General features: G+C 43.4%; 3 protein-coding genes across 3 annotated transcripts in view; 1 reads left to right on the top strand and 2 right to left on the bottom strand.

Annotated features, from left to right (window-relative positions):
• rspo4 (R-spondin 4) overlaps window positions 1–14,338 on the bottom strand; it is a 38,569-nt gene extending 24,231 nt beyond the window's left edge. The window contains exons 1-3 of the mRNA XM_063216295.1: window positions 14,121–14,338; window positions 5,843–6,040; window positions 4,609–4,746 (exon numbers count right to left, since the gene is read on the bottom strand). Of these exons, the coding sequence (XP_063072365.1) occupies window positions 4,609–4,746; window positions 5,843–6,040; window positions 14,121–14,199 (415 nt within the window). The 5' untranslated portion in view covers window positions 14,200–14,338. The remainder of the gene's footprint in view (window positions 1–4,608; window positions 4,747–5,842; window positions 6,041–14,120) is intronic.
• A 17,159-nt stretch (window positions 14,339–31,497) lies between these two features.
• psmf1 (proteasome inhibitor subunit 1) lies at window positions 31,498–59,025 on the top strand. Its single transcript, XM_063214800.1, has 7 exons — window positions 31,498–31,714; window positions 32,218–32,370; window positions 32,810–32,892; window positions 33,036–33,224; window positions 54,183–54,236; window positions 55,536–55,700; window positions 58,077–59,025. Exons 1-7 carry the CDS (start codon window positions 31,586–31,588, stop codon window positions 58,126–58,128), a joined length of 825 nt encoding a protein of 274 aa, XP_063070870.1. The 5' UTR covers window positions 31,498–31,585; the 3' UTR covers window positions 58,129–59,025.
• An 8,727-nt stretch (window positions 59,026–67,752) lies between these two features.
• Window positions 67,753–68,749, bottom strand: tmem74b (transmembrane protein 74B). The gene is made up of 2 exons (XM_063216294.1): window positions 68,707–68,749; window positions 67,753–68,625 (listed from the first exon to the last, which is right to left on the bottom strand). The coding sequence occupies exons 1-2, from the start codon at window positions 68,747–68,749 to the stop codon at window positions 67,919–67,921; spliced, it is 750 nt and encodes a 249-aa protein (XP_063072364.1). The 3' UTR covers window positions 67,753–67,918.
• Between the last annotated feature and the right edge of the window lie 3,340 nt (window positions 68,750–72,089).

Below are 72,089 nucleotides of genomic sequence, written 5' to 3'. Positions count from 1 at the left end.
ACAACTAAAAATCTCACAGTGTCCCTTTAAGAATTGCAGTAGGCAACTAACTAGAGTAAAAGAAGTAAAACTTTTTTTTTTTTAACATTTAAGTCTTCTCTGACAGTGCAGCAGAGGTGGACACGGAGGTGTCTATCCTGGTTTCAGAGTGTAGGAATCTAACGAAAGCGGTTTCACAGAGTAGTTGATAACTTCTCTTGAGTGTTCATTATGATCGCTAATAAAATGCTGTTTGGATCAAAGTCATGGCAGATTTCTGACATCTCTAGGCAGACAGTCCAGCCTGGTAAAGCAAGTCTTACCATTACCATAACCAAGTCTTACCTTCTCCCATTCGATAGAACACATTTATTTTGTTAATTATTGTATTTACCTGGCTAAAAAACTGTTAGCTAATTGGGGTGAGAAGGGGCATTTTACATTCTGAACACAAGATGTCTGCCTCCACTTTACGGTAAATATATGGTTAAAAAGAGAAAAAAAATCTTGTTCAATGCCATTGCCTAAAGGCCTCCAATGACAGACCCTGAACTTGAAAAACAATGGGGGCTGGGGGAAGAGCAATTTTCTGAAATCATGTACTTATACACTGTACATGTAGACCACTTTGTGGCACACAATAGATTCAAATTGCTGGGATGTTTGTTTGGTGATGTCTGTCAGTGATACTCAAATGTATCCTACATGAAGAAGCTACAAAGGCAGATGCTCTGTAAGTCTGTGACATATACATGCAGTCTTGTACAGCCTGTGATCATACAACACAAGCTAGCTAGCTAGTGTGCTGTATGAACAAATAAGAGGGGGGGGGGGGGGGGCAAAGCCACCGGGCCGGGCCACAGCGCTTTAGTCTAGTGACGTCTCATATTGCTACATACACACATAGCCTAACAGGAGAACATCTTGACCTACACTGTAACAAATAGCTGTTTATTTACGGAAATTCTGCAACAGCATTCTACTGCTTTTCGAAAAAACAGACAACTACTGTGAAAATATTACTTTGAGTCACATATTGAGCATAAACAGTAAGTACTGCACAATAGCAGTATTCGCCGTTGTGGAAAAAACTAGAGATGCACCGGATCCTGATTTTTAGGATCCTGCCGGATACCAGATCCACTGAATAAGATCCTGCCGGATCCGGAACCGGATACCGGATCCTACAAAAGGTTTGAAACATATAGTCTACTCGCACACGTGGGTCCTTTTTATTACGTTGGCGCAAACTATTGTTTAGACTCATTGGCTTATTGCCACACTGCCTTCAATAGCCGCTTCCAAAGGGATTTCACTCCATGCAGTGATTGGGGTTGTGAAAGACTGAAAAGCATAGGCTAGACATGCACCAGACCCTGATTTTTAGGTTACATGCCGCATACCGGATCCACTGCTTAAGATCCTGCCGGACCCTGTGAAAAACTCTATTATCCTGACGGATCCGGAACCGGAACCGGAACCGGATCCGGTGCATCTCTAGAAAATAACAAGTTATTTTAGGCAGCACCATTGAAACCCATTCATCCTCCACTTGTCCGTGATCACCATCAAACTTCAATACCACCTGAAGAACTGAAGTCATTCTGACTGGTTAAAGATTATTTGATACTATCAAGCATGATGAAACAATATCTAAGGAAACTGCAATACTTAAAAAGTGCTTGATGCAGCAAAGTGTGAGTAGCACATGCATTTTGATAGTGATGAAAGTGTGAATGGCTGAAACATTTTAAGAACTTGTAACACTCTTGCAACAAGCAGCCCCATCTAAACCAATCTACTAATCAGTGCCTGGCCTCACCTGAGTAGGGCTGTTATGCCATTATTCAATTACGGGCGTCACCTGCCAAGGGCCTGATGACTCTGGTCACATGGTACTCTTGCACCTGTATATAAATCTGGACTATCAACACTTCAGTTGCTTGCCTGCCTGCTGGCTGGCCTGCATGGCACAGCATAGCACTTGTTTGCCTACAAGCTTGCCTACAAGCTTGCTTACATGCTTGCACACTTTCCTCTTTGTGAGAGCTTGCTGTATGTGGCATCATTTGTGGCATTGTGGCATATAATGTGCCTGCTGCAAATTAGGCATTTCTTTGAGAGCTAGCTTGTAGTGCTGCTTGTTTGCTGTGCTACTTGGTGCAAAATAATTTAAAGACTGACCAATGCTATATTCATCATTGGCTCATCAAGAGATACAGTAAAAAGCCCACCTTGCACACTATCATTGTAACATAGCACTGCGTACTCTGACATTTTGTTCATGCCCACACTTTCAAAGGACCACCGCAAACCATTTTCTCAATACAGCATTGCGCCATAGTATCATGCTCAAGGCACTCCAGTCATGGTGAACGATGGGAGGGTGGGGTGGTAACATGGCCAGGGTACCACAGTTATGGAGAATGATGGGTGGGGTGGGAAGTTGCCATGGCCATATTCATGAATACAACTATGACCCAGTATTTGCCTGTCATCACACAGTACAATTCAACTTTTTAACTAAAATGTACTGTTATTTTTCTGTAGAGTACTGTTATTTAACAGTTCAATTGCTGCTGAAAAAATGTTATATACTGTGATACATTAAACAGCAATGAGCTGTATTTGATTTTTGGTGTGAAATAACAGTAGAATTACAGGTAAATATAATTGCCAGTAACTGCCGTTATTTTGCAGGGAAATTTTCTTAGAGTGTAATAAAAGCCGACCAACACAGAGTGAGTGTGGTTAGGTTACCGCTCATGGGTTCCCACGCCACTGTGGTGACTATATGTATACAACTGAGCAGGTACTGTACATTACAAGCCATACGAGTGCCTTTGGTGACATTTTTTAATTCATCCCTTTTTCAGTTTATCAGGGAAATGTTATGACCTTTTGTTTAGAGATACGGTAAAGCAGAAATGTTGTGTACTGAGATATTGAAGACTCAAAATCCTAAGCCTTTGCCTTGAAATGCGTCAAGTTACTGTATGGCATGAATTTGTGCTTTGGACAAATACTGTATGCAATGTTAACACCAGAGATGGGACCAAGTCACTAATTTGCAAGTCGCAAGTAAGTATCAAGTCCTTCCAATCAAGTCCGAGTCAAGTCACAAGTTACGACACATTTGACCAAGTCAAGTCCAAGTCCAAGTCGTGCCAAAGCCAAGTCAAGTCCAAGTCCAAGTCTTATTTTTTCCAAGTCATTAACAAGTCACCTTGTATTCTATGTGCAATATTGACAATTACCTTTGGTCATAAATGCATTACCTCTCCACACTGCTTTGCATGTCCCCCTTCGCCAGTCATGTCCCGAAAATCTACCATGGTATACTATGATTTCAGTTTCTTGAGCATGGTTCGGCATTGGTTTTTGGTTTTACTAGGTTTAACTATAAATTGAACCATGGTTGTACCACGGTTTATAATTATTCATTAAATTACTTTTATCTTTTATCCAACGCACATATTGGTGACAGTCCTTTGAGCAATATGGGGTTAGGTGCCTTCCTCAAGGGCACTTCAGTCATGGATGGAGATGTAGGGAGAGGTGGGTTTAAGGGTGGGATTCAAACCTACAACTCTGTGATCTTCAGCCCAACTCCCTTTTTTTGGGTGACCATGCAACCCACAATTGATCATATATTTTTTTTAGCATGGTTTTTGACTATGGTTGAAGGTAAATCATTTATTTTTTCTTTCTTTCATGCATTTTTTTCACACACAAAATGCAAAAAAAATAATATATTCATTGACTTGGAGCACAATTGCAAGTCATTGCAAGCTAAAACTGTCAAGTCGAGTCAAGTCTCAAGTCAATAGCGTACAAGTCGAGTCAAGTCACAAGTCACTCCTAATATTGGCAAGTCAAGTCTCAAGTCGAGTCATTTGTGATTCAAGTCACAAGTCAGTCCGAGTCACAAGTCACAAGTCCACATCTCTGGTTAACACTACTTGCAATAGTTGACCAATTAGAATTGGTTCCTCCCCACAGTCTGTCCATAATGAATGGAATTACTAAATGGATTGGATTAACTCTTTCAGGGCTTTCAGGCCGACCAGAACGGAGCCGGTGTCGGTGCCTGCACCAGTTACGTTCGGCATCAAAGTGTTTTTCTGCGAACTGCCCGTGTTCATACCGGCTCTGAACTTTTTCCGCATGTGACTTTGTTACCCGGATGAACTTGCTGACGGCCACGCTGTCGTCACGGTTCGCAGAGACAGGTTAGATGGCAACAGTAAAGTAAAGTGGGAGACAGAGAGACGGGGAGGGGGGCTGGAATAGAACTCCAGTCATAACAGTATTGTACCTTAGCCATTTGAGACATGGGCAAGGGAAGCACTTCTAGACTTTTACTCAAACATTCTGCTGTGTTAACAATCCCTTTGCTTGTGATGGTAGTGAGAACTCTTCAGAATGTTGCTGAAGTTCTAATAATCACATACTGTATGTGATGGTGCTCAGCAAATGGTTGACTAATGGATTGACTAATGGATTGAATCAACAATGGAGAAACTCACTGGGAGAGATGGAGGGTGGGGATATTTTCTATGTTTGTTGTTGATATGTAAATAAACAAATAAAAAACAATTGATCAAAAAAAACAATGGAGAAACTCACCAATGCAGTCTGTGAGGTACGGGAAGGTGCCTTCGGGACAGCTGCTGAAGCACCTGCCTTTGAACAGCTGAAATCCGCCTTTGCACTTGGTGCAAAAGTCCTTGCTGAAGCACTGCTCACACTCTGGCGCTTTGCACTCTGGGTAAGAAGAGAGAAAGAAAACACACACACACCGGAGCATTGGCGTGCTGGGAGGAAGGGGAAGGGCTGTACTGGGGTGAGAAATACGGGCCCGGGCACTTTTGACGTAAAGGCCCCCCCCCCCCCTTCATAATTAGTGGTGCAGAACTGACTACCGGTAACCGGTGGGCCCTGCACCCTTGTGGGCCCCTATTTTCAGAAATTTATTTTTTTTGCCCGCTATGCCAGATGGCCAGTCCAGCCCCGGGATCAACAGAAGCAGCAGCATATGGTGAGTATCTACAAAGCATCTTTTGTGTGGTGTGGTGTGGTGTGGTGTGATGTGGTGGGAATACACCAAATCCCCACGGTGGCCAAGAAGTGAGCAAGCGAGCAAGGAAGGAGGCCAGCCAATCATGTTTAAACAAGCCTGCCCCGATCCATCGCCATCTCCTCCGCAGTGGCGGGGTGGCAGTGATGTCAGAGAGAGTAGAGAGAGAGAGAGGTTCCATTGGCCCATTGTTTCCGGGTTCTACTATTGCAGGGGGGGGGAATCGGCAGACCTAAGGACTGTTCTATTCAATGCTTGGAGTATTATGACACGCCCCTTTAGGCAGACAGGAACCTGGTCATGTTAGGTGCCCATAGCAACCTATTGCATTGGCATATCTCTATACACTTAAAGCATCTCTGGTGTCCCATTAATACCACAGGCGTCGGCAAGTGAGTGAGGAGGAAGACTTCTGTCGCTGACATCATTTTTTACTTCATCATCAGTGGTCTCCAGGGTGCTGCGCCCAGTGAAATTCGCCAAAATAGCCGCATTTGTAAATCATAACTTGGAAAATAGGCGCTTTCCAGAATTCATATATATATATCATTCTGAGTTATTTTTTGTGTTAAAAATCACATTAAAAAAACGTCAAAAATCTGTCATCAGATCTTTAAAGAATCTATGGTGCCACGATTGTATGGATTTTTGTTTATTTGTTTGTTTTAGTGGGCAATCTAAGAAGCATACGGTAGTCATAGCAGCATATCAACCACCAAAATCTCTGGTGATGGCGGTGGCGGTGGCAGTGGCGGCAGCTTTTGGGTTGAGGGAGGGACTCACTCATGCAGTGGTTCATGTCCTTGCCGCGCAGGCCAAAGTGTCCGGGCGGGCAGGCGTGCACACAGGAGCCGTGGTGGCTCATGCCCCGCCGCTGCAGGAACAGGAAGAGCTTCTCCGGGCAGCGCAGGCAGCCATTCTCTCTGGAGCACTCCAGACAGTTCCTACAGACGGGCAACGATGGGTTGTCTTTCGAGAGAGCTGGGGGAGAGAGAGAGAGAGAGAGAGAGAGAAGAGAGTGAGAGAGGGAGGGAGAAAAGAGAGAGAGAGAGAAAGAAAGAGAGAGAGAGAGAAGAGAGAGAGAGGGAGAGACAGAGAGAGGAGAGAGAGAGAGAGAGAGGGAGAGACAGAGAGAGAGAGGAGAGAGAGAGAGAGAGAGAGAGGGAGAAGAGAGAGAGAGGGAGGGAGAAAAGAGAGAGAGAGAGAGAAAGAAAGAGAGAGAGAGAGAGAAGAGAGAGAGGGAGAGACAGAGAGAGAGAGGAGAGAGAGAGAGAGAGAAAAGAGAGAGAGAGAAGAGAGAGAGAAAAGAGAGAGAGGGAGAGAGAAAGAAAGAGAGAGAGAGAGAAAGAAAAAGAGAGAGAGTGTGTGAGAGAGGAGAGAGAGAGAGAGAGAGAGAGAGAGAAAGAGAGAGAGAGAGAGAGATTATTCATGATCGATTTACTATAAAACACGATGTAATTGCATACTGTAGAATAGTGTAAGGAAAATATCACATTTGTTATTTTTTACTAATCGCCTATAGGTCTTCATTTTTCCCTCACAATCTGTTTGTATCTTGCTCTGCCAACAGGGATTTCATCATTCATGCCAATAAAGCACCATTTGATTTGAGAGAGATAGAGAGAGACAAAGAAAGAGAGAGATGGATAGAGAGAGAGAGAGAGAGAGAGAGAGAGAGAGAGAGAGAGAGAGAGAGAGAGAGAGAGAGAGAGAGAGAGAGAGAGAGAAACAGACAGACAGACAGACAGACAGTAACAGAAAGATTGACAGAAAGAGAGATGGGCAGAGGGAGGGGGACCCACTGCAGACAGCAAATCACCCCTGTCCTTCGTCAGCTTCACTGGCTTCCTATAAAACATCGCATACATTTCAAGATCCTTCTCACCACATACAAGGCCCTAAACAGCCTCCTCGTACTGTACCTGTCTGACTGCCTGCACCTCCACTCCTCCACCAGCCTCTGTTCGTCTCTATGACAGCAATTGCGTTTCTATGCTGTAGCATGACCAGCAATGGAAACCATTTAGAATTGTTTAAATAGCTACAGCTATCATCTCCGAAGCATCTCCAAACTCAGGCCTTCACTCTCTAAGACAGTTACGGAGACGCTCACTCCTTCATCTCCTCCCGTCTGGACTACTGCAATGCCATCCTGCTGGGTCTACCCAACAAGGCCCTAGACAGACTGCAATATGTCCAGAACTCTGCTGCCAGGATCATAACAGGCACTAGACCCTGGCACATCACCCCCATACTCAAGCAGCTTCACTGGCTCCCCATCAAGTCACGCATTACCTACAACGTCCTCCTCCTAACCTTCAAGTCCCTCCATGGTCTGGCACCCCACTACCTCAAAGACCTCCTTCACCCCTATGACCCCTCAAGATCCCTGCGGTCCTCTTCCAAGGGCCAGCTGATCGTCCCTCGTACCAGGCTCAAGGCCACCAGTGACAGAGCCTTCCATGTTGCTGCTCCTATTCTTTGGAACAATCTGCCCGACCACATCCAAAATGCCCCTTCACTCGCCATGTTTCAACAACACCTTAAGACACATCTCTTCCTGGAGGTTTATGGCTGCTAGTTCCACAAGCACTTTCACTTACATGCATTCACACACACGCTCACACACTGACACGCACACACATTCACACTTTTCTACACACCACTCTGTGAAGCGACCTTGGGTGTTTTGAAAGGCGCTATATAAAACAAAAGTATTATTATTATCATTATTATTATAAGTAGCCCTATGCAGTAGCCTATCTGATAAGTTGCCCTCATTACCTTTGAAACCTCTGTGGCCCATGACAGAAGCCAACTGACTCATCATGCCAATCAACATGACTTCCTGCTTCTGAAGTTAGTCTCGTGGCTAGGCTATACTTTTTCCGACAGTCTCCCTGAGGGCAAAGCCAAGTTCAAATATTTTGACGACCCACCTCATTTAGCTTTCAACTTTGATGTTAAAAAAAAGCATTACCGGTACTTTGTAAAGGCATCCGATCCATACCCCCCCCCGTGTATGCGTCGGCGTGTGTGTGTATGCGGGGCCCTGGCAGGGTATACCCTAAGTCAAACAAGATAGCTATTGCTGTCTCCTCCTCAACCCCTGGGAGCCTTTGCAATGTTATGTAAATTATTACAACCTGCATTTACTCCCAATCATGCTGCATGGTTTCATAGAAAGTTACTCCTCCTACTTGCCTCCTTCTGTCGTACCCTCCCCCTCCCAACCCCCCACCCCACCCCTTCGGCAGCCCTGCCTGCCCTAGAGGGGTATCCTGACAGGCAGCCCCAGGCCACGTGTTTCTGATCACCATCCTGTCCACTGCAACGGAAATAAGGGGAGACAACCTAACTTCAGCAAGTGGGGACCGCAGCAAGTGGGGACCTCAGCAAGTGGGGACCTCAGCAAGTGGGGACCTCAGCAAGTGGGGACCGCAGCAAGTGGGGACCGCAGCAAGTGGGGACCTCAGCAAGTGGGGACCTCAGCAAGTGGGAACGCAGCAAGTGGGGACCTCAGCAAGTGGGGACCTCAGCAAGTGGGGACCGCAGCAAGTGGGGACCTCAGCAAGTGGGGACCTCAGCAAGTGGGGACCGCAGCAAGTGGGAACGCAGCAAGTGGGGACCTCAGCAAGTGGGAACGCAGCAAGTGGAGACCTCAGCAAGTGGGAACGCAGCAAGTGGGGACCTCAGCAAGTGGGGACCGCAGCAAGTGGGGACCTCAGCAAGTGGGGACCTCAGCAAGTGGGGACCGCAGCAAGTGGGGACCTCAGCAAGTGGGGACCTCAGCAAGTGGGGACCTCAGCAAGTGGGGACCTCAGCAAGTGGGGACCGCAGCAAGTGGGGACCGCAGCAGCCTCACGCGGCTCAAGCAGCCCCAGCAGACTAAATGCAGTGCACGGTAACCTCATATGAAAGTCCATGACTGTCGATCGGCTTCTAGGTGCATTGGCACGTGGTGATACTGGACCTTGCATGCCAAAGCGGAGATAGAAGAATGTTGAAGAGTGTTTAGTGTTATATTGATTTTGTATTGAGGCTTGAATATTTTACATACTGGGCCTGTTTATCTAGTTCAGTGTTTCTCAATTTTTTTCAGACCGAGGACCACTTTTTCCCCAACAAAATGTTCAGGGACCACCTGTCAACTGAATTGACAGTTGGGGGTGCTAATTTGACACTGCTAATTTCGATGCCGGTCATTTACCTTTTTATTCACATTTACAAGCCTGTCTTATTGTGGTGAAAATATGACTTCAGCAATGTTTAGCTTTGTCACAATTTTACAAACCCTACTGCTAGCTTGTCTTGGAAAAGTAGAAATCCCCTCGCGGACCACCAGAGCTCTGTCGCAGACAGAGGGGGGGGGGGGTGATGGTTGTGGTTTGGATGATTCCATTGGAATTGTGAAGACAGGGGGGGTCTTTGAGGCTGCTATTGACATGACTACTGTAATGGCAGCGGCAGGGGAATGTGTTCTGTCAAGTTCTCTAGTTCCACCCCTAAAAAAACCAATACGGCACGGCAGGAGTGGGCAAACACGTACTAAAGAAAAGAAACAAGCTTCCATGGGGGCAATGCAAAATGCAGAGCACCCGCTTCCAACCATTTTCTGGTTGAAGAGCAAATGCGTTCTAGATATGAAAAAATTACAGACTGTCATATATATAACAAACGTACATACATTAGAAAATACATTTGCAATACAATTAAGCTATATTTTCAGGGGACCTAGTCAAGGTAGGATCTGTTGTAAAGGTGGCCTCCTTCAATATAGCCTAGAGTACAGGGTGAAATCCTGGTTTGTGTTCATAGTGTTGGAGGACTTAATAAAAGTGGCCCTCGAATGAAAACGGTTCCCCACCCTTCGTCTATTGCAATAACAGGCCACATTCTTTTTTTTTTTTTTTTACTTCAAGGCGCACCAAAACTTTAGGTTGCCCATCCTTGCAATAAACTGGTTAATTACTCCCCCACCAACCTGGCGGGTCGGGACGGGTGTCGAACCGGCAACATTTGGACTACAAGTCTGACGCCCTAACCGCTTACCCATAACTGCCCAATAAGTTGCACAACCTACAGGGCCCTGAACTCTCTGCCCTCTTCGACCACCTCATTTACCAAATTGGGAAGGCAAAAAGATTTACAAGCGCAACGAGAATAACTAATAGATCAATCTTACTTACGGAGCTATTTTAATTTGGGCCTATTAAGCATATTTGGTTAACCGAGTAATTGGAGTCAGGAGGGGATAGTGCACAATAGTAAAACACACTGTAAAGGAAAAAAGGGAGAAAAAGGAGGATTTGTTGGCTTGTTGCAGAAGGGCTATCTCTATAACTTCATATCATGTGGTTGTTTTCTTGACTGATGGGTAACAACATTTTGAAAGACGTATCACGATACTGACTCTTTGTATCACGATTCAGTATCGTGACTCTATGTATCGCGATTTCTCGGTTCGATACAATATCGTAACAGCCCTAATCTCTACTGTTGCCATGCTGAGTGAACTCCTTACCCATCACAGCAAAGAAGTACGAGTTATTACTGCAAATCAACTAGAATTGCACCGATACCGATACCAGATCGGCACTAAAATGGGAGTACAAATAGGGCACCGATACCATTTACAGATGCTTGTATGACACTTGAACGCAACCTTAGACTTAGTTATTTTATATCCGAGGTATTTTTAAAAAGTATACAAAGTGCTACTGGATTCACTTTGAACAGTATTAGTCTTTTTTCCTGTTTTATAAAGGTAGGCAGCAGCCTGACAACGCCAATATGGCAATGATTTTACATCCAAGTACGAAGCTCTTCATATATAATTTCAAACAGAGTGGTATCGGTATGATATCGGCATCGGCCGATACTTCACAGCCAGGTATCGGTTATCAGTATCGGGGCCAAAAAATGGTATCGGTGCAACACTAAAATCAACTTTCACTTGGAAAATATGCATGAGCCTTTACAATGTTATATCCACTAAATGCCTTCATATGATACAACAAACAATGAGATGACTCGACTTTACTTGGTCAAAACAACAAGATGACTTGATTGAGTTAAGTCAACAAATGTTTTTTCACAGTGTGCTGTACTGAAGGGGGCATCTGACTGCCAAACAGTTTAATCGATTTGATCCACAACTCTGAGGCTACTGACTGGGGGCTCTGGGGTGGATTCCAGAGGATCAGATCGGTGCTTGATTCCAGTTCATAGATCCTGTTATCAGAACAAACTTCCTCCTCAGTCCTCACCCACCGTATAAGATAAAAGATAAAAGATACTAGAAATGTGCTGGCAGCTGGCACACAACAACATTTGTGGTACTTTTTGTTGAAGAGCAGTCCATTAGTGTGGCGCAAAATATAAAATGATTACAATGATTGTCTGCATTGAGGTATTGTTGACTTACTACACGAGGAGCGGAGAACGGCACGGCCTCTACATAGCAGGCTAAACGTGTGTCAAGACAAACACGCGTGACTTCAATCAGTTGATAACTGAAAACTGAAAAGCCTGTGCTATATGTTTAATGTGCAATACGTTGTATAGGTTTTCTGTGTATTTTTGTATTTCTGTAATCTGACAGACACCTTACTTTTCCTTCGGATTAATAAAAGTACTCTTATCTACTCTTTCAATTCAGCACTATAATGGTATTGGTAATGGTATGCATGGTTGACTGTAAAAAAAAAAAATGGCTCACACAAATTCCACACAAAACAGTGAGCTTGCTAGTATTGTAAGCAAGGATATAAACCCGACTTAAATCTTGAAGTTTGAAAATAAAGTGGCACAATACTTAAGCAATATGACCCGAGTGGGAGGGATGATGTGCACTGACATCCTCCCTGGTGTGGTTCGGCCATAGGCACGAAGTCGAAGGCTGAGTATGGTAAGCAAGGATATCAACCTGACTTAAATCTTGAAGTTTGAAAATAAAGTGGCACAATATTAAAAAACATTTGGATGCCTACTGTATATATCTAAATCTAAACTATGTTGTTGCATCTCAGTGCCTCATGGGGGTACTGCGCGTAATAGACACCAGGCGGTTCAAGCCTGATGACATCTGACTTGAATCCCAAGATTGAACACTATACTTCCTTGCCATGGAAATCTGTTTCGTATAAATGCAACCATCCAGATACAGTTATATTTATCATAGCATCACAGGTACAGAGACGCTACAGTCTAAGGCAAGAGGAGAAACAACATGTGAGGTCAATTATTGAAGGGAAACGCACACGATTTTGCCTCAGCACTGACTGGGTTCTTGGTACCATGCCTAGCTCATGATGTGAATGCTCACATTATGTTGTCTTACTGTAACAATCGGTTTGGCGCTTTCGGGGGAAGTTTACTTAAACCTGTTGTTTTCAGGAGGGTGGCTCTTTTAAAAACAAGACTGAAATGTCAACCCCAATGTTGAAACGGCATGTCTGCGGTAACAACACAGTCGGCCAAAAAGCTTGAAATGATTGGAATCGTGGATTCAGGAACTATTTCGATGGCTCAATTCCCTGTTTTTCTTCAGAGATCTCAACATATCAAGAGATGTAAGTTGTCATTTGGAGAACAGCTAAATTATTGGCATGGGAAGTTCAATGCTATCCAAATTAAGATGAAAGTTCCATCTGGTGATAGTTAAATATATGACTGTTAGATCTGTGACAGTTAAATCAAATCCAAACTTACAACAGTATTTTGCTTATGATTATGTTATAAACTAAATCACTGTTGTGGAGTAGCTAAACGGATCAGAATGCTTTGTGACACACGGTTCTGTCAGACACAGAAAGTACACTATTTTGAAATTAAAAAAAGGCCTATAACTTGCGGCTGAAAGATGGTTGAGTATGCTGGTGGTTGATCACTTGCATTGCCTATTTATTACACTGACTTGTAACACAACACATGTAGGCTATTTGTCCACTGTATGTTGTTACACTTTCCTGGGACAATTCATTTCAACAGTAGGCCTACTGTCAACACAAGTAAAGCATGCCTACTCAATTTTAGAGGCCTGTCTGTAGAATAAATGACCAAAACTGAATGCTAAAAAAAAACATATACATTTGAAATACAGAAAGTCACTGAAAGTGACCATTGATATAATGTACAGTCTTTAGTAGGGGAGGCATATATAGAAAAGCCTATACCTACATTGCAGCTGATAAAATTCTCCATCAAAAGGCTAGAGAGGGGGGAACAGCCCAAAATCTACTGACAGGTTAATTTGCCTTTAATCACATCCAGCCGAACCAAGTTAACCACCTGATCTGGAGTTAAAGATCAAACTGGAGAGGGAAAGGGGAGTCCTAAAAGGGATGGAAGCACCCGCGTCTGAGAACAGTAAACGCAACGGTATAGGCTAATCTGGAAGTGATAATGACGCCTCCGCGTAAATGCAGTGAAAATGCTCTAATTTTGGGCTTGGCCCACGGCAGTCTTCCCCCTGGTGTTTCACAGAGGCGCAAGGTTGAGGAGTCTGAAGCTGTCAGCTGTGAACTTTGACTTTTTGTGGCATCGCGCTGTGCGATTGTAACCACAACCAGCTGCTTCAAAACCCATCTATCGGCTTTATGGAGATGTAGGACTAGCCTATGTGTGGAGTTATTCTACAGAAAAATATATAATTGGCGTAAACGTCACCTTTCCCCACGTGACATCATGGCCATGCGTAAACAAGTTACTAGAAACATTTAGTAACATTTAACATTTAGTCATTAATTGTAACTCACGAGTCAGAAAATGTCAAGAATTGGAAAATCTACCTGTGCGTAAAGATCATGTTAATTCCAAGACACAAAAATAACAGTGCCACTGCATCACATTGTTAATGACACGAATTCCATATTAATTCCACATGATCCCTAGGCCTATTCAAAGTTTATGTAGCAAAATGAACAGCATGTGGTCGTGGTAAACTTGGCTATTAGCCTTATATAGGCTATATAGTTTTCAAAATAAAATAAATATTTGTAAAATAAAAACGACACCAAACCGCAGAAAAGCAAGTGTAAAAACAAGTAAAGGTGCTCACCTCTGGGTTTTCTTGTTGGCGAACTCACCATAAAACAGTTACAAACCAAGATTAGAAGGGCAAATAGTCGCAAAGGCATCTGTGCTAACGACAGCCACCTCAGTGCAGGTTCGGTGACATCTGAGCAGACTGTGATGTTCGAAGAAAAAAAAAGAAAAGAAAAACTACCGCCGAGCAAAGGAGAGCGGACCCTATATCAGGGAGGAGGGGGAACAGAACAGTTGCTTTCCCGCAGTGAGGGAGAGCTCCGAATACCCACGGTCTCTCCATGAGGGCAATAAAATGAGTCTTCCACCAAAGCCCGAAGCAGTGGCTATTATCATTAACCCCTTAAATGCTGTCACTCATCAAATGAATGAAAGTCCATGACTAATGTCAAGCAGGCACTCTCAGCCAGTCAGAGGAAATGATACACACTCCCTTGAGATTTTCTCACGAAGCCGAGTAAGCCGCTGAGAGCAGACTAATTTTCTAAAACAAATTGGAAGGGTTTTTTTTTTTTTAAAATTATTTATGCTTATCTAATTTATCTAGCTGAGAATGTCAAAATACATCAATCAAGGCAATTAACGGATTAGCCAGCAAACTTTTGATAATGACATAAAGAATAGAATATTTCTTCAAACAAACGGAGGACACTTTCATTCCGAGGGAATGAAATGTGGTTATTATGGTTAGGCCTACATCTGTAGGCCTATTTCATTTTCAGACTCGAGGCTTCATCTGTTTATTTTATCAGTAAATTTGAGCAGAGTAGATAGATTGCAAAGATTGCTGTCTCTTTCAACGTTGTTAGTGTCTATTTGACCCCATTGTTATGACTTAAAATAAGAGAGTGCTTATTTTGTAAGTTATTTTTCTTAACAGGAGTTCAAATACATTTGACAAAAAGGCAAACAATCAAGCCACTGAAAACAATTTGGTGCTTTTGGTTTGTGCCATCTCCAAGAAGGGATGTTCTCAAAAACATAGTTACATTTTGGTTTGGTTTGAACTGATGCTTAAAAATCCTTCGAGTCATTCTTTCTTTGTTGTCTTCCATTTTCCATAGGCACATTCCTCAAACTTACTTTCATTATTTTATAGAGTCAGATAAGATGCCTATAGTTGTTAAAAGATACTTCCTAGAAAAAAAAACTATAGGCCTACCCCTAAATAGGCTACTATATAGGCTATGTATAGAGAGTGTGTGTGTGTGTGTGTGTGTGTGTGTGTGTGTGTGTGTGTGTGTGTGTGTGTGTGTGTGTGTGTGTGTGTGTGTGTGTGTGTGTGTGTGTGTGTGTGTGTGTGTGTGTGTGTGTGCGTGTATGTGTGTGTGTCTGTGTGTCTCTGTGTGTGTGTGTGTGTCTGTGTCATATTGTAAATCTACTTACAGTAGCTTATAGTGGCAATGAAGACATCTGCCAGCTGAATAACTTTTTTGGTTTTCAGTTGACTGAACTGTTACTGACATTACAATTAAGGTTTGTTGTCGGCGAAAGGCTAAATACTGGAATAACTGACATGTCACATTTTATTCGTCAAAGGATTAATGTCCTTGAATGCACTTCCAATCCAATTGTCACATTTGCCTTTTATTTCAAGACTATTCTTTTTTTAACCGAGGCCAGCCTGCTGTGATCCTGAAGACAGTGGAGCTAACTCCTTCTCAAGCCTATAACACTTCTCTTCTCTGCCACTGAATGATGTCTTTCTAAGTAACACGTCTGTCTAAACCTGTCTCCAAATCGATACTCTACTGCGCTGTAAGTTATTTTAATTCAACTTTTAAGAGTGTACCGTATCACCGGTGTGACGGGAATGTTCAGGCAGTGAAAGTTCTATAGAATTCTGGCCGTCATTCAATACAATTTGGAATTTTAGAATCTTGCATTGTTATAGAACACATACTTTTTATAGAATGTTCAAAAACCCACACTCTTAATAGGTTTGGATTTACCAAGGTCATTTGAGATGCAGACTGTGATAAATTTACTTACAGAATATACAACTGGGAAAAAAATCCCCTTACATTATTAAGTGCAGGTTACAGGGTGACCTCCCTGACTGTTACACAGAAAAAAAATGCAGTGTTAATTCACAGAGTACACTGTGACCAAATCCTACTCTCTAGAAGATGTTAATATCGACTCCCTCAAAGTGTTGAATTAACACCGCATTTTGTACTGTGTGTTAGATCAGTTTTGGCCATTAGCACCTAACGAACACAACATCTCATCCATCACTTGCATAATCAATCACTTCGCCAGAATGCAGTATCTGACTGTAGGGATGTTGATGTAAGTGATGTGTCTGCGTTTAATAAGCATCGCTGGGACGGGAGGAAGCTAAGGGGGCTTATATAGCCTACTGTATGTGTGTGCATGACCAGGGCCGGATTAATGTACAGGCTAGATATGGCTGCAGCCTAGGGGCCCCCACTTGCCAGGGGGCCCCCTGATTGGTCAAAAGTGAGAAATTGCAGAATTATGACAAGATGCAATATTGAAATATTCCTCTGTCCTCTGTTGAGTACAGTTGGTAGACATGTTCTCCCTAATTCCTAGCATGTAATTATGACACTGTCCATGTCAATTTGTCACAAAATTTGCTTTCTGAGGGGCCCCACAGCGACTTGTAGCCTAGGGGTCCCAGGCCATCTTAATCCGGCCCTGTGCATGGCGTTTGATAAGCATGGCTGGGACGGGAGGAGGCTGAGGGGGCTCCTATACTGTATGTGTGTGCATGACAACATGGTAAATGCGGACCAGATGCTGGCCCTCAGTGGTGTGAGTTATTGGCTGGTTAGTGGCACGCCATGGTGCTTGTGTCTGCACAGTGTTCCGCGGCCACTTCGTGTGTCCCCCCCGTCAGCCGACGCAGCCGCATCTCTTCCCACGTGGTGACACTGCCGCCCACCCCCCTACACACACACACACGCACGCACGCACACACACACTCGCACACACACACACACGCACACGCACACATGCACACACATGCACACACACACACACACACACACACACACACACACACACACACACACACACACACACACACACACACACACACACACACACACACACACACACACACACACACACATGCACACCTCCCACTTCCACCCTCTGCCTTGCATTGTCTCTGCAGACACATTAGCTTGTTTTAAGTTTTTTGGTACTCTAATTTATTTATTTCTATTTCTAAGTTGGGACTTTGGGGATGGATGGGAAGAAGGAGTGTGATGCAGGGCTGGGCAATATGACGATATATAAATCGTTATCGTTATTATAAAAGTTTATATCGTGACCTTTTTCCTATATCGTTTATATCATGATAGTAATTTTATCAGTTGTATACAATTGAATATAATTTAATTACATGTCATGTTGTCACAATACACACTATAAGTTCATGTAACTGTGAAAATAACAATAAAAAGATCAATTTTAAAGAAAGGTTGTTTTGCGACATGAAAAAATAAAGAGCAAATAAAGAGAATAACTGAAAACGTATGTAATTGTGCTATATCGTGATATATATCGTTATCGTGATATAAAGTAATTTATATCGTGATCTAGTTTTTTTCACATATCGCCCAGCCCTAGCGTGATGTTTATTTGCTGTTTCATGTTGGGTGAGATGCCTGGACATTATCTGGAGTTTGTTTTTGAATGAACATCCTTATTTTTTTCCTTTGTGTCAGAGAAATCTGACTCATTGCATTCTCTCTCTGAGCATGTGTGGTCATTTTGTTTTTCTTGTGTGAAATGGATATTTCCTAGTTTTACAGTCATGTTGTGAAAGCGTTGTCTTTAAGCGGAAGTTACGAATAAACTAGAAAGAAAGGGAAAAAAATATTTTTGTAGTAGAAGCATTTGATTCTTTTATGTTTACAGTAAGCCTTGTTGACGCACACACACACACAGATGTATGTATGTGTTTATGAGAGACAGATAGAGAGAGAGAGATTTTCCCATCCAAAAGTGAATCAGGCAGACAAGTGAACGAAAAATTTAATTGAAGTTGTTCCAAATTATTCATCCTCCGCGTCATAGTCTATCCTGTTGACTATGTCCAGACCTGAACAGCTACTGGGAAAAACCGAGTTTAATATAACGCTGGAGATTTCCAGTAACTCTGCTTCCACTGACTACTTCCATCAGATGCCAGAGGAGGAATTCATATTTAGAGGCAGCCTTTCCCATTACTGTACAGGTCCCCAAACTAAGGCCCGGGGGCCGGATGCGGCCCGCTAAGCCCCTTTGATTGGCCCTCCACCTCTCTGCACCTCACCATTTGAACTGGCCCAAAGAAGCAATCCTTACAGAAAAAAATAAAAAATAAAATATATTTAAAAAATATTTTATTTTGTTTATCAACAGGCCTTCCTGCAGTTTCATTTTCACTAACCAAGTGCGAATCACCAGAAGTTTCTTGTCTTGATAGTTTCTCTCTCTGTAATATAATATCTCACTGTAATATAAACAGGCCTAGCATTTCTATTGTATCATTCATAAACTGTCAATCACCATATTTTTCTAACGTATCCTTGCTATTTTTACATGGTTATTAGAAATTAAAACGAATACCTGGTATTTCAAATTGAAAGACATGTGAAGTACTCACTTCTTTTGCCAATCACTTGTAATGCTGAACTATTTTGTGCTAGAAATTATGGCTATAACAGGCAGTGGCCTAGTATAAAGTCCACATGATTGATCCCGGCCCCTGATCACAGTCAGGAACGATAATGTGGCCCCGAAATCAATGCAGTATTTGTATGTGTGTTTTGTCTATTTGTGTCTATCTGTGTTTATATCCTGTTTCTTAACCTGTGAGACCATAGGAAATGTTCATGCTTGCATGATAATAAAGTATAATCTAATCTAATCTAAAAAGGTGAACACATCTAGTGTTCGGTTGAGATAAGCAGTCTGTGTGGCAAAGCTCATGATAGAGGAGGTTGGTAGGCTACCAAAGACCATCAAGCACAGCAAGATTTATTACTACGGCTGTCAGAAAAGTGATATGTGCAGAATCAGTTTGCTAAAATCGCATCCATGTTTTATGACACTGTTATGGTGTTGCTACACAGTAAAAACTGCAGTGTAGTACCATGTATTTTTTCCAAATTCTTCACCTTTAACACCAAAGAAGTCTCTCCCACTGTCCTGTCTCAAAAAATCCAGCCAAGAGTATGTCAGGCCTAATTCTGACAAAAATGAAGGCTAATGGGACTCATACTCTGAAGTCAAGATCCCAAGATGAACCATTTTAGAACTGATAGCATCAAAACGATGGTGTTGGAGATGAAAAAAGAGAAATGGTGCATAAAGTGAAACATGGTACAGATACAGCTCTTATGAGGAGCTGCATGCGTGCTGCAGGTGTTTGAGGGCTTTTATCATTGATTAAATCATGAAGTTAAACATGTATTACTCTACGAATAGCGAATATGTCACCATCTCTCATTGATCTTCATTGTTTTACATTGTGTTGCTTTCCATGATTACAATGACCCTAAACATACATCTAAGGTCAAAGGTGATTTTCTGGAGAGGTGAGAGTGATTCAGTGATTAAGTATGACACCCGATCTGCGTATTTGAAGTGTTTTGAAGTGACTTATCTGCTCATTTTCACATTATGTTCGATAGGCGCCAAAACTTTTGTCTTGTGAAAATCTGGTCTGTCTGTGTTCAATAAAGGGTCAATCTTTCTTTGGTGCATGAAATTTATTTTTGTACATACATTTTCATTCGGGAGGGGTGTAGCTTTCATATGAGTGACTTCTGAAGCCAAGTGATTAATTGAAAGTCAGGTTATTAGCTGTTATTCCAAACAGATGGGTAGGCGACAACTCTTTTGGAGACGGGTGTATATTATATTGTCATTTTGGTGATTTTAATGTCTGGACAACTGAACATGCTGAATTATGTGCTGTGCTTAAACCACACAAGGCAAAGCCTGAGAGGCGGAGCATTGGACACGTGTAATGGTAATTCAGTTTATTCAGAAAAGGTGTCATACAAGAAGTTCAAAAGTTACCGTTCATCTCAAAGAGAACTATGTGCTTTTTTTTCGTTATAGGCTTAACTGGCAAAAAACAAGGCAAGGCAAGGTGTATTGCGATGAATTGGACCCAAAAATAGCACTAGTGGGCAGACAAAAGTGGACTGTTGAACAGTATTTCATTATTGATAGGTTGTGCCAAAGGCCTACTTGAGAAAGACCATGGCAGCAGCCAGACCATGCCCTTTGTAGTAGCTCAATTCCCGTATTAAGAATAAAAAGTGGGCAGCGAATGAACTGGCTGTGTGAGTCACGGACACACATATTTTCCCAATACCCCCCACAGGAACTCATCTCATCTTCCTGCCTGCCAAACCCCTTCTGCTCTTTATCATCCTGCCGTCCAGAGGCCGAGTGCTATTTAGAAACGAACAAAAAATGTTGTTGTAGGGAAGAGAAGAGTCACACGACCAAGCTTTGAACCCAGGCCTTTGGTGGACCACATTGTCTACCTTAACTGACAGAGTATGTTTTCTGCATTGGTCTATCCCAACTCACAGAATGTCTATTTGCACATTTACCTTTTTTTTTTTTTTTTTTTTTTTACAATTTTTATCTTTACTATTTTTATTTTTATTTTCCCCTCCCTGACTATTCCTGTGTTATTTGTGTCTTGAAATGTCCATGTGGGCATTTGTGTAATTGTGTATTTATTTAAGCTATTGGATACCTGAATTTCCCTCTGGGGATCAATAAAGTTACTCTACTCTACTCTACTCTACTCTACTACTCTAAGGGCCGAATTAAGGGGGCCTGGGGCCCCTAGGTTATGGTTGCGGTGGGGCCCCCCAGAAAACTAATTTTGCGACAAATGTACATAGACAGTGACATAATTACATGCAAAGAATTAAGGACAACATGTCTACCAACTCTACTGAACATGACAGATGATTTTTTCAATATTGCATCTTGTCATAATTCTGCAATTTTTCACTTTTTACCAAGCAGGGCCCCCCTGGCAGGTGGGGGCCCCCTAGGCTGCAGCCATATCTAGCCTGTGCATTAATCAAACGCAGACACATCACTTACATCAACATCCCTGCAGATACTGTATTCTGGCAACTAAGGTGTTGTAGGGAAGAGGAGAAGAGTCACACGACCAAGCTTTGAACCCAGGCCTTTGTTGGACCACACTAAAAAGTAGAGATGCACCGGATCCTGCTTTTTAGGATCCTGCCGGATACCGGATCCACTGCTTAAGATCCTGCCGGATCCGGAACCGGATCATACGAAAGGGTTGAAACACATAGCCTACTTGCACACGTGGGCCCTTTTTATTACGTTGGCCCAAACTATTTTTTAGACTCATTGGCTTACTGCCACACTGCCTGCACTGGCCGCTTCCAAAGATCTTTCACTCCAGCAATTGGGGTTGTGAAAGACTGACTGAAAAGCCTAGGCTAGAGATGCACCAGATCCTGATTTTTAGGTAACTGCCGGATACCGGATCCACCGCTTAAGATCCTGCCGGATCCGAATCCTGTGAAAAACCCTATTATCGTGCCGGATCCGGAACCAGATCTTGGATCCTGTGCATCTCTACAAAAAAAGGTGTCATGATACAGTGCCCAACTGGGAAACTCGAACTTCCATTGTCATTGTGACACCACAGCACTCCAAGACACACAAGTAAACACAGCACACTGACTGCACAAAATGAAATTGCATTCATACCTCACCCGTGCAAGGGGGCAGCCCCCAATGGCGCTCCAAGGGAGCAGTGTGGCTGGACGGTATACCATGCTCAGGGTACCTCAGTCATGGAGGAGGATGGGGGAGGGCACTGGTTAATGGTAATGTGTTTAAATGTGTTTAAAAGTCTACTTTTTTATAGAAAGAGGCAGGAGTTTAAAGATAAATATGGTGTTACGAAGACGCTTCAGTCTATTCTCAAACTGGCCAAATAGTTATGTCCATATGATTAGTTTGACATGCAGTATGGCAGCTGCCCACGTCACGGAGGCCAACTAGCAGAGTGTGGCACGGAACGTTAGTAAACCTACCTCCCGAAGCCTCAATACAGTGCGGTAGCAGTGGGATATCGAACCGGCCCTTCGTACTGTGACTGCCATTGCCATACCGATGTAGTTGACGAAGTTGCAGGTTCGCGTCCCCAAGGGGGACGAACTGGGCAGGAACACTTCAGTCACACCCCATTAGTAGTCTTCTCCTTTCCAACGCATCCACAGAATGTCTAGCAGCATGTAACAAATGTGCAACATTCTCTGACCTGTCTACTCAATAGGTTATCAAATCCAAAATTAGGATTATGCCAATTTAGTTTGTATTGTGTTTTAATGGAAAAGTCACCTCTTTTGGACATTTTGTTAATATTTGGTTTTAAGTTTTTAGGATGCGACCACATTGTTTTTTTCACCATTATACGTATCAGGACTCTCTCAAAATTGTCTTCCAAAGGACAATGTAAAGCCTTTTACTATAGGCAATCAAAACACCAAAAAAGGGTGTCTAGACATTGACCAGCAGACAGTAGAATCATCTGGGTTCAAAAACCTTTTGGAGTCCTCCATTGCTCATGTGAGCCACCTGACCTGGCATTTTGGAATCCACATGGGTGACTTCCTACACAAATTAGACCGGTATAGGGATAAGTGAAAGATGAGAAAAGATATGGCACGTATACGTTAAGAACAGCCGTTTCTGATGTGACAAGCAGAACACCATTTCCCCCCCTCTTTTAGTAAAGACATCCCACTCGGATATTGAACGTACATGTTACTTAATAGTCAAAGGAGATCCAAAAAAAGTCAGCCCTGTTGGATGAATCTTTGTATGTCACTTTTTGCGAGGAAGAAGTGCTGTTGAGGACAAAAAAGACAGCTGGACAAATATCACACACGATTAAGTAACATCAAACATTGTAGGTGTAATTCGGACCATACCTCTTAGTCTATCTTATTCAGTTATCAATTTCTGTTATGCCTCACAGTTTCTAGAGTATTAATGTCTGGCGGCAACATCAATGATCAGATGTTTAATGTTCTTCTGGTCAATGGTCCTCTTGTACCGTAGATCACATGGCTCTGAACAGGGTCGGCGCTATGGGGAGGGCGAGCAGGGCATTTGCCCCCCTTGGAGCCATGGGCATTCTTGTATTGGTGGTGGGGGCCCTATACCTTGGTAGGCCATATGGGGGGGCCCTATACGTGTTTTGCCCTGGGGCCCTGTGTGCAATTGTTCCACCACTGGCTCTGAACTTGCAGTTTGTTAATGCTTGTCACTATTGGGCGTGTTATATCAGTGTCTCTTGCTCAGGTGGGATGCAGATGTCTCAGTACGAGTCATGGCATGCTAGGGGCGGATGGCAGCATGGAATTAATTGAAAGGATTCTGAGTAAGATAAAGGACATTGTGGTATTGGCATTATCAACTCGGAGGTTTGAATCAATAGACAGTCCTATCAATATATGAACATCAACAAAGAGCATTTTTTGACTGCCCCTTGTCCCTTTGTTGTGTCTGTTAGTATAGCCTACTGTACGAGAGAGGCATTAATCATATCAAATGAATGACGAATGTGATCTTTGAGGCATGGACAGTCTAAAAAATGAAGCCCCACTGGTGGACATGAAAGAGTTATGGCTTGAAAGCGTCTGGCCCCTTAAAACGACATGACAAGACCATCCTTCTTGCAGAACCTGCTGTGAATCTCACAGCTGTACCCTTTTTTATGAGATGTGATCAAACGCCCATCAACAGCATCACATGTGTGCACTTTTTGGAAAATGTTGGCACAATACCAGTGATAACTGTGTACACTGATAAAAGTATAGAATATGTGCAATTCCTGTGAGTATTCCTTTGTATTTTACATACAGTACGTCATCGATGACTATTTAATTTCCATTTTTAATTTTTTCAATCCCTTTTTAAAACATGAGTTACCTTAGGTCTCTTTCTAGCCCCAATTCATTTTAATTCATGTCGATTCATCATGCCTGCTTTGGTATGTATGATTTCATGAATGAGTGCTGTGTTCACATCTTCTCAATGAATCTAAAATAGTCGGGGGGTTATAAGTCGTTTTAGAGGTGCAAACAGGAAGGTTTCAACTGCTTAGGACAAAGTTTAGCAAAGACTTACAGGAGCACCGCTACCTCCAATCAGATCCAGATGCTGCACCTGGACTGGGGGTGTGCGCTCCACTGCGCTGCACTACATTGCATGTCTTTAGTCTGCATTAAGGAAAAAAAGGAATGCCAGGGACCAGGGCCGTAACTAGACATTTTTAAATACCGGGGTCAAATACTGCATGCTGTAACTGCATACTGTACATTTTGAATGCTTCAAACACTTCAGTCACACTCTTGAGTTTGTTTTCATCAACCACTGCCTTGAGGATAAATGGGGCTGGCGTATATACTCAATTCACATTGTTGATCATATATTGATTTTCATTATAGATAAATTTTACATTACTGAAAAAACATACAGAGGACATGACCTCTATGTCCTCAATGGTAGTTACGGCCATGCCAGGGACTTGGGGAAGTTATCACATTGTTTAACGCACAGTTCACTCAGTACATGTCTCACGAACAGAGAGAGCTTGGAGCCAGATTCCTTAAAAAAAAAAAAAAAGATTTTCCTTTATGATAACGAAAGTATTTCCTGAAGTCCTCCTGTGCCACACGAATGCTCAGTGCATCGTTGTATGTTTGTCTGAGATTTTCTTTCGTCACTCTACTTCGAGACACCATTGATGGTATTAGACACCTTTGTCTTCAGGCAAAAATCTAGCATTTAAGTCCCTCGAGGAAACAGTATAGTGCAAATACCTTGAAGTGTTTGTTTATTGTTACGATTGTGAGGACAGCCAAATTATGACAAGTCCCTTCCTTAGAGGCTTTCAGTGTCATAGGCTGCATTCAAAGCTTTTGGAGCAGCCCAGCAATGGGGAGTACGCAGTAGAAATCAAGAAATCACCATAGAAAACATTCCCTTTCTGTTTGCCACTGTGGAGGGATCCCCCAAACGTTCTCAGAAGAACCTTAAAGTTCTACAATGAACCTTTATGAAAAAAAATAATCTTGTTTTCTTTTTCTTGTTTTTCAGCAGTTTTCTCTGCATGGGAGCCCAAAGGTTCTTTAAGGAACCATTTGGTAGTCACTGTAGAAAAACCCTAAAGCAGGGATAGGGTATCCTTTTCATTCTGGTCCTGACCATCCCATAATACTACCATTTCATTTCGTATTCATGGTAGTGGAGCCAATCCTTTGGCGGAAGTACGTAGGATGGCTCGCGAGGCTAGGGATAGGGTATCCTTTTCATTTGAAAGGGCAACTTCACATTTTATGAAGTCCTCCAAGGGCCTTAAATGAACACAACCCAGGAATTCCCCCTGCACTTTAGGCCTATATTGAAGGCAGACTCTTTTGGTGGGCTCTTTTGGGCCACCCCTCATATGAACGGAATGGCGTATGACCACCAAATTTGGAGGAGGTGATCTACATCCAAAAATCTATGAATAAATCATTTTGGTGTCATTGTTTGTTATTATGATGTAATTGTGATGTCATTACCTGATTTTATTGCCCAAAATTTCACCATGATGTATTTTCCATCCAATTTAGGTAATGCACATCAATTTTAGAGATTATGTGCTTCAGACCACTTAAATGTTCATGAGGTTTTCTGATGTTAATAAATGACAAAATATTCTGTCACAAAATTGCATCATAGATATAGCAAAGTGGCTTCAGATTCTTATAAAATTGCAGCAAGCAGTAGGCCTAAGTCATCAACAACAGGATATCATTACCAAATTTGGCGGGCATGATATACATAAGATACTGATATACATAAATATACTGTAGCATCATCTGAGGATGGAGACGTGCTGTAAATATACTGTAGCATCATCTGAGGATGGAGACGTGCTGTAAATACACTGTAGCATCATCTGAGGATGGAGACGTGCTGTAAATATACTGTAGCATCAGAGAGAGTAGAGAGAGAGAGGTTCCATTGGCCCATTGTTTCCTGGGTCTATTAGGCAGACCTAGGCAGACCTAAGGACTGTTCTATTCAATGCTAGGAGCATTATGACACGCCCCTTTAGGCAGACCGGAACCTGGTCATGTTAGGTGCCCATAGCAACCTATTACAATGGCATATCTCTATACTTAAAGAATCTCTGGTAGCATCATCTGAGGATGAGCCGAGCAGTGTGACCCTTGCTGTGTTTGCCTAGAACAGGGTTCCCCAACCTTTCTGGGTCTGAGGGCTACCAAGGGCTACCCAAGGGCTACCCAAACTTTTAATCAAAATCCTCTACTGATGTCTTGGCATCATTCTCAAATCACACTATTATTGAATGATAATTTGCTTATACATTATAAAGAATAAATAATCTCATAATTAAATTAAGAAAAGCATTAACTGCGACTATAATCTGGTAGTCGTCACTGTTTATTAACATCCTTGGTAGGCACCTCAGAAGCTCCTGGAGAGCTACCTGGCGCCTGCGGGCACCATGTTGGTGACACCTGGCCTAGACTTACAATTAGCCAGCAGCCCACCCATGCCATGCTACAGAGGCCATGTCTCATTTGGAAACACTGCTGTGCAAAATGATGCGCATTTTCGCATGAAGCCTGCATGGCCTTAAGGGGAGAGTGGGTGTGTGGAGGGATGCTTCTTAACACTGGCAGGGGCCAAAGGAGCCTTTACAAACAATGTCAGTAAATGAATTTAGCCAAATGGAGGCAAAGAGCCGACGGCAAAGCAAAGCCCATCTCTGAGAGAGATGAACTTCTGTGCAATGTGTTTCGTATTCTTGCAAAAGGGAAACAGATGGCAGTGTTATCATTCCTGGAGGTTTACGGAACTTTTTTTTACAAAGCCGGCGATGAAAGTGGAGACCACATGATTTATTTCAGCGTGGCAAATCACGACAGAAATCCTCATTTTGTGGCTATCGGCGTACGAAATGTTTACCGCGGCCAATGGGTGTTTTTGATTATTAAAGGTCACTAACGATGGTAATGAAAATTGAGGAGCTGTTCAACTACTCTGAGGAATGACACTGAGATCAGTGTACACAGTGCGGTTGGATTTGTTTTTTTTCTTTGGGTCTCCAATGTTTTACAAAACATTTGGTATACTATTGAAAGTTTTCCCCCTTTTCAACAAAATAGCTATCCTTTGGGTCAAATAACTTATTTTTGGCACCATAAAACACAGACACAGGCATTCTGGATTCTAAACAAACTGAGTCATACTGTGTTGATAAAAAAAATACTGCGGTGGTACACAGCCAATGAAAAGAAAGGAGAAATTAGGAAGGGGGACAGGGATGAAAATAAAAGAATAGAGAAATTAGGAATGGGGAAAGGGATTAAGTGAAAAGAATGGTCATTGGCCCTACCGTGGCTGATGTGGTAGGGCACACGTTTACCACTCGGCCGACCCAGGGTTCGATTCCCGGTCCGGGTCCTTTGCCGCTCCTTCCCCATCTCTCTCTCCCAGCTCACTTCCTGTCTCTCCTCCACTATCCTGTCTCACAAAAAACAATAAAGGCTGAAAATCCCCAAAAAAATACAAAAAAAAAAGAATAGTCATTGTCACATGCATCCCATACTTCTTCTTTTTCACCTGCAGTTCAAAACATGCAAGCAGGGTAGTCGAAAGTGGGTCAGCTGTCCCAGGCTCAGGGATGAAGGGTGCTCAGAATTGGGTCCTTGTTACAGTGTATTGTTAGCCTCGCGCGCCATCCTACGTAGGCCTACTTCCGCCAAGACACTTGGCTCCGCACTACGTCTGGTACCTGTCTTCTTTGGAGCGATGTTGACCGGTAGGATTTGCTCCGGTGTTCAGACAAACTCTCCTACATTGTAATTTTATCCTACGATAGGATGTTCTGTCAGACATGTCTGTTAAACGGTCCTACGTCGCCATAGATAGACGTCAGACATGTTTGTTCAACCATTTTTTAAGTTAAATCCTGATTTTTCCGTAAATGTCCTTCCTGCTTCCGGCAATCGCGTAAGATCAAACAAAGTCCAGACCATGAATACGAAATGGAAATGGTAGTATTATGGGATGGTCAGGATCTGGCTAGTGTATTGTAGCCTACTATGTATGGAAAGGGGGGCCTTTGTATGACGTCGTCCTGGGCCTGTCAAAATGCCTGCATGCAAGATTACAGTGATGTGTCATATTAGCCAAGCCACGCACTCCTAGTGATGCAACACCTTAGGCGTTGCTTCTAGTCAGGCCAAGAGCAATGCGTAAATATCGTTTCTGATCTCCCAAAAAATCTGGAACTCCACCCACTTTGTCAGGAACCAATAAACCAGTAGCAAACCAAGCGGGTCAGCAATTCTGTTAATTGTTATGCTCGATGTCAGACCAAGTCTCGAAGAGATTTGAAAGTCGATGATAATCAGGCTAGTGTCATATGACCGTGACTGCAGATGTGCATAAACTATGGGACAAGAGACACACCAATCAATCAAACGAAGCTTACACAGCACAAGCATGCATGCTCATCTCCCCCTAGTGAGCTAATAGCTAATTTAACATTTTGACTATCAGCTGTTTGTAGACAAAACACACCTGTTCATAAGCACATCTTGAGAAACTCTCAGAGGTCGCATGGGAATAACATGACATAACAATGAGAACAATAACACCAGCTGCCCTATACTGTAGAGCAGTGGTTCTCAACTGGAACAGTCTTGGGACCCACCGTTTTCCACTCTCATTCGGTCGCGACCCAATTTTTTTTATCGACACTCGAATGACTGGTTGCACGCTACTATCTCGAAGAAACATTCTGATTTTATCTATGACGACAGATGACACCAGTTCAATCGCTTATCAAAATAAAAGTTGTAAATTGTTGCAGGAAAAGTTGGATTTATTTTTATTTTTTTTAGCGAATCAATGAATTACAATTTTTCTTACACCACAGCTCCGCGACCCACCCATGACCCCTCCGTGACCCACTTTTGGGTCGCGACCCACCAGTTGAGAAACACTGCTGTATAGCACTGATTCACACTGATGCAAGTATGCACGCATGCATGCACACACGCACGCAGGGATGCAGACAGGGCTCCCCCCTGGGGGAAGGGGTGACTTGTCCCGGGCCCAAGGAGAGTAGGGAGGGGCCCAGAATTGGGTCCACATTACATTGCATTTGTTGGATGAGGGGCCGCCCGTCACATGACTTTGTCCCGGGCCCATTCAAAGTTGTCAGCGGCCCAGCACGCACGCACGCATCGCATGCACCTCCCTTAGCCATCTATTGTAGACAAAAACAGTGAATGTTCCGGCAGCATTGCAACATACAAGCTGACAAAGTGACCCATACAAAAGTATGGCCAAACACAATAGCGCTCATACGTTTACACTTTTTAAATCAGAAATTTTTAAATTGTTTATGACACAGGTTATTGGTTGAGCCAGCAGATACCATGGTGGGGGGGTTGTCCCATTGGATGTCATTTGGATCTTAGGGTCTTATAGATGGGAGTAACTTAGCATCTCTGTATTTCTTTTTTTTTGACAGGACAGTATGAGAGTACACAAGAAATGATTGGGAGAGAGATGGTGCAGGATCGGGAAATGACCCCGTCCGGACTCAAACCAGGGTCCCAGTGGGCATGCAAGCCCAAATGTGGGGGGCTTAGCGCGCCGCGCCACAGCACCCCCCCCCAGCATCTCTATATTTCTAACAGACAATCTGGAGAAGCCCTAAGCATAACAAGTCAGGAGGCCCCCCTCATATAATAATACGTTTTTTAGTCTATCTCAATTTAGCAGCAGTGGTGTAGTCTACGTAGAATGCAGGTATACAGAGTATACCCACTTCTAAATTTCAGGGATTTCAGTATACCCACTTAAAATTGATTGAGCCATAGTTTTGAATAGCACAAATATATACAGTATACCCACTTCAAATAAATGCTCAAATATACAGTATACCCACCATAAAAAGTAGACTACACCACTGTTTAGCAGGCCCCAATTTTGGGAGCAAAGTGGTTGGTTCCCTAAGCGCTCTGCTTAATCTGCTTATGCCAAGGAGATAATGATAATAATGATAATAATGTGTGTGTGTGTGTGTGTGTGTGTGTGTGTGTGTGTGTGTGTGTGTGTGTGTGTGTGTGTGTGTGTGTGTGTGTGTGTGTGTGTGTGTGTGTCTGTGTCTGTGTCTGTGTCTGTGTGTCTGTGTGTGAATCATCTTACTTTCACTGTACATATTTCCCTCTCTGTGTACCTGGGTTATTATCATACAGGTTTAATTTCACACTCAGGATGCCCTCCTCAGAAAGACTCTTGTCTGAAGCTCGACTTGACAGTAGGTGCAGTGGTGTAGTCTACGTAGAACACAGGTATATACGCAGTATACCCACGTCAAAAATTCAGGGAATTCAGTATTCCCACCTTAAATGGATTGATCTATTATTTATAATTGCACACATATATAGGCCTACAGTATACCCACCTCAAAAAATGCTCAAATATACAGTATACTCACCACACAAAAAATAGACTACACCACTGAGTAGGTGTAACGATGGATCATATAATTGAGCTACCTGTAGGATGAAGTAGAGGATCTGGTTAGAGCCCTGTGAGGGATTTGGATTTAATTCTGACCGCAATAGGAAGCCAATGTCTCCCCCTCTCTCCAGTGCCCCCTTGCCCTCATTTCTGGCTTCTCTTTTGCCAATAACGGCTAAGTTCACCAAGGCCAGTTCTTGCTAAAGTTATAAATAGATAGAGTGGATTTGTGTTTCACTTCCCTTGCGTCTCAGTGGCAATGCGATAGATTCAAATAATAACCTGCTCCCCAGTGGGCTGAAAAGAGAAATACCCTCTACTCACTGTGATGCGGCACTCATTTGTCTTGCTACATAGCTTGGTCTAAGAAGAAGAACAAAACTCAAACATTTATGAATTTGTTTGTTTGCTTGTTAATTCATTTACATTAGGCTAAATGAAAGAGAAACCTACACAAAACTGGCAGTAGGCTATTTCTCATAATAATATGTCATAACAAAATTATTCAACAGCGCCATCTACAGTTTTTAGACTTAAATGGCAGCTTATGTTAGCCTACGCATTTTCAAGGAGGACGCATTCACATAGATTTCTTTGTAATTCAATTTTGATTTTTGGATTGCTTGCACGGGTTTCAATAAAAAGCATTATGACTAATTCAAACACTTTTCTTCGATATAGATGTAATTAATGTGGACTTGACTACCAGAGATATTTCAGATGGGAGGAGTGACTCGGAACCATTTAACGTAACGTATGTGCCCACACGGAGCTATTTTGCAAAGTACCCCATCATAATCACGATGACGCTTGGAAACAACACTTGAACAGTTTCGTTTTCCTAATAACCAGACAAGAGCAACGCATTTAACAATGGCCGGTTTGGAAGTATTGTTTAGCACTGTATCCAGCACAATAATACGTCCACAAGACGTGGTTGTGTGTTTCGTGCACTGGGAGTTGGTACAGAATGGGTACAAATGCCTTGGCACTGGAGATGAGGTAAGCTCTTCGCAGAATGAATAGCCTCTTATTCTGTTATTTTTATAGGTAGCAACTAAACCAGGCAAGATAGCCAGTCCCGTAGACTGCTGCTATGCGTCTCCCAGTAAAATACACGTATTTCCTCTCAGCCTTTCGATGCAGATTCCCTAGTTCACAACAAAACCAACTCTGCTCATCTGTAGACTTTTGCGCCCGTGTGTTCAACACTTTCCCCACACACTCTGTTTCTGATCATCCTCTAGCATCTGTGACTCGTATAATATCATGTAAACAAGGCAATATACTGTGTAGACAAGGTGCACAATTGCTTTCCTTTTTTGCTACTCTGTATGTTCTCACAGCATTGTATGATTGGTCTTGGAGAATGTCATTATCTTTCGCTGTGTTGATGATGGACACCATCAAGTGTTGTGATGATTGTATGAAGGTTAAATATAATGTACACTAGATATGGCGCAGAATGACGTTGTGTCTGTCTGTCCCTTTTCTTGCAACCCCAGCCCCGTGATGGCGAGAAGAAATCCGAGTTGCTCCCTGCAACCTGGAACGGAAATCAGGACTTGTATTCCCTGAGATACCGGTCAAATGATGACAAAAGTACCCTGCTGGTGAAGGCTATTATAGTGGACTCAACCTTGATCTTCAACGTGATGGTGAGTTTTAAGTTTTGAGAAGCAACGCAGGCTGTCCCTTTCAGGGCCATCCTCCCCAGCAGCATTGCAACCCATCTTGGGGGCCCTAGGCAAAATATAGACATGGGGCCCTTTTGAATGACTTTTGCTGGTATTTATCGTGGCGGGGCTGACGGCTGGGAGCCCCTACAATGGGCAAAATGTGTGGGGTCCTATCTGCCTAGTCTGTTTGTTGGTAAAGGCGGCTCTGACCCTTCTTATAATTAGGTACTCTAGGTGTAATGTCTTCTATGTCTAATTGTCTATGTCCACACCTAGAGTCTAGAGTCTATGTCTGTCTGCATGGGATAGTAAGAAACGTACTTTAAATTCTTTGTATGACCAGCACATGTAAAGAAATTGACAATAAAGCCGAATTGACTTGACTTGACTAATTGTTTTTCACCTGTTCATTTTTCAGGATTCAACCACAGAGCAAGTGTCCGACTTGACAGTCAGTGTCAGTGATTATGTTGATGACCAGCATCTGCAAGACTTTGACAGGTTTGTGTAAAATGTCAAAATGTGTCTGGATATTTTAAGGTCTGATAAATAATGCATTGCATTGACCCATAGGCCTAATAGTAGGTAGGCCTACCGTGTTAAAGTTCTTTACATTGTACTGACTCATTCCTTTCTGACATCAGCGTGTTCAAGAACAAGGAGGACTTGGCTCAGCAGGTGAGGAGCAAGCTTCTGCCCTCCGTCAAGGCTGAGAGCAGCAAGAAGACGGGCAAGAAGAGCCAGAGGGACCCCGAGGCCAGTCGCACACAACAAGACGATGACCCCTTAAGAATCCCAACGAGGGCACCTCCCTCTTCAAGGATGCCTGGCTGGTAAGTATTAGTCATCATGATACATCCACATAATCTAACACATCACTGTTTAAAGGTGCAGCCAACCAGCAATAGAAGTGGTTACAACATTTGCTTGTTTTTGGGCAGTCATGGGTAAGCGGTTAGGGCGTCAGACGTGTATCCCAAAAGTTACTGGTTCGACTCCCGACCCGCCAGGTTGGTGGGTGGGAGTAATTAACTAGTGCTCTCCCCCATCCTCTTCCATGACTGAGGTACCCTGAGCATTATTATAAGAATCTTTGGTACCGTTCCACTACACTGCTCCCCTTAGGGTGCCATTGGGGGCTGCCCCCTTGCACGGGTGAGGCATAAATGCAATTTCGTTGTGTGCAGTGAACACTTGTGTGCTATGGAGTGCTGTGTCACAATGACAATGGGAGTTGGAGTTTCCCAGGTGGGCTTTCACTTTTCACTTTCACATTTTGTTTACATGAATGAACATACCCAAAATAGTAACTGCAACAGAGAAAGCCAAAAGAATAGGCTACAGCCCTATCTGACTCTCCTTTCACTTTGTTGTTGTCCAACAACCCATCAGCACCTGGTAACCAACTCTGTCTGTGTAGACAATTTTTGTGTTTGTTAAATTTCTTATTTTATGTCATATCCAATGACGGTATAAAACATAGATGTGTGGTGGGGCTTCAGCTAATTTAAGCGCTGGCCAAGAGCCTCAATGCAACTGCTTACGGGACAAGATGGTATGACCGATCTATGGTGTGTATCTTCAAAATGGATAGTCAACTAAATTGGCACTGACTAGATCTTACAGAGTAAGCTATGAGCAGATTTTTTCCCCCCAAAATTCAGAATACTCCTGTGCTGAGTAATAGTCATGTCCTGCAGTAGTGTTTCTCAACGGGGGCGGTACAGCCCCCCAGGGGGCGTTGGGGAGCCATAGAGGGGCGTTGAGAAGAATGCAGTTGAGAGGGAGCTGTGCTGAGTTGACATTGGGGGCTTTAGTCCATTTACATGTTTAATACAGTAGTAAGGGGAGCGTTGACAGGTTTGTGATGAGGTCCAGGGGACGTTTGGAGGCTTATGATGATGAGGTCAAGGGGACGTTTGGAGGCTTATGATGATGAGGTCAAGGGGACGTTTGGAGGCTTATGATGAGGTCAAGGGGACGTTTGGAGGCTTATGATGATGAGGTCAAGGGGACGTTTGGAGGCTTATGATGATGAGGTCAAGGGGACGTTTGGAGGCTTATGATGATGAGGTCAAGGGGACGTTTGGAGGCTTATGATGATGAGGTCAAGGGGACGTTTGGAGGCTTATGATGATGAGGTCAAGGGGACGTTTGGAGGCTTATGATGATGAGGTCAAGGGGACGTTTGGAGGCTTATGATGATGAGGTCAAGGGGACGTTTGGAGGCTTATTATGATGAGGTCCAGGGGACGTTTGGAGGCTTATTATGATGAGGTCAAGGGGACGTTTGGAGGCTTATGATGAGGTCCGGAGGCGTTTGTTAAAAAAAAAGGTTGAGAAGCACAGTACTACAGGATCACCACCACCTGAAATAAGATGCTCTTGTGTTATTGAAGGAGGACCGAACATGGTTAACCCATTGTGTCCTGAAGCGACATATACGCTGCATTCAGGTTCTTGATATTTGAGCTGTTTTATGAAAAATGTGGGTATGTTAGAGCTGAATGAACACATTCTAGTGCAAAATGAAGGTTCTAGGTTTTAAAATGCAACTTATTTAATGTTTTTATGTGCTTCGGAGGCTGAGATTTTAGGTTTTAATAGGGAGAGGGCACCTTTCCCCAAAAAGGGCTTAGGCTAAAATGGGTTAAAGCAACACTTGCTAAAACTAATCTTGCATGCAGGGAGGCAAACTGGATTCAGAAGGACCATGATGCTAAGCATATGAACCACTGAAAATTGAAAATTGCGGAACTTTTATTTAATCGTACTTTGGAACCTTTATTTAATAATTTAAAAACTACTGTGTTGCTTTAAATTGAACTAATCTTCATATGTTATTATTTTTACTTCATCAACTAGTCAGCCTTGCTGTCCACATAGTTTTAAGCAACATGATAATGCTACACAGATATTATAATATAATACAATACAATGCAATGCAATACAATACAATACAGCATGAATTTATATAGCGCAGTATCAGTGACGGAACAATTGCACACATTGCCCCAGGGCAATACACTGATCGGGCCCCCCATAAGGCCTGCAAAGGTCATAATAGGGCCCCCACCACCAATATGGGAGGGCCCTGGGCATTGGGGTAATTGCCTTGCTCGCTCCGTCTAAAGCTCCGCACCCTGCACAGTATCACTACTGCACGGATGAGGCATAAACGTAATTTCGTTGTGTGCACTTGTGTGCTGTGGAGGGCTCTGTCACAATGACAATGGGAGTTGGAGTTTCCCAGGTAGGCTTTCATCTGTGAAGTTGACTCAAAGCACGTTCCAGATACACATACATACATATGCATTCATATTCCAAGATTCACTCTGGAGGCTGCGATATGGCGCCAATTGTCCAAGGCTCATGTGAGAAATTGCACACACACGTTCAACAGTAGTAATAGTCCTAAACAAGTCCGACAGGCGGACAAAGATGCGTCCGTCTATGTACTCTGCCGCCTTGTGGACACAGGAGGGAATTACAATTAGAGAATGCATTTCAGACAGACAGACAGGCCGACCGACCGACCAACGGACGGACATACCCTCTTATAGAGATGCTAGGACGCATCTAAAAAGGTTCTGGAAGCGATTGTAACATTACCTAATTGCATAACATCAAAGGCCCAGCCAACTAGCGCAGGAAGGTCTAGTTCACTTAAATGAAAAGTGGTTAAGGATTAGTTAAGGACTGACATTCACACACCAGAGCCTTGGCATTGTTTCTCAGCAAGAACAAAAATTACTGTAAGTCTAGGTCTACTGTAAGTGATAGTTAAGTCTATGACTGCATATTTTTGTAACACAGAAATTTTGTATCGCAGCACTGACACAGGGCAGTCATGTGTAAGCGGTTAGGGCGTCAGACTTGTTGCCCAAAGGTTGCCGGTTTGACTCCCGACCCGCCAGGTTAGTGGGGGGAGTAATTACCCAGTGCTCTCCCCCATCCTCCTCCATGACTGAGCTGCACTTCTCCCTTGGGGCGCCATTGGGGGCTGCGCCCTTGCATGGGTGAAGTATAAATGGGTAATTCCAGCTGGAATCAGCAAATGGTCCCCACTCGACCCCCTCGGATTTGCTTGAAAAAAATATATGTGATGGCTTCAACATCCAATAGAACATATCCACCATTGCAGATTTCAGCTGTGCATACTTTTTCCACAAAAAATCTGTAAATAAGGACACCCCCTCCCCCTGATATGGCGTCACTGCCTGAGTGACCATATTCAGACTTAATTATCTCCAAAACTATTTGTGGTAAGTCCATTATTTTGTCAGGGCTAAGAGTCATAGACCTGATGAGCATACATTATAATTTACAGCACTGTATGTCAAATTACACCTTAATACTGGCCCTCTACTTTTCTTTGAAATTAAAATTGCAAGGGTTTTCAGATGTCCATAAAAACCTCAAATTTCAACATTCAAGGTTCATCCTTGGTACATGGTCAGATATGTGCCATGACTTTCACATCACATCATATTTGATATAAGGGTCCAATGGTTGTTGAGATGCAGAGGTCCAAAAATGGGCAAAAACTAATTTATACCATTATTTGGAGCAATATTCCCAATCTATGACACCAGTTGTGAACTTGCTGTTTGGTGTCTCTTAAAGATAATATTATTATTCATAACATATCTAAAATTTGGGATGGTGTTTTGCCCCATTATTTTTATAATGAATTTTAAAAACTCATTCCTGTGTGACATGCAGGTGTACCTTAGGAGCCCTGTTACCTTAGAAAAAATTGGGTTTACTACACCTAAAATGAATAGCCAAGTCAGTGTACACTATAACCTAAAATCTCTGATACCAAATAGGTAATTTTATACTTGTTCAGCTCAGTATTTCAGTATATCTGACTTAACCCTCAATTCCATCCTAAGAAGGTGGCCAATCCCCTTGATTTTTGTGTTCCATTTTCACACAAAGATGGCGGCTCATGGAGCCAATGGCATAGTTCCAAAATAGTTCCAGGAAGTCAGCATCAAGGGAAGGAAACAAAACACCATTGTTTGGAGCAATATTTCCAATATATGACAGCGGTTGTGAACTTGCTGTTTGTTGTTTCTCGAAGAGGATATTCTTATTAACAACATATCTAAAAATTGGGATGGTGTTTTGCCCCTTTATTTGTATAATGCCTTTTCAAATCTCAATGCAGTGTGGCATACATCCCTCAAATCCATCCAAAGTGGCGTCATGAAAAAACCCCCACCATTTTTTAGAGCAATACCTCCAAAGTATGACACCAGCTGTGAACTTGTTTTTTGTTGTGTCTGTAAGAGGATATTTTTATTAACAACATAGCAAAAAAATAGAATGGTGTTTTGCCTCATTCCTTTTAATGATCGTAAAGCGCATTGCGGTGTGACATAAGCCTGTGATCAAATAGTGCAGAGGGAAGCGGAAGTGGTGAATTGTTCTGGGCCAAGGACATGGGGGAATCAAGATTGGGTACTCATTACATTGCATGTATTGGGAAGGGGTCTCTTTAGACGACTTTATCCCGGGCCCAGGCAAAGCTGTTTGTTCAGCTCAGTATTTCTGTATTTCAGTATTTTTTTTCAGGGATTCTGGCCTCATCTTTTTAAGTGTACTATCGGCCAGATGATTAAGTGACTATGCAACATGTTCTCACTGGGGCTATGTTAGCAATAAATTCAAGATGGTTGAGAGAAGTACCATTTTGAGAGAAGTCATAAAAAAACAACCTCTGGAAATAAAACAAGGTGTTGATATGATTTCCTTGATGCAACCTTGACTTCCTTGATGGTGATTTAAAATTTGAAAAAAAAGTAATGTATTAAACAAGTCAGGAACTTTCAATGCTCTGGCCTGTGACAAATGATTTTATACACACTTAACTTTCAATCACTAGCTGCATCTTATGAGTTGACTTTATAAGGTAGCTTGCCATTGTCATTGATGGTGCATTAGGTATCTGCATTCATATTGTTGTGTGCAACCATCCGTCATTGGCAATTCAATGAGGAACACCTGAATGAAACTTTGAATGAAACTTTATTGTCATTGTACAGGTACAACAAAATTGGTACCTTGAAGGACAATGACAACATAGGTATTGATTTCAGTAAGGATACCACCACCATGCTCAGGGCACTTCGGTCAGGGGAGGATGATGGGGGGGCGGGAAGTTCTACAATCAGGATACCTCTTTACAAACTGTCTCCTCCTATGTGTCATCTCTAATCAACTTTTACTTTCCTATGCGACCATAAAACAGTCCCACCCCCGCCAACAGTCACCACGACAGAGGTACCCTGACTGTAGAACTGTGCCCCGCCCCCAATCCACCACCATATCTGAACGCTTTTGCATGCTGCAAAGCTTCCTTTCGGCTTCCATCATCTCACCTGGATCAATGTGATGATGAACTTTACAAGTAATGATCATTGTCTACAAGTATCCAAACCATGATTGTTGTAATCACTGCTGCTAAACTGCAGTCCACTTGTCAGCATTGCAATGGTATAATATTATAATGATGCAAGCAGCTGAATCAGATCGCAACAATGTGACAAGAACCACATGGTTGTCTGGTGCCAATATGATCTTCTGTGCCTTCAATATTCACCTGATATTGAATACTGCTTGCAAGCAAACTCTTCTAACTAAAACTCCAGGACCATGCTGTCAAAATAGTCTGAGGGAATAGCCAGTATGAATTAAGTTATTTTGCATTACAGCTGATAACTTAACGAGTAAGACACAAGCTTCATAGCAAATATAAAGTTACAGGTGCTGATTGAAAGACTAGTTAGGATGGGAGTCCTTGTTGCAAACAAGAGTGCTACAATTCTTTAATCCTCTCCTATTTCATCACTTTATTCCAAGACTACTACTACCGCTACCACTACCACTACTACTACTACTACTACTACTACTACTAAAATGATGATGATGATGATTATTATGATTTTACAATTAAAATAATTAATGTCTATCAAAGCCATGTGCAATGTGCTATTCTTGCTGTGTGGCATTAATCAATTCATTTACAAGTGTTATGGTTTCCCAAGAATTTGCTTTGTCATTCACAGGGTAGCCATCTTGTTTTCACTATTAAGGTGACATCAGAGCCATGGATTTGAGAGTTGCGACAAGTCGGTTGGTGACATGGTCCTCATAGCTTCAAGTAATTGCAGCCAATTGAGATTTTGAAGTCCGTTATAAAAAGAATGAGGCAAAACACCATCCCAATTTTTTGATATGTTGTTAAAAAAAACATCCTCTTTCAGAAACACCAAACAGAAAGTTCCTAACTAGTGTCATAGATTGGAAATATTGCTCCAAACATTGGTGCAAATTAATTTTTTCCCATCTTTGGACCTCTGTAACTCAAAAACCATTGAAGCCTTTTGTTAGATATACTATGATGTGAAAGTCATGGTACATATCAGACCATTTACCAAGGATGAATCTTACATGTAGAACTTTGAGGTTTTTACAGACATTTGGAAACCCTAGAACATATGATATCTACAAAAAGTAGAGGCACATTATTACGGTGTGATTTGACTTACAGTGCTGCAAATTGTAATATATGATATTCAGGTCTGGGACTCTTAGCCCCGAAAATATAATGAATCTGACACAAATAGTTCTGGAGATAATTGAGTCTGAACATGGTCACTCATGCAATGTCGCTAAAACAAGCGTAGGGGGTGTACTTATTTACAGATTTTTTGTGCCAAAAGTATCCAGAGCTGAGTTCTGATATTGTGGATATGATCTATTGGATGTTTAAGCCATCACATACATTTTTTTCAGGCAAATCCAAGGGGGTCGAGTGGGAGATTTTTCAGAAATTTGCTGATTCCAGCTGGAATGACCCAAATGCAATTTCGCAGTCTGCAGTGAACACTTGTGTGCTGTGGAGTGCTGTGTCACAATGACAATGGGAGTTGGAGTCTCCCAATTGGGCTTTAAATTGGGCTTTAACTCTATGACTGCATACTTTTGGGACAAAGACATGCAAAATGGCATTGTCATTCAGTGTAATGGATGCCTTCTGCTGACTGTAACTCTAAAAAACATGACTCTTTTTATTTATTTATTGATACAGGGAATTCATGAAAGCCTCGGCTGTCATCCATTCACTTGAAACAATTTAAAAATCATGTTTTTTTGCAGTTACAGTCGGTGGAAGGTGTCCGTAACACTGAATGACAAAGACGTCTTTGACCCTTTTGTAACACAGAATTTTTGTATTGTACCACTAATCTGAGCATATTGCTGCTGGCATAATTGCAGTAATGGTCTGGCTGTGATGAGCATGAAGGACTCTGGTGTTTAGCTTCAGAGTCCTTGGACGAGGCACTGCAGTCTGAAGCTGAACTGGAACTGAACCTGAAACTGCACCTCTCATCAGAGCCACTCGTTACGCCTGCCTGCCGGAGGAAAGGTTTTTTATTCACCCCACAGCCTACATTTCGCCCTTAGTGCACTTTTTTTTTAGTCCCATTCATTGGCGTGCGTGTGCGTCCTCAGCCATAGGTGCAGGCACTTTATTCAAGAACTCGCCAGCCCTCAAAGACTCTGGAATGCCTTTGAAATAATACACAGTTGTCACCGTTCATTTTTTTGTATTCTCTGATGACACTAATTTCATGGTAATGTAATGATATTTGAGTCATCACAATGAAAGTGTAACACAGAGGAAATATGAATTTTATTTTTTAGAAAAAATAATGTGTTAAGGCATACAATTGCACAAATTAGACACCAGGCCATTTTAATGTTAGAAAGGCTCCAGAATATTTAAACAGTTTCTGGTTCCATAAATTAGGATGTTCAGAAAGGCCAACACACACACACACACGCGCCACACACACGCGCGCGCGCCAATATACCACTTATGATCTTATGCTGAGGACATCGTCACAATTGTTTGTTCTATACCATATCTCCTCATCATAAAGCTCATGTAGGCAACTATAGTATGGGTGGCGTACAATTTGATGGAGTATGACCAGTGCATGTAAAGAAATTGACAATAAAACCTACTTGACTTGACAATAAGTCCGACAGGTAGACAAAGATGCATCCGTCTATGCGCTGCCGCCTTGTGGACAAAGGAGGGCATAACACTTTCAAGAATGCATTTCAGACGGACAGACGGACGGACATACGTTCTAATAGAGATGCTAGGACACATGTGAAAAGGAAGTAACAGTCCTATTTGCCATGGCCAACACACACACACACACACACACACACACACACACACACACACACACACACACACACACACACACACACAATTTGTACTATTTGAAGGATTTTAATACAAAAAGGAAATAATACTTCTGTGCTTAACAAGATAGTAGGCCTGGGCCTTTCCCTACACGCTTTGTAACATTTCTAGACAAATTATAAAGCAAACATTGAAAACTAGTAGTGAAAAAATACTAAACAGAGAAGTAAAAGTATGGAAAGTGGAAAGATAAAGACATCGGCTATGATGACACGTGCTATGTAAAAGAGGCTCGCTTTTCTTTCTTAAAAATATTTCTGACCAGGTTGCTGAAAGAGTCAGGCTACTATTAAGGGACATGCTATGAATTAAGAAAATATGGTATATATATATATATAAAATATGACAGACAATAGGCTTGGTTTGTAGTGTTCTAATAAGCTATGTCGGACATGCAAGTGTTAAAAAACACAATGTTTTAGCTGTGTTACTGTGCTCACTGAAGGCAGATCATTTCACTGGAGGCTCAGTCTCGATTTAGGCAGTGGGGTGTGGGGAGCCTGGCTGGCTGGCTGGCTGTCTCGTTTCTACCATCTGCTCTTCGGCAATCATTTAATCATTTACCCGTTACACACTTTACAGGTTCCAAAGCTGTAGACTAGCAATGATGAAAAAGCTCTGCAACATTTCTCCCGGCTCTATAAAGGCAGAATGTGAGACACTTGCTGTAGTTAAAAGGGCTATGTAGCCTCGGGGTGGGGGGGGTGGGGGGTGGAGGGTACGTTGAGGTTCTGGACTGGGTACTATTCACTCCAACAGGATGCTGTAGCATTAATTGTTTTCCATTTGAAAGACGAGAGCAATGAGAGAAGGAAAGGTGTGTGACACGTCTGGAAGGGGGGACATTTTGGAAATGTCACCGTTGAAAAGGCCAAATAAATCACTCTGCTGAGATGAGCAGAGAAATGGCTACTCCTGCGTCACTGACACCTTAATTACTGAAATATAATTGAATATGATACATGTCCCGTCTGCCCATTTCGACTGGTGACGGGAACATAATGTCTCTTGACACGAGGAGTGGGGGATATGGGGGTGTCGTGCCGAAAAGCGAGTCCCTGCCAGAACACGAGTGCCCTCATTGAAACCAATGGAAACCAATGACCAATTTTTCAGGTATTTTTTGCCCATTTTTGCAGACAAATTTTAAGATGGAAAGCCTATCAATAGAGCATCTACATTCCTTCTGGAAGTATTACAAAGAGCTGGTTACAATTGCAGTTACAGTATTAATTCCATAAAAGATTCAAAGAATTGTCATAAAATATTACGGTTTCATTCAAATAGCTCATATTGAGTGGAGGACGAGTAATGTTTCATAAGCATATGTTTAGTTCATAAATTACCGTATGTAATTCATTCTGCAAAAATTAGTATAATTTTCTCTCAAAAAATGTCATTGGTTTCAATGAGGGCACTCGTGTTCTGGCAGGGACTCGCTTTTCGGCACGACAGGGGCATTCAGGGCAGTTTGCTGAATGGATTTATGCCTGACTGCCTGACTGCCTGAGCTTGCTTCTCCTCTAGAAGAAATCGAAAGATTTTCGCTCCCTGCCTTCCTCATGTTACTGTAACATGAGGTTTGTCTGTTCTTCTTCGCCTTTCGTCTTTCTGCATTGTGAGTCATTCCTCTCGCTCTCGCCTCGCTTCTAATTTGGGACGTGCAACATATCTCATTCCCTCTGTCACACACTCTTCGTCTCTTTCTTTCTTTCTTTCTCTCACACACAGCTGAGAGAACATTTTCTTCGCGGTATTTCACAAGAGTGTGGAGGTGGCGAAAGCGTGCAGCACTTCCTCCTTGCCTGACTCCCTCCCTATCATCCCGAAATGTTTCATTTTCATTTATCCTTTATTTGGCCAGGATTGTCCCATTGAGACTAGAGTCTCTTCTGCCAAGGAGTCCTGGTCAAAATGGCAGCATACATATAGTTACAGACACAGATAAACACATAGACAAAAAGGAATGTACAAAAACACATTAAGAAGAATAAGTTTACATAAAACGTATTATGAGATGAAAAGTAGCCTATGTGCTGCATAGTCAGAAACAATGACAGTTCTCTGTGTATACTGTATTAACAGAGATTCTTTAAAGGGGTATGTCACTATTTTGGGGCTTAATACAGTTACAATAGTTGGCCAGGGTTTATAAAGGTGGTAAAGTGTCTTATTTTTCATGTAAGCCCTTGTCTTGCTTTAAGTTAAAAGAGGGAGCATGTCGCTAAGCTAATGAAAGTCAATGTATCCGTGTAGCATGCTACATGATACAGTGATCCACTGACTTTCACTAGCTTAGCTACATACTCCCTCTTTTAACTTGTCTTAAAGCAAGACAATGCTTAACATGAAAAATAAAATACTTTACCACCTTTATAAACCCCAGCCAACGATTTTAACTGTATTAAGCCCCAAAATAGCGGCATACCCCTTTAAGTGTATCTCTCTACTCTCTCTGGTATTAATATCATCAGGGAGCGAATCTGAAGACCTTGTTTATCAATGGGCTCCATGGGGTTTCTTTTTTCCCTGTGGAAAAACACCAAAAGCGAAAAAAAATGTTACCTTGACCTTCTGTTGATTTCTCTGTGCTCTTGAAGCCTGATCTATTCCCAGGCGCAGGGTTGCCAGATGAGGCTGATGATTTCCAGCCCAAAAATGCTCAAAACCCGCCTAGAAGCACAAAATCCCGCCCAATTCTATTGATTTCTATGGCAAAAATTGGGCTGGTTTTTCTGCTAAATGCCATTTTTTCCCGCACACGGCCATCCTAAGCAGCCCAAATGGGCGGGAAACAGCCAAATCTGGCAACACTGCCCAGGCGAAGAAGATCGATTTGCTGAAACAGCAGGTATCTCACAGGCCAGGGAAGCCGACAGAGGGGGGTACAAAGGGGTTAGTTGCCCCTGGCCTCGGGAAGGAAGGGAAGCAGATTTGGGCCCTAATTATACATTGCAAGTATTAGGTGAGGGGGGCCCTTCAGATGGCTTTGTCCCAGGCCCGGCCAAAGCTGCCACTGGCCCTGATAGAAGCGGTCAGGATTGTACTGGCCATCTGGCATAGCGGGCATTTCCCGGTGGGCCCTGCACCGTTGTGGGCCCCTATTTACAATTTATTTTGTATTTTTTTTTACATTTCTGAAAATAGGGGCTCACAAGGGTGCAGGGCCCACCTTTGAGTCAGTTCTGCGCCACTAATTTGAGGGAGCCCTTTAAGCCGAAAGTGCCCGGGCCCTATTTCTCCCCCATGAGGGGGGGGGCCCTTTAAGCCGAAAGTGCCCGGGCCCTATTTCTCCCCCAGTCCTGCCCTGATAGAAGCAGTGTTGTTGTCAGTGCACAGTAAATGTTGTGGTGTTAATTCACCACTTAGAGAGTTCATTTGAGTCCAAATGATGTCAAATCAACTCTCTAAGTGTTAAATGAGCACTGCAGAATTTACTGTGTGGTGATGTGGCTGCTGGTAATTCAGCAAATGACAAACAAACCCCCGTAGTCTGCCCCTTTGTCATCGCCCATTTATATTACGAGTCCCTAAGGAGCTAGCCTTTCTAGTCACTCGTGAGGGTGTGTGCGTGCTTGCGTGTGTGTGCGCGTGCGCGCGCGTGTGTGCGTATGCGTATGCGTTGTGTGTTTGTGTGTGATGACGACAACAACATTGTCTGGAGTCAGTCTTTGGCTGTGTTGCTCCTCTGTCCCCTCGTACTCAGTATTTTACAGCAGACGAGTCTCCTCTCCTGTGTCTATTTTTAAGAGTGCATCTTTGGTGTGTCTGCTCCTCTCCTCTCTGTTCAGGGCTGTGGGCATGCGGACGCCTCTTGTCCCGGGTACAGTGTGCTGTGCTGCTGCTGGTACTGCAGTCTGCTGCAGTGTCACGCGCCGCACACACACACACACACACACACACACACACACACACACACGGTCTCACTCTTTTTTCTCCCTCACACATACACACATACACACTTACACACTCTCTTGTGCGCACACACTCACACACACACACACAGCCTCTCTCTCTCTCTCTTTCTTTCTTTCTCACGTACACAGACTCTCTCTCTCTCTTTCTTTCTCTCTCTCTCTCTCTCTCTCTCTCTCTCTCTCTCTCTTCTCTTTCTCACGTACACACACACACACACACACACACACACAGACACACACACACACACACACACACACACACACACACACACACACACACACACACACACACACACAGACACTGTGCCCCCGTGAGCAGGACATGGCTCCAGGCCAGGCAGTGGATACTGCTCTCCCTTTGCTCCACTCCGCTCTGCTTTGCTCCGCTCTGCTCGTCTCAATGCCGCCCTCCCTGTTCGCTGTGACCCCTATCACCTTCTTATGATGTCAGCCTTTTATTGCCTCTTTTGCTGTTATACCTCTCTTCTCATCTATTCTCTTCTTCTTCTTTCTCTTTCTCTCTCTCTCTCTCTCTCTCTCTCTCTCTCTCTCTCTCTCTCTCTCTCTCTCTCTCTCTCTCTCTCTCCACCAATTGAAAAGCGTACGGCCGACCTGCAGTGGCGGCTTATCCATTGGGCGATTGCAACAAATAGACATGTAGCACGGCTTGATCCAGCAGTAGGGGAGAACTGTTTGTTTTGTGGGAGGGAGGAGACTGTTGTACACCTTTTTTAACATGTGAAAGGCTTGGGGAACTTTTTGAGTGTCTCAAATTGTGGTTTTTAAAATTTGGGGTGGTCTTTTCACAAGAACTGTTTATCAGTGGGCTTGGGTACAGTGTGAAGAGAAAAAACGAGGTGTGCCTAATGAACTTTCTGCTGGGGTCTGCCAAGTTAGCCATCTGGAAGACACGGAAAAGCAAGTTGCTGGGGGTGGGGTCCTGTGATCCACTTGAAGTCTGCCAAGGAATGGTGGCAGCGCGGGTCAAAATTGAGTATGCGTATGACAGACTTATTGAGGAGATGGACTCTTTTATGGCTGTATGGGGAGTGGGGGGTTTGTTGTGTCATAAAGCTGCGAATGGGAAGGTGGTTTTAAATGTGTAATTGGGGGGGTGTGGGGGGGGGATACCACTCACATTGGATTGTAAGTGAAGGAGGATTTGTTTGTAAGATGATGCACAGATGGTTAAATAAACGAGTGTTGAATCTCTCTCTCTCTCTCTCTCTCTTTATCTATCTCCCTCTCTCTCTCTCTCTCTCTCTCTCTCTCTCTCTCTCTCTCTGTCTCTCTCTCTCTCCCCCCTTGCCTGTGATGAGGCGACCATGTCTTGAACATCACTTGTACTTTTTTATTCGTACTTTGTTCTCTCTCTCTCTCTCTCTCTCTCTCTCTCTCTCTCTCTCTCTCTCTCTCTCTCTCTCTCTCTCTCTCTCTCTCTCTCTCTCTGTCTCTCATCTTTCCTCCTAATCAATATGCAATATGCATTATATTCCTGATAAATCACCCTTATATTTCCCCGATCCTATCAGAAAGGAAATCAATGCACAAAATCTTTCCAAAGGTGATCCAAATTCTCATCAGACGAAGATGTTGAATTCAGTGGCTAGAGTGAATTCTGTCAGGTCAAGGTAGACATGTGTGCACACATTATATTAACCCTATTCAGACTGGGCTTTTTTGGCATTCCTGGGCCTGCCCCCCCCCCCTCATAACTCATAAACGGAATACAGTATGACTACGAAACTTGGGGGAGATGATCTACATATGGACATCTATGAATGACATCATTTTTGTGTAATTATCTGGTATTGTGACGTCATTATGACATCATTATCTTATTATACCCAAAATCTCGCCATAATGGATTTTTATTTTTCATGCTTCAAACCACTTAAATGCTCACAAAGTTGTCTGATGCTAATGGAAATAACAAAAAAATATGAAAATATATGGCGTCATATATATGGTAAAGTGATTTTTGGTCAGACATACCTGTCAGAAAACCGTTGCCATGGCAACGGCAAACATGATAAATCTAATCTTTCTGTACCTAACTGTAGCCAAACTGTAGTCATAGCTTAAGTCGTTAAGGAATTATACGTCATCAAAGTTGGTGCGGGCACTTTTAGCCGTTGTCTTGCTTTAAGAGAAGCTAAGAGGGAGCATGTCGCTAAGCTAGTGAAAGTCAATGAATCCGTGTAGCATACTCCCTCTTTTAACTTGTCCTAAAGCAAGACAACGCTTAACATGAAAAATAAGACACTTTACCGCCTTTATAAAGCCCAGCCAATGATTTTAACTGTATTAAGCCCCAAAATAGTGGCATACCCCTTTAATCGTACAGGAGAATGAAGAGTGAAACTGAGAAATGCCTGTAGTGTTCCCACTTGAATCTGTGGGCACGTCTCAGCTGCCCAACCCTGTAACATTGATGACATCCCCAATGGCACTGATGATCCAGGATGAGTCCAAAATGGAGCAGCACAAACACTATACTGTAAGCTACACAGTGGACAAGGGAGCGTTTCCATTCAGACACAGACAGTTGTGTCTTTTCAAACGATTCACAAACCATGGTCAGTCCCCAGTGGTGGCAAGTAGCGACCTCCCAAAGCCCACAGCTGAATAAATCGACAGTGACCTTTCACCTTGTGACCTGGAGGTCACTGTCATGGTAACCCCACGCCAGTAACCAAAAGCAGAGACTGTCAGTGGAGATCTCTAGAGGCGTGCTGTCAATAATATGGAAACACAGTAGATGCAGGGGGGTGGTTGGCCTTAATGTGTTACTGTACAGAAAAGAAACATTTTCTGTTTAACTGTCCTTGAAAATATACATTTCGGGATTTCTATACTGCTTAGTATGCCACACGCCATCATTCGCAGACTGCTGCTGCTGCTGCATACGTACACCTCTCTCTCTCTCTCTCTCTCTCTCTCTCTCTCTCTCTCTCTCTCTCTCTCTCTCTCTCTCTCTCTCTCTCTCTCTCTCTCTCTCTCTCTCTCTCTCTCTCTCTGCGCCTTTGTTTAGCTGTGGATGGGTTTTTTTCTCCTTTTTTTGGTGGAAAAAGAGAAATCACCTCCTCTTAATGAAGTGCGGTGCTGCTGACAGCTTCCCTGTCCTCTTTGTTTTGAAGTGAAAATAGAAGCAGTGCCGCCGTGGAGTAAAGTCACTATTTAGGGCTGCTGTATATTTTTCCTTCTCTGTTATTTTGTGCGTGTTTGTTTTTCTTTCGATTTCTTTTTTTTTTTTTTTGAGCTTCCTTCATTGGATCTTGTCCCTGAGAGGACTTTTTAAATCCCTGACTGTATTCTCCCCACGCGCGGCACAGCTCAGGGGAATGTAGTTGTGGAGACTGCAAACCGCCATTTGTCATCTCTAATTGAGCCTTTCCTGAATCATTCAGACAAAGCACAAGAGGAGCTCTATTGTGCCATCTCTGGCCTCATGATGAGGGGTCCAGGATGAGGCGTTCTGTAGACCAGTAGTTCTCAACCCGGGGGTCGGGGCCCCTAGAGGGGGTTGCGCAGGTCCTGCAAGAGGGTCACGACGAGAAGGGAATACTTGCATAAAGCCTATACAATTACACAGGGGTGGGCAATTATTTTGGGCAAAGGGCCACATTGGGTTTTGATCGTTGACCGAAGAACTAAATGTCATGGACAAATTGCCTGTGTCATTAATAAGAAGTAATGTGCGCTGACTATTTAAGTCCTGTACATTTTAATGAAACACATTTAGATATACATGAGATAATATAGAGTGGTCTACAGTAATAGGATGATCTGAAATCATAAGCCATTTTAAGAATGTCTGGTATGAGACACTTCTTTGAATTTAAAGGTTGTCTTTCTTGTAAGGCTCAGCGGGCCAGATGAAATGACTCAGTGGACTGAATTAGGGGTCGACCGATACAGGTATTTTAATGGCCGATGCGATACCGATTTTTTTTTTTCAACACCCTTGGCTGATACCCGATTTCCAATACCCGATATTTGGGGCCGATATGGGTTAAAAAAGAAGGTTAAAAAATGACAAATATTCCAGGTCTCAAGTTAAAAATAAATATTCCTTTAACATTTTCAAATTGAGGTAGAACTTGTAACATTTAAACACCCACTCTAACGATCAAGTAATGTCTAACAATCAAGTAATAAAAAAATAAAGTGTCTTATTGCTTTTTAAAAAAAACTGGAATGACATAAAATAGTAAATATTTCGTATCGGCCAAAACCACTCGCGTATTAGCCGATACGATACACTTAAAGTGTGCAAATATCGGCCCGAGATCGGCCCGATATATATATCGGTCTATCCTTAGACTGAATGTGGCCCCCTGGGCCTGAATTTGCCCACTTGGGAGTCCAAGCAGAAAAGGTTTTGGAGCCGCTGGAGACTCCCAGTCACAGGTTCCCATATTCTCCACAATGAGGAGAAGATGTGTATAAAGCCCTGTGTACATCGAGGGCGAACTAGGCGACCTGCGCGGCGGAAGTCATTATTTCTCTATGGAGGGAAGGCGAATAAAGCTACCAGAGCGAATTCGCCGGGAGTGAAGCTTCTTGAGCGACCAGAGCGAATTTTGACGATTAAACTCAAGCTAATCTTAAAGCGATGGTTCGGAGTAGAATCACCCTAATGCCATTTGAACCGTGACACCCATCCACCTTTACACCCGAAGTGTTTTCTGCCGCAGGCTTACATCAACAGAGTTGCCGTGTTATTCGATGTTTATTCCGGATAGCTTGACTCAAGCGCATATGGATCCTGGGCACCGTCTCCAAACTTTCCCCACAAAAATAACATGTCATGACACCAAACTTCTACAGTATAACAAATGTGGTTTGTACTCACAAAAAGATGAATTTGAAACTTTGTACATAGTCCAGGAGTTTATTAGTAACAACACACGAGACGATTAGCTTTTCTGCTGCTAAACATCCGTCGACGTCACTTCCTCCAGCTGGGACTTTGTTGATGGAAACAAATACACGTGAGTCCGGAAGGCGGAAAACTCAAAAAGACAGCTTGCGCTACAACTAGAAATTAACCACTTCGGATTTAAATTTTACCACGTTTAATAAATAGAAGACGATGCCACACTCGTGCATATATCCTGGCTGTGGACTAAAACACAAACCTGCCATGCTGTGGACAGTCCCCTGTTGTTACTAATAAACTCCTGGACTATGTACAAAGTTTCAAATTCATCTTTTTGTGAGTACAAACCACATTTGTTATACTGTAGAAGTTTGGTGTCATGACATGTTATTTTTGTGGGGAAAGTTTGGAGACGGTGCCCAGGATCCATATGCGCTTGAGTCAAGCTATCCGGAATAAACATCGAATAACACGGCAACTCTGTTGATGTAAGCCTGCGGCAGAAAACACTTCGGGTGTAAAGGTGGATGGGTGTCACGGTTCAAATGGCATTAGGGTGATTCTACTCCGAACCATCGCTTTAAGCGAATTCGCTATGACGCGGTTTGGCGAAAACCAATTGGAACGTTCATATCGACGAATGTCCCAGGCTGTCAAGACAGAGCCGTTATGTGATTAGCTGAATCAAACATGTCAGTGCCGCGTCCAGAGCGAATAAAACAAATTCATGGCGAAACTTCTTCAACCACCCCAGCTACCTGGGTCGCGTAGGTAGCGCCTGATGTACACGGGCCATAATATATCGCCCAATTACTGTTGATTGATGCATCAACATGTTTGCCATTGGGCTACCAGTCTGTGTGACTGTGCCGTATGGCACCACAATTCCTTTGTTATTTCTTTTTTTATTGTCGTGTTGTTCCTCATTACTGCAGTTTGTAGCTTCCCATGAACACGCATCTGCTCTTATTGTGCCTTTGTTCTTTGGCGGGCGTACCGTATGGGCAGAATCGCAGTGACAGCGGTCGGATTGGCTCCTGGCGGCCGCGGCGGTGTAATATCTTGTAGCAAACACTGACACAGAGCTTTGTGACATTGTTACACATTTCATCTGGTGTGTGTGTGTGTGTGTGTGTGTGTATGTGTATGTGTGTGTGTGTGTGTGTGTGTGTGTGTGTGTGTGTGTGTGTGTGTGTGTGTGTGTGTGTTGGGGGGTGGTTTGGGGATGATTGGCGCCAGCTGGTTAATCAAACTTGCTGAGCCCAGTGAACACAGCAGCCACCGCCGCGTCATCCTGTTTGTTTTCATTTTTTTGTGTGCTTTTGTGTCGTTGTTGTTGTTGTTGTTGTTTTGGACTCCGTATTCCCGGGGAAAGGCATCTGGCGCGGCTTTTCTGCCTCTCCTGCTGAATTCTCTCACCATAAGTCAGAGCTAGGGATGCACCGATACCGATACTGGTATCTGTATCGGCACCCGATACTGCTCATTATACTCGTACTCGTACTCATCAAGCACTTGCCGATACCAGGAACTGCTATTACACAAAACAATGCAAAACCTTGTCACGTTCTGTGGACTTGAAAGCAGCATGGAAAAAAAGTGCCACCTCATACATTTACTAACATTTAAATCTACATGGAAATGGACAATAAAAATATCACAGGTGGAAAAAAACAAGGCCATGCATTTATTTTCATTGTATTTTGGTGGTAAAAGGTATCGGTATCGGTACTCGGTATCGGCAAGTACACACATTAATGTACTCGTACTTGTATCGGTTTTCAAAAAGTGGTATCGGTGCATCCCTAGTCAGAACCCAAAATGACTCCAGTGACTGCTGCTGCTCAGGCTGCTACTGCTGTGTCACTACATAACGCTATTCTCTCTCTCTCTCTCTCTCCCTCCCTCTCTCTCTCTCTCTCTCTCTCTCTCTCTCTCTCTCTCTCTCTCTCTCTCTCTCTCTGACCTTAGTTCATTGTCATTCTCTCTCTCTCTTTCTCATTGTCTCTCTCTCTCTCAGGGCCAGTGAGGTGGCGGGAGGCAGCTGCAGACAAAATGTCACGGGCGGCTAACACTGAGCTTGCACATTTAGCGAGCGAGACGGTACCAGGTTAAAGATTAAATGATGCTTACTTAGGGAAAAAAGCACAAACATATCATATCATGCCTCTTGGTCTGGGCGAAGAAATCTCTACATTACGCAGATGGTTGGAAGTGCAAGGGCTGGCAACTTCTGAGCTCTTTCTTTTCGTCCTACATTTCCTCAGGATGGAGAAGGTTATACCAGACAGTGCCACTTTTTAATATAATATCATGAAGCTGAGCCTGGGGCCTAGCTTACTTCTGACACTCTGGTCTATATAAGGCAGGGTGTACATCCCAATATGTGTCCTTGCCTCCTCCACTTGTGCTTGTCTCCTCGTCCCGCCTCCTGGCCCCTCCTCCGTGGAGAAAACGATAAAGTTTCCCAGCTGTCAGCCTCGCCACAACAACTTTTGAGGGACTGTTTTTCATTCACCATCCCAATTGCAAATGAGAAAAAGACTTTACAATTGAGCTTTTGCAAGATATTGAAATATAATGCTGTTGTCAGTGATGTCATCATGACGAGAAGCAAGTGGAGGAGGCAAGGTCGCATATTGGGATGTAACAAAGGTGTGCATAGTATCTGTGGGAACATAGAAACTGAGGGAGAAAATGCCTTAAAAGTAACCACACAGCCCAGTCAAAATGGTTTTAGATACCGTAGTGGCAATGCCTTCACGTTACATGAATAATACAAAGTCCTATAAAAAGTTTTGTTTTGATTACATTAATACTACATTCCTAAATACATTGCATACATACATGCACACAGTACATACATACACTGGGTACCCTCCGCTTCACTGGTTCTATGTGTTTATTCTTGTCTGTACCGGCGTGTATGTATGTAAAGCGTTTCTCCCAGGACTTAATTGCTAAGGCGGCTACCTTGACAGGAAACACCTACCACCTTGACTAGGCCCCTAAAAAGATAAAGATTTCATGTTGTTTATGTAATTTCTAAAGGTGCTTAGCCAAAAAATACACTTTTAACGCCCCACCACCTAGACTAAGAAGAAATCTGGGGGAAACACTGATGTATGTAAACTGTGTCCTTTAATGTGGCATCAAAGGGCTATGACATGAAAGTGACATGCCTCCACATTTCTGGGGGCTGTTGCCTGTAATCCTCCATCTTCTCCAGTCGGTTGGGACTCGGGACAGCCTGCGTTTGATTGATGAATGTTGCGAGTTCCCTCCCTTCATTTGCCATAGCTGAAAGTATCCTCTTAAGGCACATCACATCAATGGCACCAACCAACCTGATCCCGTTAATGTTTTTCCCTGGAGTGATGGCTGTACCAGGGCGGCTCGTGATTAACTTAAAAGCAGCGAGCGAGCGGCGTCTTCTAAGGACCATCAACTTTGTTAACAACACCCCCCCCCCAACACACACACACACACACACACACACACACACACACACACACACACACACACACACACACACACAGCCCTCCCTGAGTGATGTGCGTACGCGTGCTTCAGCCATAATAGCTCACAGGGCACGTGCTCCTCTCTCCGTCATGCACTGTTGTAAAGTGGGTGAAGGACATTAAATGTGTTATGTAGTTGCACGATTATGCAATAACGCTAATGTGTGTCATCTTAGGTCAGACCCAATGTCTCCGTTTGCTGCAGGAAGAGCGGATCTTGACCCATTTGGGTAAGAAACATTTTTTTTAAACAACTTCATTATAAAAGGGTCTGTGTGTGTGTTTGTGGGGGGGGGACAGGTGTTCGTTTTCATTTGTGGTTATGTTACACAAGGATATCATGGATATAGGCCCTACCGTGGTAGGACACACGTTTACCACTCGGCCGACCCAGGTTCGAATCCCGGTCCGGGTCCTTTGCCGGTCCTTCCCTATCTCTCTCTCCCAGCTCACTTCCTGTCTCCCCTCCACTGTCCTGTCTCACAAAAACCAATAAAGGCTGACCCCCCCCCCCAAAAAAAAATGGATGTCCCTGCCTCAATTGGTTCCCCTTGAGAAACTTCAAACACCCAGTGAAATGTGTTGTTGTATTGTTACATTGATGGTCACTGGTATTACCTGTGTTGTAATGCAAATAGTAACTCGGACTCCACACCGTTGGTCTCCAAACCAAGGCCTGCGGGCCAAATCCAGCCCGTGCATGGCAAACATTGACTCTACCATCCAGTCATTTTTTATTCATGTATTGCATCTGTGGCGTAACTTGTGCTTTAGTTTGGATGCTGAAGTGTCAGTGTCTCCCTGGAAGGCAAAGAAGACCCGCCCGCACACTCATGAGCTCCTTTTTAATCCTTTTTTATTATTAATGGAGTTCCAGGTGGTGGTGGTGGTGGCCCAAAACGTCACGAATATAACATAAAAAAGGACTAAAAGGGAGCTCATCAGTGTGTGTGTGGTGGATCTTCCTTGCCTTACATGAACTTAACATTTTGACCCTGGCCTGGCAAAAAAGAAATTGAAATGTGCGCGAGATGAGACTGGGAAGTGTGTTTTTCACTAATATTGTTGCAACTCAAATTAACTTTTCTTGTTGTTATTCCTGCAAGCTCATAGTCTTACTGAGTCCAGGTTGGTATGCACTCCCAGTTTGCAATGACTCTCTGTTTCCTTTTATTATGCCTTCTTGGATTCTGGCTCTTTGATCTCCTGTTTTAATTTCATGTCTTTTATTTTAATTTTTTATTATCTATTTTACTGCCTATACGCAATGCACTTGTCCTATCTATTACAAAGAACACAGTATTAAAGGGGTTGTAGGGGAGGGGGGGTGAGGAGGCTGTGGATTGAACGTGTGTGAATGTGAGTGAATGAATGTACGTATAGTGCTGTAATGTATTGTCTTGTATTGTTTGAATTGTCCAGATTTAAGGGTACCCTATTGAAAATTAGATGTCACATCTCAAGAGGCACTCCCCGTAAATAAATAAAATAAAAGTGCTAATGTCTCACATGGTCTCCTCTCCACACAGGGGGCATGGGGGTGGAGGAGGGATGATCGTGGACCCGCTGCGGGCCGGCTTTCCCCGCTCCGGGTTCGACCCGTCCGGTGGGATACCTGGCGTGCTGCCCCCCGGGGCCGTGCCCCCTGGAGCTCGCTTTGACCCCTTCGGGCCCGTGGGACGACACCGACCCGGGTAAGTAGTACATTTAGCACATGACAGACACTCAAACTCCAAATAACTGGTAGTTCGGATACACCGCGCTCTTCCGTGTGGTGCGTCTCCAGTTGAATAACTTACAACTCAACAAAATAGAATGAATTGTAATGAATTGTAATAATTATGTAAAGGCAATAGCATGAAACGTAGGTGGACAGATTTCTGGCGAGAAATATCAGCCTGTCAGTATGTTCTGGCTTCAAGGACGCTCTCGAAGGTAGGTCACTATTCCCACGATTAAATCACGATTAAAATCACAACTTCGATATCACAATTTTATCACAATTTTCGATTATTTTCGATTAATTGTGCAGCCCTAGCTTGGAGTCAAGCCAACCGAGATCTATTTACTCACACACTCATATGCCTCTCCTACCGTACGAGACGTCACTGTGTAGTGGTTCAACTGGGGATAGCGTTTCTCTCTCAGGCCTTGCTGATGGCCGATTTGTGTTCTGGCTTCAGCAGCACAGATATAATATTTAAGTGTAGTGGTGTGGTAATGGCACAGCTGTCATGCTCCTGCCAGCGGGGCTTATTTCCCTCCCTGTCATTACCTGACTAGCCGCTGTGAAGTGAAGTGCTGTACGGAGCTACGTGGCTACGTCGTCTACAGACAGACTCATAACTGATCAAATGAAACATGACAAACGGTTGGCAGCTCCACTTGATGTGACAGATCCTAGGTGACTACTACTTGCACTTACGTAACTAACTGTAGCTCAGGTCTATTAGATCAGAAATTCTTGCTATGTGAGAGTGGCAGGTTGGATTACGTTTGATACCAGTGGTGGGAAGAAAGCATGCTCTCTCCTGTGCGCTTATTTACAATTCTTTCTCCTTGAGTATTGCGTCTAACCACACAGGAGAGGGTGAGATAAAGGATGACCAGGAGACCTGCACCAGTACTAAAACTTTGGTAACACTTTATTTTAGGGATACATCTATTAACACTAATAAATACAATGTTAATGCCTGCATAAGTAACTTGTAAGGCATGTACTAAGCAAACGCTAAGGCCTACTAGGTCCTTACTCAAGGTTAAATTGGTAATAAATCCCTTATTGTGCATGAACAAGACATTTGTGAATACATGCCTAACAAATGTTTGATTTTGCTTAGTACATGCCTTACAAGTTACTTATACAGGGACATTGTATGTATTAGTGCTAATAGATGTATCCCTAAAATAAAGTGTTACCGTACTTTTTTACTTCTACTTACATTTTTCACACCTCTGCCAATAGATGAGGAGCTGGTCTCTTGTGTAGAGTAGCAGGTTTGAGGAGCTGGTCTCTTGTGGAGTAGCAGGTTTGAGGAGCTGGTCTCTTGTGGAGTAGCAGGTTTGAGGAGCTGGTCTCTTGTGGAGTAGCAGGTTTGAGGAGCTGGTCTCTTGTGGAGTAGCAGGTTTGAGGAGCTGGTCTCTTGTGGAGAGTGGCAGGTTTGAGGAGCTGGTCTCTTGTGGAGTAGCAGGTTTGAGGAGCTGGTCTCTTGTGGAGTAGCAGGTTTGAGGAGCTGGTCTCTTGGTGGAGTAGCAGGTTCAGTGGTGTAGTCTACGTAGAACGCAGGTATACGGAGTATCCCCACTTCCAAATTTCAGGGATTTCAGTATACCCACTTAATATTGATTGATCCATTGTTTTGAATTGCACAAATATATACATTATACCCACTTCAAAAAATGCTCAAATATACAGTATACCCACCATAAAAAAGTAGACTACACCACTGAGCAGGTTTGATTCATGGTGTGGTGGGAAGGGAGACAGCAACTCTCTCAGGTAGGCACCCGGGTCCCCGACAGAGCGTGCCCTTGAGCATTGCGTCTAAGTAACACTGCTGCAGGAGACCTGAGCCAGTACCTGAATCATGGCATACAACTCTGCACAAAAGCATCAGCTATAGGGATATTAACCGGTAGCCGTTTAACCGATAGTCGACCGGATCAACATTAACCGGTTACATTTTTCTGCCACCGGTTAACCGGTTATAATAATAATAATAATTAATATAATAATTGTTTCCTCTCAAACAGCCTCCAAAAACTATAATTTTGAGGTTTTAGTACGATAATTCAGCATTTTCCATCTGGCAACACTGGCTGGATATGACGGGTCCTGTCTGCACAGCAAAAAAAAAGACTTATGTGAAAAAAAAAAACGAAAAATAAATCAGTGCTGTGCATATCAGGCACGCGAACGTTGTATCATTTAAGGTTACTGGTTAACCACCAGTTAATGGGTGTCAGTAGCCGGTTAAGATTTTTGAACGTTTTCGCATCCCTAATCAGCTAGGTGACATACAGTATAAATACATGTTTTTTTGTTTGCTTTTTGTTTGTGTGTGTTTCAGCCCAGATCCGGATCACATGCCGCCACCGGGTTATGACGACATGTTCATGTGAAAGGAAGAACATTTCCTGGTGCTCTCGTCTCCGCAGCGCAGCGCAACCTTCTCTTCTCGGGACGTCAGGAGACATCGTAACATAACAGCTGTGACAGCCGGCAGTGTGGCTCTAATGGTGGCGTGTAAGAAAACCCAACTCACTAAAAACGCATCTGCACTAACAGCGGAATGATGCAATAGAATCCTCTGATACACTCCCCCCCACACACACACACACACACACACACACACACACACACACACACACACACACACACACCCACTCTGTTCTGTCCTGTCCTGTTTTTTTGTGGTGTGTGGTGGAAATGCTGAAAGCAGTGTAGGACAAAAGGGGTGTGCAAATCTTGTGAAGATGTTAGAATAATCTCTCCCATGAAAGACAATTATTTGGATATGTTTTGACAAGGGGAACGGTGGGGTTTTCAAGTTCCTTTTTTTCTTTCTTAAGTCCACAAGCGTAATGAAACGTGAAACAGAGTCATCTATCATAATTGTCAGATTCTTCTAACAGACTAGATAGGTGATGCTAAAATGTTCTACACAACAGCTTTGATTGGCTGTCTCATTCTGCCTTTGCTCCCTCGCATTCTGATGGGCATATGATTGCCCGGCTGTCATCATATCCTAGTCAAGGTTATAGAGATTGAGATGCAAGCTCAGTGACACGTATTTGTGTATTGTGCATTTGTGCACATCTTAAAGAGCTATTTGCTGTTGCAGTAGAGCTTATTCCTTGCTCAGCACTTTCTATATTGTTCAAAATCTTAATTTATTAGTCTACACATTCTACAAATTGACCATGACTTGTAAAGTGTTTTTTTCTGCTGTTAAATCTGACCATTCTATATTTTTGTTGTCCTTGTTTCCAAATAAAGGACTAATCCATTTCTCATCATTTTACGCTCCTGTGTTTTATGAAACTTGAACACTGGCTGGTGAAACCTCTATTCTGTCCCACACTGACTGAACACCACTGAATATTTCAACAAAATGCCCCATAAACAAAAATGAATTGCACCAAAATGTCAAAAGTTGTTTTATTTTACGTAATAATTTACAGGGAGACCGAGTGTGCAGAGGGGGTGGTGGAGGGAACAGGCATTCACAGAATACTCAGCGCTTCATTGGTTATGAGCAAGAGATTTACTGCAAGCTGGGTGTTCTGTCCTGTTCTGTTCACATCTACAGTCAGTGTTGCCAGATTGGGCTGTTTCCCGCCCAATTGGGCTGCTTAGGATGGCCGTGTGCGGGTAAAAATGGCATTTAGCAGAAAAACCCGGCCCAATTTTTGCCATAGAAATCAATAGAATTGGGCGGGATTTTCTGCTTCTTGGTGAGTTTTGAGCATTTTTCGGGCTGGAAATCATCAGCCTCATCTGGCAACCCTGTCTACAGTATGTGTGTGTGAGAAGGGTGGAAATGGGACATGAGACTGCCCCCAGCATAAACAGTGGTTTACAGTGCCCCCCCGAAGTCCCTCCACCACAAGAAAGCAGAACCAATACAAGCTAATGGCATTTAGATATTTGAAAGGTGCCGTGAGACTGATTAGGCGCGCCGCTAAAAGAGAAGGGAAGGAAAAGGGCAGAAATGCATGATTTATCTGCAACTGCCATAAACGAGCGCCGGCGATGAGCGGCAGCATGTGGTAGCCAGAGATAAAAAGGGCCATGTGCTGAGATGAAGCCGCCCGCTACACCAGTGTTTCTCAACCTTTTTTTAGGCGAGGCACCCTTTCAATTCATGAAAAATGTCAAGGCACCCCAAACCAACAAGCCGTAACATGGCATCGCATCCGATACCACACAACCTTAGAAAAGTAACACGTTTGGGGACATCACACGACCTACGTTCGAAGTTGCAGCTGACTGGGGCGACCTATATTTACTTTACTGTGCATAAATGGCAGATGAAAGATTCCACTGACTAGCATTACCTTATCAATTTAGTCAAATCTGTATTATATTACATAATTTATTTATGAGCCATGTTTCCGCGGCACCTCTGAGGGGGGCCCGCAGCACCCCTGTTGAGAAACACTGTGCTACACTAGGCCTACACGTTATTATTCTCGCAGTCGCACATCAATACCAGCCTGCGCCGCGCGCTAACAAGCTGACGGCGACCTAAACCACACGGGCAATTACCACAATTACATGTCATTGGAGATTATATCCTCAAATCAGACTCCACTGTTTTCACATTATTGATGCCGTTCCAAAGTATGTAAATAAATGCCACTCCATCTTGTTTTGTGGCGCTTTGTGTTGTTCATTAGGACATAAAGCATAGTCATAGTGGTATTGTAATGGGGAAGGGCTGTCAGGGCTTTTATCACCTGCCACTTTAGGCACTTGTGAAATGCTGGGGGGATGTTAACTCTTGATTTTGTGTTTGCAGAATCCCATGTGAAGTGCTTAACAAGCTAAACGTGTCATTATAGCCAGATAAATGTCTCTTTAGTTTGAACACATTCTGCGGTAGGCATCAGAAACATCAGTTCTTTTCCCCTCACGGTATGATCAAATTAAGAGGTTTAATGACCATGACACATTTACCAAAGCATGAAATTGTACGCTGAAGGGAAGATATTTTCCTGCCTTTTTAAAGTGCCTTCCTGCTGCACCGTTTCATTTGGAGTAAAAAAAAAAAACAGATTTACTGTATTACGGATACCTGGATAAATACCCAACAACAAAACGGATTAAAAGCATGGATGATGCAGGTATTACTTGTAGTTCCTTGCAGACAGGTGGCTGTTGAGGTTAACGCAGAGTCTTGCTGAATGTTAGGGGCAGATGCAGAACCTCAAGTGACTCAAACAAATGATTAGTCATGTCCAGGGTATGATTTGTTGGGGGGGGGGGATTCATATTGTCACTTTTTCTCTACATGATTTTGATCATAGCTTAATGTAACTCCATCGATATTGCTTGAAATCTGAAACATTATTCCCCTTCTGGTTTTCTGACAAATCGCACCCTGGTCATGTCTAACTCTAACTTGCCATCTCAGCTGGTGACACTGGTGGCACTGACGGTGAGTGCTCATTAGATTCTATGTTCTAATCTAGCCTGCCTGTAGCATCTTCCATTAAAAAGAAAAACAAAATAATCTTCCTGCTCCTCCAGGCAGCTCCTCCACAAAGCCCATGGTCTGTCTTAGTCAGCATCCGCTGAAAAGTCCAGCCATGCTGTTATTGCCTTCATTTAAATGGGGCCCTTAAGCTATAGGTATAAAGATGGTCTTTAGATGGAAAAAGGCTAAATAAATTGCCACAGCTAAGCACATTGAGGAGGAGTGTGACTTCCATATGGATAGTAATTACTTGCTGCATCACGGCCACTTTGTCTCTCTCTCCTCTCCCCCCCTGTTTCTGTTGCAAGGACGCGCAAAGGGCACACGGATGTAATTTAATCGGGGCCCTATTTCAGCCAAATTTCCACAAGGTTTTTTTTTTTTTTTTTTTTTAACACTAGACTCCTGCAGACCTATTGCTCCATTATAAACCTTCTTTATTCTAGACATTTTCACATTTAAATCATCTGAATCAAATCAAACTTGTCCTGTATGAATTTCATGTAAATGAAGCAATTACATCCAGACTGCATTGCATGACAGGAGAATCATACTTCGGCATATCATTTTCTTCATGCCTGTGCAATTGAGCGTGACCCATATGTTCTCTCTCTCTCTCTCTGCCAGTGACACCGAGTCTTTCTCTCTCTCTCTCTCTCTCTCTCTCTCTCTCTTTCTGCCAGTGACACTGAGTCTTTCTATCTCTCTCTCTGTCTTTCTCTCTCTCTCTCTCTCTCTCTCTCTCTCTCTCTCTCTCTCTCTGCCAGTGACACTTAGTCTTTCTTTCTCTCTCTCTCTCTCTCTCTCTCTCTCTCTCTCTCTCTCTCTCTCTCTCTCTCTCTCTCTCTCTCTTTATGCCAGTGACACTGAGTCTTTCTCTCTCTCTCTCTCTCTCTATCTCTCTCTCTATCTCTCTCTCTCTCTCTCTCTCTGTCTTTCTGCTAGTGACATTGAGTCTTCATGCTATGGTGACATGCATGCTGGTGTCGCGAGTGGGACAGGTCTATTTGTTATCTGGGTGGGTGTGGGTGGAGGTGGAGGCTGGAGCAGACCTAGTGAAAATCAATTCCGCTAATGGCCTTGTCTCTGCGAACAGTGGCGAAAAATGTCAGGAAGATGAGAGGAATGGTAATACTGTGGAATAAGGAGGACTGATTATAGTAGACTGCCCACCGGTGCACAGCGCAGCACAGCACAGCAGACACACTTCATATCATGTGCAACACACAAGTAGCACTGGCAGGCATATTTTTCTCCATTCTTTTCTACGCTTGCTTCTATAAATAAATGTGTTCACTAGACTAGACCAGTCTGTCCCGTTACAAGCTCTTGTGGCATAATGAAGTGGTGCTGTTGTCAAGCCTGGCCATTCCACAGCTACTGCATACTACATAATGTCCCACCACCACCACCACCATCACCACCACCACCACCACAGCCACTGCATACTACGATAACATCCCACCACCACCACTGCCACAGCTACTGCATACTACGATAACGTCCCATCACCACCATCACCACCACCATCACCACCACCACCACCACCATCACCACCACCACCACCACCACAGCCACTGCATACTACGATAACGTCCCATCACCACCACCATCATCACCACCACCACCACCACTGCATACTACGATAACGTCCCATCACCACCACCACCATCACCACCACCACCACCACAGCTACTGCATACTACGATAACGTCCCATCACCATCACCACCACCACCACCACGTAATTAAACGCTTGCAAAGTGTGTCTGCCTGTCACCGGCTCTCCCAGCCTCTCAGCCCGTGCAGCCCAGATCCCCGGCCTCGCTCGGCTCGACAGGCAGAGATAAATCGCTCGCCGCGGCTGTAGTGTCGGCTACCATATGCGTGTGCCAGGAGCTGGCGCCAGAGACTGGCAATGTAGTACAAGAAGAAGCTCAGATTGCCCCAAAGATGGGATTAGCTGTGTGGCAGGGGGGCCCCGAAGATGGGTTTAGCTGTGGCAGGGCCCTGAAGATGGGTTTAGCTGTGTGGCAGGGCCAATTCATTTCTGTGGCTGCTGTGTGGTATTTATTAAACAACTCGGGGAAACAAGAACGGTGGGGGTGGGTAGAGTGCGAAGAAAGAGAGAGAGAGAGAGAGAGAGAGAGAGAGAGGAGGAAGAGAGGTGCTCTTGCTCTCTTTTGGTATGAAGCTATTTCAGGGACGTCTTGTTTTTTTTTTTCTCTCTCTCCTCTGGGGGCTGCAGCCTGTCCCCATCAATAACCTGACACCGCCGACTTCATTTGAGCAGTACATTCATGGAGAGTAATGGGACTATCAGGCTTTAGAGGCAACTTAAGAGGATAATACAGACACACACACCACTGGGTGCCTTGCTGCCTTCCAGCCTGCCTGCCAGCCTCACAGACAGTCTTACTGTACTGTAGAGCCAGTCTTTGGAGCAAAACGCCATTAGGTCTTTCTTTGAATCAATTAGCTCACCACACACACACACAATAATAATCATAGCTTTCCATTCTGCTCTGATTCCTGAGCCGTTTGTCAAGGCATAAATGATTAGGATTGTGAAATAATGCTGCATTAATGCAGTTACACTCTTCCCATGAATTTCTGTTTTTCGTAAAATGAACACACACACAGACACACACACACACACACACACACACACACAGCTCAATGCCAGCCACCAACCCCACTTCCCCAGTTTAGTCTCAAGAACAGATGGCATTTTGTACTAATAAAATCCTGTTAAAAGGTCAAAGAGTGGGGTATTCTCTTCAATGAAAAGAATGTTACATTCATTATTCACATATTACAACACACCTCTACTTAGAACCTCAAGGAACACATCAAACCATTTCGTAATGCATCTCCAACACCACTGGATCCCATTATAGAAACATTGCGTCTGTCTGCCACCGTCACCTACAGTGTGTTGAGTGACCTCCCGTGCACCCTGCAGTGCTTTGTGTTCATAAACAAAGGACTGTCTACTTAAGCACGCTGCTGACTTCATAAGCAAATATCCATTACAAGCTTTTAATTAGATTTCATAGAGGGGAAGAAAAAGTCATCAAGGCTGTTTGCAGTAATTAGCTTTTAATTTCTCCTGACCTTTTGACAACACAACATTACAACCAAGTGATGACACAATCCCGCTATGGCTATGGCTGCTGTGGTCCGTGAGAGTAGACGTTATAGTAGTGAGTTACAATATGCGGCCTTGCCTCCTCCACTTGTGCTCGTTTCCTCGCCCCGCCTCCTGGCCCCTCCTCCGTGGAGAAAACGATAAAGTTTCCCAGCTGTCAGCAGCCTAACCACAACAACTTTTGAGGGACTGTTTTTCATTCACCATCCCAATTGCAAATGAGAAAAAGAGTTTACAATTGAGCTTTTGCAAGATATTGAAATATAATGCTGTTGTTGTCAGTGATGTCATCATGACATATTACTTCCTGGTACGAGGAGACAAGCACAAGTGGAGGAGGCAAGGCCGCATATTGCAACGCACTCGTTATAGTATTGCTGCTGCTGCTGCTGCTGTGCTATCTTTGTATTGCATTGAGAAAACAAAGACAACACCTGCCTGGCATGTGTTGCGTTTTGTGGGGACATTCAGTTTGTTCGTTTTAATTCTGTATGTCAATGACAATCTGCGATTCACCCCCCCTTTTTCAGTAATAAATTATTAAATATGCTGTACAGACGTTATAATAAATATAAAGAACAGTCATCAATTTTATTGCAGTGGTCTGTCCACTGAACCTTCAGGAAAGACCTACAGTATCCCAAGACCAACGTTAGACGCAGATCAAGGTTGAGGTCAGGGGGGGGGGGCAACAAATAGACGTGAATATTAACATACATGAAGTGTAGCTTGTAATATGGTCACAGAACATCTGTAAACATGTGCATATGTATTAACTTTTCACCATTCAATGACATACCACCTCATTAATGTCATAAACATCATAGTAAATATCAAGACACTGTACCCATCAAAGCTACCAAACTATATCATAATGGAGGAGAAAGCACATGTCTCTGGCTCATGTACATATACATGGTGCTGTAGGCTGCCATTGTTACTCTGTGGCCCTGGTCTGAGGAATACATGGTGCTGTAGGCTGCCATTGTTACTCTGTGGCCCTGGTCTGAGGAATACGTACGAGATCTGAAATGTGCTCTAAGTGCTGAATAACCAACAATAAAGGCAAACATTTTCAACTCATTATGAGATCTATGAAGATATTTACAATAAACGGTGCTTTTTTGTTTTTCAAATACACAAGTTCTTCTATAGGCACTATAGCTGGTATGTTAAGCAGGTTTCTGTGGATTTACACGGCAGATTTTCTCTCTCTTTTTTTTTTGCTTAGAAATCAGAAGCTAGCCAGGTCTGTATTTTTTTTTCTCTGATCTTACTTTCTCTAGAAAATCATCTGCTGTGTTTCTTTGATCTCAGGCTAAAAAAAACCCTAATGAGCCACAGCTGGCAATGTTGTGGTGCTCTCTCTCCTTCTTCCACCATGGGTGCATTCCAATATGCGACCTTGCGTCCTCCACTTGTGCTTGTGGCCTCACGTTTTGCTGAAGCCCCGCCTCCGTGGAGAAAATAATTACATTTCCCCGCTGTCAGTCTTGCCACAACAATTTTTGGGGGACTATTCTCCATTCACCATCCAGTTTGCAAATGAGACAATGACTTTACAATTGAGCTTCTGCGAGATATGCTGTTGTCAGCGATGTCATCACAACCTATTACTTCCTGGTTTGAGGCCACAGGCACAAGTGGAGGACGCAATGTCGGACGCAATATTGGAATGCAACCTACGTGCTCTTGTTCCGTTTATCTCCTAACACAGTGCAAGACTATGCTCTCTCTCTTCGTGTTTTTTTTTCTTTCTTTTGTTGTAGATTGTATCAGGATGTCTCTCTCTTCTCTTGTATAACCTCAGTGAAGTTTCTTTTCAAATTCATGTGTCTGTCTTTCAATCCCACGCAAGCACTTCTTCCTTTAGTGTTTTTTTTTTGGGACAGACGTTTTGATGCTGCTAATAGTTTCACATTGTTACTTAAGATCAGTGCAATTTTTTTTTTAAAAGGACCTCAGTGACCACAGATCTTGAGTCTGTCTCAAACCTAGGCCGTGTACTCCAGAGGGAACGTAGGCATAGTGAAATTTAGCTCTGCTATACGTAGGCCTACATACAATATTTATGATGTTACAAATTGAATTCCAACACGTGAAAATAACAGCTTAGAGAAAATAAACTAAAATATGAGCAGGCTCAAAATATTTCTGGAACAGGGGTTTGGTAGTAGTGACTTTTTGATATCAAATTTGAATTATAGATTTGGACGATTTTTAACCAAGTTAGAGACACATGGTGTGCACATATAATGACGAAAGATTGACTGATGAAGAGGAGCTTATTATTTTTAATTGCTAATTAGATGCTTTCGTTAAAAAAAAGCATTCCAGGTGTGTGTGTGTGTGTGTGTGTGTGTGTGTGTGTGTGTGTGTGTGTGTGTGTGTGTGTGTGTGTGTGTGTGTGTGTGTGTGTGTGTGTGTGTGTGTGTGTGTGTGTGTGTGTGACACTCCATTCATCTTTAAATGAATTGTTTTTTCACATACCAGACTTTAGTGATTGGTAAACTATGCCCTTCAAAGATGATAGCAAAATACAGCAGCCTATGTGAACATTACAGATTAATGTTTGTGCCTAATGTCCAGCTCTCTTGGGAACTGTGCTGTGTCCTACCAAACGATCTTCTCTGGCCTCCCTGGCTAAGATTGTTGCACTATTCATCACCAATTGTATCATGAGGAGACACACTGTATCTCACAATCTCGTCATGTACGTAAAAACACTAAGTTGAATGGACTATCTGATTATTGTCCTGGTTCTCCTCCACTCGTACAGTAAGTTGGATGAGCCTGGAATGAGAGCTTGAAAGTCTTGTCACTGGATTGGATATGCTGAGACACATTAAACAATTAAACATTATTGAATACTTAGATACACAGATGTCCTGTACTTGTATATGTTGAGTAATACTAGGCCGTACACAGCTTGTAGTGTTAATGCACAGAGTCAACTTTAACACTATTGTAGTATTGGGTGCTCTGTCAGAGTTGAATTGACACTGCAACATTCACTGTCCTATAGAAATGCTTCATTCAGTTATGTGCACATCCAAGATATGATAGGCTACGCACCAACTGTCCTGTAATCTTTATCTTCACTCACTGAACAGACCAGTCATTACACTTCATTGTGGTGTCAATGTACTGTGACTGACAATGTGTTTAAGGCAACCTTACATATTTAGATACTTCACGTGATTTCATTAGTAATCTGATATACAATGGATTATACATACATTTCAAGTCTTGAGAAGCAGATAGCCGTTAGTTTTGCAGCATGTTATTATGTGTGTGTGTGTTTCACCATTTCTTTATGTGGTTTCCCATTGTGCTTTTTGCACTAACCTCCAAAAAATATGCTGTTTTCCCCAATCATGAGGACAATCTTGATTGGAGAGTGTTCTCTCCTCACCTTCCCACCTTTCCCTGTCACTTGTACTATTTCAAACAATCAATGTGGCCTTACCTTTTTATATGCTTGTCTCAAAAACAATCTCAGTGATACGAAACAACCCCTTGATTAATTTACACATTGTGCTTGCTGGCATTGTGCTAGGCTACTGTACGTTTGTCCCGGCAGCAGCAGGAGCAGGAGCAGTGTCGTGGGTCGTGTCGCCTTGACCGGTTGAGGGGGCAGTATGCGTGGTGGCATAACCGGGTTCACATTCCACCAGAGTCTCGCTCCCCTCTGCCTGCTCAACCAGCTGTTTCATGCGGAGGTGTATAGATCCATACGTCTTTTTGGGTCTCCCGGACAAGGCAAGTGTCCTCCTGCGGTACAGCTCGCCCTTGCATATGGACACCATGAGCATGATGGACAACAGCATCCCGCCCAGCGTGAGCATCCCCAGGCCAGCTATGATGCACTTGTCTAAGTGGGAGCCGAGTTGTGCATAGTACATTTCCAGCTTCTCCATCTGGCGAGCGGTCACCATGTCTGGGTTGACCTTAGCCTCTCTGGGAATGGTGTAAGCGATCACGACGAGCACAATTCCAGTGACCAGGAACACCAGGGCGGAAATAAACCCGTAGTCCACGGTGTTGCCATTAAAATCCAATTCGTGGTCATAATCACCCGACCTGGGAGAAAGCTCATCCCGTGGTGCCGGGTGGTTTTGGGAATTTGCCTGCTCCCTGTCGGGGGGGATTGACTCAGAGTGGACGTGCTGCTGCTGCTGTCTCGGGCCGGCCGCGTGAAACTTGATCTCCTGGGGGTCGTCCTGGTAGGAGGCGTTCTCAATGCCACCGGTAGCTGTCCGAGGTGCTGACCGCGAGGGCTGCTGCTTCTGCGGCGGCGGCGGCGGTGGCGACGAGGCCTCGTGGGCAGCTCGCCCTTTAGAACTACCATCCCCCAATACACGGAGCTCCACCGCGCTCAAAGACTCCATCTAGACTCAATCTGGGTGACCATGTCGCTCTAGAACCCCCGGCCACTCATCTTCTTCACATCGGCGAATACCTGTAAATAAGTCAAGCATGCACACCTCGTTTAGTAGGACAGCGAGTGCAGGAGGCACATTTTGTTAGACATTGACATGTGATTTTCTTTGACTGCGAAATAAATGGAATTTGATTAGAAGGGCAGACGAGCACTTCCAGCAATGCTTATCTCATGGAGCAGAAAATACGGAGCATGTGTTAACACCGGCCCTCTGGCGAAATGTAAAACGATAGGCTACCCCACTCATTTAATCAACCACTCTGTCCCTTCCCCACTAGTCGACAGCAGCGATTTCAAATTACGTAATTGCACAGTGATTACCCAAACAATATGTTCTTTGCTGATCAGCACAAATGACTCGGAGCGCTGAACTCACAGGCTGTGTTTATTTAAGATTCAGGAGAAACGGCTCCCCACCCTCCTTCCCATCCTAACTTAGCCGGCATCGCCTCAACTACATCGCTGTCAGTTAGATCAGATTAATGGACCAGAGAGCCATAAACGCCGCGTTGATGTGCTGTAGCCTATTTGAAAACAATGACTTGATTACACCGACCGCGCGCAAAGTTGGCGATAGCCTGTGTTCCGCGAGAGTGGAATTCCACAGCAAGCGATGAATTCTAAGCACCACAAAACAGGGGAAATTCAAAGCTTTTCCCGCTAATAATAATGCTGAAATCGGCTGGTTGGTGTGCGTTGGGGGTTTTGTAAACGCTCTGCGCAATTAAACCAGACATGACCTTGGTGCCCATTACAATAACCGTACTTTATCGACTACATCATCAATTTGTCAAACCCGACCTTATCAAGGTTTCACTGCGAGCACGTTACACCCCATAAGCGTAAATCAAACATGGCTGGAGGCACACCTACCTGTGGTTACCGATGTCCAAGTGATAAAAGAGAGAGTGGGGCACGGATGCGGCGTGTTTAGAGAGAGACCTTTGCGAGGGACCTCTATGGAGAGAGACACCGGCCATGCGCGTAGGAAAGAAAATCTGCTCGATATGAAAGCGAGAGGCAACGCTGGTCCCTCTGTCTCCGTCCTCACAGATGCAACAACATACTACGTGGAAACCCAGTTCCACGTAGGAAGTAGCGTTGTCCACAGTTGTAAAGCCAAATCCAAAGGGATAAGCAACATTGCATGATGATCCTTATAACACTTACATTAAATGAATAATAAATTGAATCATTTTTTTTAAACCAATTAATTGTGAAATCTGAACGCGACTACTTTTAATGTTAGGCTACATTAAAATTCACATCAATTTTCAGTCTACACATTGGTCGGAACTGGGACAACCCTGCTGTGGCCACCTGTTAGTCATCTCTCTCTCTCCATCTCTCTCTCTCTCTCTCTCTCTCTCTCTCTCTCTCTCTCTCTCTCTCTCTTTCTCTCTCTGTCTGTCTGTCTGTCTCTCTCTCTCTCTCTCTCTCTCTCTCTCTCTCTCTCTCTCTCTCTCTCTCTCTCTCTGTCTCTGTGCGCGCGCACGCGTTCACCTCTGCTACACCTGCCCCATATCTGTGCTGATGACATCACAGCATAAAGCAGTACAAGGCATTGGTATGATTTTAAGAGACTTCCATGGAGACAGACAATAGCCAACCAGTAGTAAAAAGTAGGAAAGTATGCTGCATGATCAGATCAATCCAGTTGGTATGCCCTGAAGAAGGCTCAACTGCCGGTAGGCGTGGGCAATTTTTAAGTCCTTAATGGACATGTGTGTCATAATAATAAAAACATTTGTAACTATACTTTTTGGAGTGCCTCGTGAAGAAAAGTTTTTTTCTCTTTTCAACCAGTTGGCATGGTCTTGCTAACAGCAGGCAGAGACGACTTTGCCAATAAGTAGACCAGGCAGTTGCCTAGGGCCTCACCAAATTTGCCCACCACCAAACAGTCAGCCCCGCCATGGTGAATACCAGCAAAAGTGTATCAAAAGTGCTCAATGTTCATATGTTGCCAGAGCCCCCAACTGAGTAGAACCGCTGCTGACAGCAGGGACCTGCTACAACATGTGAGTTGAAGGAGAGGATTGTGCACATCCCAGGGAAAGGTGCAGGACGAAGGGCAACTGTAGTTTTCAGAGTGAGAAGTACGCACACTTAGAATCCTTTTTGTTCTATTTTATTTTTTCATGGCAGGATAACGTTTCGACCTCAACAGTCTTCTTCAGATTCTCCTCTTCGGAATCTGAAGAAGACTGTTGAGGTCGAAACGTTATCCTGCCTGCTACAACATGACATGACATCTATGGCAGACACAGGGTAGCCATGCATGCAGTGGTGTTGTTGGTCTTCAGACCGTTGCTCATTCAAATCCCAACCTTACCAATGAAGAATATGTGTGTTCAGAGGTGCATCTTGTCACCAGGCTAGGCAGGCAGCCGCTTGGGGGCCCCAAGCCAGATGGTGAAAAACAGTGAGAAATAGTGGTAATTTATTCTGAATCTTCATTCCTTTGTGTTTTTACTTGGGGGCCCCCACTGACACAAGAGTATCCTCTGTGTGTGTTCTCCACACGACCTTCAGCCATGGCTGACGTGCCCTCGAGTAAGGCATCTACGTAACTTAGCATTGCCCCCTAGACTGTCCACTGTACCTAAATAATAGCTGTTTTGGATAAAAACGTCATCACATGTAGCCTAAGTGCAATATAATATGACATAACATAACATATAGCCTGTATGGGCATATAATGTGAGGGCAACAGCAATTCTATTAGGATTACAAATCCTCAACCAAAAAAAGAGACTATAATACCCTAAATGAGGAGCTATGGCACTGTGTCTGCATGGGTCAGTTCAGCATACTTACACTGATGAGCTTTTCCAGGTGAGAGGTGAGCGAGCAGCATATCAACAGATGCCGCTTTAAAAGGAGAAACAGACACATTTCAATAAAATGAGGCATTGCCATGGCAACTGAGCTGCATCAAGTCAATCTTCATGTATTATTTATTTATACACACTCGCAGACCAGTAGACTAGACCAGTGGTTCTCAACTGGAATAGTCTTGAGACCCAAAATTTCCCGTGGTCAATATGTTGTGACCCAAACTGTGTCTCGCACCGTCAGATTCTTCCAATAATAATTCATAAATATTACCATGCATTTCATAATATGCATTATTATTTGCATTGTATGCTGATATACAATATGTCTTATGAAGTAGTGGAGAGGAAAAGGCCTATTAACCAGGTTTCACTCTGTCTTCGACATCATAGTAATTTTTAGTGCATTGCGTCACAGCTCCGCGACCCACCCAGGAACCCTCCGCGACC

The sequence above is a fragment of the Engraulis encrasicolus genome, chromosome 14, assembly GCF_034702125.1.
Source record: "Engraulis encrasicolus isolate BLACKSEA-1 chromosome 14, IST_EnEncr_1.0, whole genome shotgun sequence".
NCBI lineage: Eukaryota > Metazoa > Chordata > Actinopteri > Clupeiformes > Engraulidae > Engraulis > Engraulis encrasicolus.
The sequence above is the reverse complement of the archived record's forward strand: the minus strand, read 5'-3'. Positions and strand labels throughout refer to the sequence as shown.

Coding starts and splice junctions, on each gene's coding strand:
- psmf1 (XM_063214800.1), top strand. CDS start 31,586: ATGGCCGGTTTGGAAGTATTGTTTAGCACTGTATCCAGCACAATAATA. Junction 32,371..32,809: donor CCTTGATCTTCAACGTGATG/GTGAGTTTTAAG, acceptor TTCATTTTTCAG/GATTCAACCACAGAGCAAGT. Junction 33,225..54,182: donor TCTTCAAGGATGCCTGGCTG/GTAAGTATTAGT, acceptor GTGTCATCTTAG/GTCAGACCCAATGTCTCCGT.
- tmem74b (XM_063216294.1), bottom strand. CDS start 68,749: ATGGAGTCTTTGAGCGCGGTGGAGCTCCGTGTATTGGGGGATG. Junction 68,626..68,706: donor GCTCCGTGTATTGGGGGATG/GTAGTTCTAAAG, acceptor CCTCGCGGTCAG/CACCTCGGACAGCTACCGGT.